Here is a 72,089-nt window from a genome sequence, read left to right as displayed (position 1 = left end):
CAGAATCTGGAACATCTCACCTAGGTCCCTTAGATAGTCATTCTTATCCTTTCTCTTGACCACCATGTCGTCGATGTAAGCTTCCATTGTTTTACCTAACAATGGTTCAAACATCTTGGTGACCATCCGTTGGAATGTTGCCCCTGCATTCTTTAGGCCAAAGGGCATGACCTTGTAGCAATACAGTCCTCTTGGAGTTGTAAAGGACGTGACCTCCTGGTCTGGTTCGTACATGGCGATCTGATGGTAGCCTCTGTACACATCCAGAAAGTTAAGTCGGTTGTGCCCCGCCGTTAGGTCTACCAATTGATCTATCCGTAGTAAGGGGAAACTGTCCTTTGGGCATGCTTTGTTGACTGTCTTATAGTCGACGCAGACACACCATTTGTCATTCTTTTTTGGCACCATGACTGTGTTGGAAATCCATCTGGGGTAGTGCACCTCTCTGATAGCTCCTGCCTCTAGCAGATTTCCCACTTCTTCCGCTACTATCTCGGCGTGGTGGAGTGCTGATCTGCGAGTGCGCTAAATGATTGGTCTGGCGGATGGGTGGACATTGAGTTGGTGACATATGAAGTTTGGATCAATGCCTGGCATGTCATAGGGTGTCCAGGCGAACACCTTCGATGTTAGAGGTCAAGAATTCTAAGACCTCTAATCTCTCAGTGCTGGATAACGACGAACCGAGCAAAAGGAACTTATCCGAGTTCTTTTCATCTATTCTTACCTCTACAAAGTCTTCCACCGCTTTTTGATCAGCTGCTTTGCCAACATCTGCGAACAGTTCATTGTTCTCAGGTTCTTCCACCAAATGAACATATCCCTTGGCAGCGCGGCTGCCATTAACCGTGACAAAGCATTGTTTAGACATAATTTGGTCTCCAAAGACCTCTTCAATTACCCCGGCTTTGTTGGGAAACCGCATTACTTAATGGTAGGATGACACTACAGATCGCATGGCATGCAGCCATGTTCTTCCCAAGATTATGTTGTAAGTGGAAGGGACCTTTAACACCCAAAACTCCACTTGTTTTGTCACGCTTCCTGCCCTGACTAGAAGGATGATCTTGCCGACTGGCCACTCTGGCATTGAGTTGAATCCGATCAGAGGGGACACAGCTGATGCCAGGTCTTTATCCTCCAATTTCAGTTGTTTGAAGGTGTCGTAGTACATTATCTCACATGAGCTCCCTTGGTCAATCAAAATCCGCTTGACGTCGAATCCTTGACTCGGAGAGTGACGACCAGCGCATCATTGTGAGGGCAGTATATCCTTGCCAAGTCTCTATCTGAAAAAGATATGACGTTCTTGGTTTCTGTTTTTCCTTTTTTAATGGTGGGCTGGGCACTTAATACCTCCCTTAAGTGCTCAGCCTTTTTTATCATGCCCCTGAGCTCACATACGCGCTCAGGCTCGAATACCCCATGTATTACGTTTATCACGCCTTGAGGTGGGGCGTCGATTGGCATTCCGTTCGGGTGGTTGTCATTCTGGGGGGCTGGCTACGCCCCTCCTTCAATGTATTTGTCCAGGTGACCGGCCGCCACCAACTCTTCTAAATGTTGTCTCAATGGTGTATAATTTTCAGTGCGATGCCCCTTTTCTTTATGGAAGGTGCACCGTGATCTTTCGTCGTAGTCCTTCTGAGCCTCTCCTAGCTTGGTAGGCCATCTGATGAAAAGTTCATCGCGTATCTCGCTTAGAATCCAGTAGATTGGCTTTTTGAATACCGTGGTAATGGCAGTGCGGACTCTCAACCATCTTTTATCCTGGTCTTCTCCGTTGTCCCGCCGGCCTCGTCCATTTTTGTTCGGACGTTCTACCGCGTTGACCTTTGTCGCGGTCTTTTTATCTGGTACTGCGGTCGTGCTAGACTTTGCCTTAGCACGGGCGCCATCTTCTTCTACCCGAATGTATTGGTGCACTCTCTCCATTAAGGCCTCCATCGTGAGAGGCAGTGTCATAGTGATTGAGTCCCTTAGTCTGTTCCCGACTGGAAGGCCTCTTTTGTACTGTGCGATAGTGAGATTGGTGGGGCAGTCCCCAATCTGGTTGAAGGTCTCCCAGTAGCGGCTATTGTAAGATTTTAATGACTCTTTTTCGCCCATGTCAATGAAGAGCAATTGATCAATTTCCACCGGGATTTTGGTGTTCGTTCTGAACCTTGTTACGAATGCCTCCGCCAATTGCGCCCAGGAGGCTATGCTGCCTTCTGGAAGTTTTTCGAACCAGGTCAAGCCTAGGTCACCAAGGCTTGATGGGAAGAGGATGCACATCGAAGCCTCGTTTCGTCGATATACCGCCATAACCTGGCGGAAGTGGCTTAGGTGCATGTAAGGGTCTGTCTTCCCTTCGTACGTGGTAAATTTAGGCTGGATGAAGCCTGAGGGTAATGATGCGTTCTCAATTGCCGGAACAAACGACGAGCTATGTAGTCTTGCCAATGCTTTATCTGTTGGTTCGTAGGCAAGGTGTGGTACTGGCATTCCAACCTCGACACTTCCATGCGTTCGAGAAGCCAACCGCCGAAGGGCTGAAACTCTGTGCGGGTCACGTGCCCTAGCATCCTCCTTCTGTCGCGCCCTTTCTCCGAGCACAGTCCGTAAGTCGGACGATCTAGGCAACTCTGTTTGCCTGGATAATGTATGGTGCGTGTGTGAGGGTCGATAAGTACTTCCCTCTGTGTAAGATCTTAATGATCTTGCTCTCTCAGACCTGGAGTAACGAGTTCTGGAAGTCCTTGATTGAGTGTCGCTCGTCTTGAGGCTTCTACTCTCTGCTTGTGATGTCGTGGTATGCCTACTACGATCTTCTGAGTGGCGAGAAGGCGCATTGCCTTTACGCCCCTCTCCTGTCGCCACCCATTTTCCCTTGAGCTGGCGCTTCATGGCCTCCATGTCTGCCGCCATCTTCCTTATTAATTCATCTTGCTCTTTCACGCGGTCCTCCAGAACTTGAGGATCAATCCTCCGCCTTTGTCTGTCAGGACTTCGTGAACGAGAGTGATGGGGGCTGTTAGTCCGCCTCCTCCCCCTTGCATCCTTTCTGGGATTTTGTCGCTGTGGCTCCAAGTCTGCCATGGGAGGGATAGAAGGTAGGCCTTCCCGCCTTGCACCCCCCTCTGGTGTTTGTCCGTCGATGGCGGACTGTGGCAAATCTTCGTTGTGCGCCATTGCTTCTAAAGAGGAAAAGCTTGATCAAGAGGTTTTGTTCTAGTCTGATTTTCCCACAGACGGCGCCAATTGTACGGGCACGAAATATTCTTCCCGTGTAATCCTGTTGATCAAGTCTGCGCTCCTCCGTACGTCGTCGCTTTACTCCCTGAAAACACAAACGTGAGCTAGCCGGCGGGTGTGTGCTGGATACCTCTCCAATGCCTAAGTCAGCAAAATAGACAAATAGACAAAAAGCTCTGTGTATTTGGGAATCAAAGTTGTGTGTCACCTCTCCATAGGTGATGTTTATGAGCTTTTGTAAGTTCCGTGTGGCACAATCCTAATAGGACTTTTACTCTTCCATGTAGAGTCCTCCTGGGATTCATACTCCTGAAAGATAATGCTTATCCTTCAACACCCCCTCACTGCACAAACCAAGTGAGATGGTTTTACCATGGTCGGACTTCTGTGACCAAGGTAAACATGGCTATGCTAAGCCGCAGACTAGACCGAACTACACTTAGTTCGATTCTTCCTTTCACTACTCTTACCTCGGTTCTACCTGCACAAACCGTGCTAACCATAGTTCTAACCGTGCTTAACAGTTAGCTAGGTCTGACCAAGCTAGCTGCACCATGCCACGACCGAGCTAACTCTGGCGACCGAACAATCCGCAGTACTCTCCTGGACCGATAATAACAATAGGCTCTCTGGGACCGGACTAATCATCAAGGCTCTGGGACGGGACTAACTTCAAAGCCTCTTTACTCAGCCCTTTGTATTGTGGCCCATAACGGCCCATTGCCCAGCTCGGCCCAATTTTCATATAAATTACCCTCTCAAATACATAGTAACTGATTATCTCACTAATTTAATTAGATAAATAATCTTATAAAATTATTAATCCTTAACAACCTCTGGTTTTGTGATTGAAAATGATGAGGACATGAGTAAGGTAGGGGTAGTAAGCCTCTCTGCCTGTTTGGTTTGGCCAGGGATGACCATCTCCTCTACTTTCTTCTCCTTTCCTTTGGAAATGAAGAAGGAACTACAAGGCTTATCGCAGGGCTTTTACAAGCAAGGCTGAGGTCAAAGCATCTCCTTCCAAATTATAAAAAGCAACAAAGCATCAAAGCAACAAACCGTAAATAGATCCTTTTTCCACTCCCTTCCACTCCTTCTTTTTGCTGAATCAGGATCCTCTTCTTGATCTCTCTCCTTAACTTTCTACCCGTAGGGTCATTGGACATACATTTGGACCCAATTTTGATGATCCAAACCGTTCACATTTTAAGATTTGTTGAGTATATCATACTTGCAAAAAATCAAGTTGATCGGATATCAGAAAACATGTGTTCTGAAAACTGATTGGTGGCCCTAAAAAAATTGCCCCTAATACCCCTAATTTCCATTTTGGGAAACTGTTTTTTTTTTTCTTTCTTTTTTCCTTTTTTTTTTTTTTTTTTACTTGAAATGGAATTTCGGGGCATTCGAGCCCCGAAATCTCGGGCCCTCAAGCAGCGCCGATACTTTTTTAAACAAATAATCAGTATCCAAATAATTTAAAATAATATATTTATGGTATCACAATTCAATTTTAGTTGATTCCACTGTTCAACTAATATATATTTTTTTTGAATTAATTACCTAAAAAAAGTGTTTACAAATGTTATGGTACCTCAAATCGTATTTAATATTTTTTGAATCAATAAATCCTATTCAGTAAAACTGATAATATTATCAATTTTTCCTAATTTTTAAAACTAACAACATTATCAATTCTTTATAGTTATATTCAAGATAATTATTTCACTAACTGATGAAAAAAAGAGTATGAGATTAAACATTTTTCCCCTTTTACTTATTGGTTTGATTCAACTATCTAATAAAATTAAGAACATTAACAGTTTTTTTCAATTTTAAAACTAAGAATACTATCAGTTTTCCATTTTTAAAGTTTTTTTTTCAGTTTTGCACATCAATGTTCCATCATAATACCCCTTTATACACACAAAATTTTCAGTTTTACACAAAAAAATAATTATGTTTTTTCAAAAAAAAAAAATCTACGTGTTCGGTTTCAATTTTCTGAATTCAATTTTTTGAAAATTGATTTTTTTTATTTTTCATATTTTTTGTTTTTAGTGAATATTTTTAAAATGTTAAACAATGTTTTTACTTTTTTACATCCACCTTACTTATATGTATCTAAATAATAAAACATTTGTGAAAAAATATTTTAAAAAATTAATAAATACATAAAAATATGAAAAATATATTGAATTTTGAATTTTTTTTATATTTTTGGTATTTAGTAAATTTTTTAAATATTTTTTTCACAAATATTATACTTTTTAAGTGTATTTATGTTAAGTGTGTCTAAGAATTTAAAAAAATTGCTTAAAATATTAAAAAAAATCAGTGAAAACAAAAAAATACAGAAAACGAAAAGTACAATTTTCTGAAAAGTGAATTCTGAAAACTGAAACTAAACAGAGTGATTAGTTTTTTTATTTGCACATATTTTTTTTAAAATTTTTTCAATTTGAAAGTTAATATTTTAAAGTTTTGTAAATTAAAATAAATGTCAAATCATCATGTTCCTTTATAAATAATCATAAATTATGAACAATTATTGTTTGAATGGCAATTCACACTATTAAAAATTTAATGTCACTTAGAGATCCAAAAAATTTTAATTTAGACTTAATAGAGTATAAATTCATAAATTAATATTTGTTTGTAAATGATCCTATTTTTTTAATCAATAAAAAAAAAACTTTATTCACAAGAATCAACTTGCAAAACATATAAAAACTATCAATAAAAAAAGCGAGTATAAAAGTATGAAAGCGAAATTAACAATTCTAACCAAGTTGGTTACAAAAAGTAAACTCAATCATTTACTAACCCAACACAAAAGTAAAGTTGGTAAGTTAGTGAGAAACCACTAAAAAAATTTAAAAAAAAAAAAACTAAGTCCAACCCACCACTAGAATAAACCTAACACCAACCAAAGAGTTAACAAAAACCTTATCTCAAAATTCATTCCAAAAGCATAATGCAACCAACATCAGAGCCAATTTTATTGTGTGGATGGCTATTCTTGTGTCACGACCCAAACCTGTCCCTATGAGTTTAGCACCGTAACCGGCCAGTAATCTGAGATTACCGAAGGCCTGCTTAACAGTAATACAGTAATACAGAGTACAGGGGCTGGCGGAAGCCAATACAGTAGATAAACAATGTCCAATGAGCTGTGACAGTCTGTATGCAAAAAGACTTTTCATTCAAATATGCACAGTCAGACAAAACAATATATACAAATATACAATCATTCAGTACAGTACAGTCTATACAGTCGAACAGAACAGATACAGAGACAGACGGGGAAATTAAAAACACCCCTAAGCCGTAACTTGACAGGCTCGGAACCTCGCATTGAGGCACATAGGTTGGCTCGACAAAACTGGAGTTTACCCCGACGCTTCTAGCTGCGGTCTGGTGCCTGTACACCTACATATATATATGAGCAGTGAGCTAAAGCCTAGTGAATAACACAATGCGTAAAGGGGTTAAGAATGAATGTCCTTACAGTAATGAAAACAGTTCATTAAATCAGTATTTCAGTCGTTCAGTCGGTACATTCATATGTGGTACATCCATTAGCATAACAGTACAGTAAACAGTAGGTCTTAAAAGACCGAACAGTAAGTGATGGCCATCAGTCAGTAACAGTAGTGGTTCCAACGAGGGAACCGACAGAGATCTCTGTAACAGTAACAGTAAACAGTAGTTGCTAAGGATGCCACAATACAGTTCAGAATATAGGACATACATTCATTCAGTTAACAGTAATCAGTTCAGAAACAGTACAGTTCAATTGTTCAGAAGATAATCATTTTGAACATATCTTTACACAGATGTTACTCACAGAGTTCTGAGCTACAGTAAGCTAGAGCGTCTCCTCAGAAAGCCAATCCTACACAGTTAACAGATTGAACACACACTAAGCTACACAGTTGGTAAAGATAATAACTTAATCCCTAATTTGCCTCGGTGTGTTCTACATCTATATCCTCAATAAAATGCCTTAAACTAGGCCTAAGAATGCCTAGAATGAGATGAGGATGCAAAGATGCACTTGAAAAAGCATTTTCAGGCTTTCAGAAAACAAGGGTCACGCTCGAGCGTAGGTTACTCTGCTCGAGCGGACGTGCAGACAAAGGTTTCCGCTCGAGCGTAGACTTACCCGCTCGAGCGTTCTGCAAAAACAGTCAAAAGTCCTGGAAGCTCAAAAATCACGCTTGATAGGCGCCGGATAGCCGCTCAAGCTTAAGACACAAAGTCCCGCTCGAGCGCCAATCACCCAGCTCGAGCGGACTTCACAACAGAACAAAATGCTGGAAGCACGATTTCCACGCTCGAGCGCCAGTCACCCCGCTCGAGCGTGAGTCCAAATTCTGGAAATTCCAGATTTGAACCTCAAGCTCAAAACCAAGTTTTAAAACATAAATTTCGATCCTCTTGGGCCAATTTTCCAGAAAACACATCAAGACTCATACTTTAACATGATTCAAAGCTCAATTTGTAAAATCAAGGCCCAAAGGTGTTTCAAATAAATCCAATTCAAACCAATTTCCATGAATATGAAGAACATGCAAACATGCATGAATTCAAACCAATTCAAAGCTTCAATTTCAAGCTCTAGTGAGCCAAATCTTTCAAAAACATGATGAGAACATGGACTTAACATAACCATGAGCATGCATGAGACAATTCTTCATGGAATCAACTCAAATATTCAACAATTCAAACATGCATGTATGGAATGAGCTCCAACTCAACATTAATGAACTAAATCATGACTTAGTCCTATAATGAAGCATGAATCATGCAAGAACTAGCTCAATGACAACAATAAGAAGATGAGTTTCCTACCTTAGTCTTGAATTAGAGGTATGGAGGCTCAAGAAGGCAAATCTCTCACAATTTCTTCAAGATTCCAAGCAATTCAAGATGAATTCACTCTAATTCCCTAATCTCCCTCTCTAGTCGGCTATACACTCAAGAATAATGGCTGAGCAAATGTTTGAAATGCAGGACTAAGCCTTAGACAAGGTTTGGTGTAGTGGCCCACTCAAATGGCAAAGTTGTAGTTAAGTCAAACTATGCAATTTAGCTCATTTTAATCTAATTTAATCATACCTAATCAGTTTTCAGATAAATATACCATAAATTTACATTAATTCCAAGGATCACAAATCATCAATCAATTTCGGATTCGGCCGCTGATAAGGCCTTCAATTTGCAATTTAAACATAAAAACACGAACAGATAATCAAACAATCAAACAGATAGACATACAATTGAACAGGTATACTCAGTCAATTCAGTTTCAATTTCAGTCAGTCAGTTCAGTAGTTCATTCAGTTCACTTATCAGTCATAATTAGTCTCAGTTTAACGGTAATCAGTGGTTATTCGGTAAACAGTGACGAGGGTTGTTACACCTTGGTAGACTCAATACTGGTGATAGACTTGCCATATTTGGTATCAACCCTGCCCCCATATGTCCTTTGTGTGGTTATAATGGGGAAGATCATAACCATTTGTTCTTCCATTGCCCATTTGCTCCTAGAGTATGGGATGCCATCCTCAAAAAATGCAATGTGAACTGGACTTGTAATAGCTAGGCTGACTGGGTGGATGTGGTGGCAAGAGATTGTCAAGGTAAATCTCTAGCTACCATTCTTAAAAAGCTTGGCTTCTGCTGCACTGTTTATCAAATTTGGTTGGAGAGAAATAACAAGGTGTTTAATAGAGAGAGGAAACCAGAAGAGGTTGTCATAAAGAGCATTATCATCATGATCAGGTACAGATGTTTGGCTTTGAAGAACATTAAGAATTCACCAACTGATGCTTGATTTCAACAAGCATGGAGGCTTCCAGCCATCGTTATAAATTTGGGTGGAGGGTAACTTTTGAGGGTTGAGTGTTAGAGAGAAACCAAATGAGGGTTGAGTGTAGTTCTTGAGGGTTGAGTACTGGTGAGAACATACAGGAGGGTCAAGTGATGTGAGCCATTATAGTGAGGTTTACTGTGTTAAATGTTTTAACTAACATGTTGCTGTGCAGGTTGCCAATCTGGTTCCTTTATAGGAATGGTGGGTTGAGAGATTGTGAGCCTTTATATATTGAGAGAGTGTTGTAAGCTATGGGTTGAGTGAACTGGTTCCAAAAACTTTCTAACTGTTTACTGCAAGTACTTATGGCTGGTACTTATGGCTGGTACTTGTTATAGGGTATTTTTTCATTGTGGATCAAGTGAAGGAAGCCCTAAATTGTTTGTTGAATTAGAGTATTTCTGTTACTTGCTATCATTTCTGAGTGCTGCTTATCTATGTGGGTTGAGTGATTTAGTGGCCAAAATGTGTGAGTTTTGCTGCAGGTTCTTACTCTTTTTGATTCATTTGATTGGATCTGTGTGGGTGGTCCTAACAGGTCATGCTGAAACTTGGAAGAATAAAGTTATGGGGAATGCAAACTTGAACTAGGCTGCGATCTACGCCAGTTCAATGCATGAAGTGTGCTTGACAGTTGTCCTTTATTTTAATGGTGCTACACATTTGGATAGAAAGTATAGAGCTAAATTCTAGCTGGTCTTCTGCTCATGTTCTAAGGCTTCTACCTATTCCCTTGCGGGTTGTGCTTGGGGTCTTATTTTATTTTCTTAATCTTTTGGTTCCATGTATATTGGTGTTTGTGGCTACTTTGGAACACATAACATTGATTGGCTTATTTTTGTGTGTGCTTCTGAACATGGTTGGAGGCAAGCCAGTCTGCTAGCTAGATTTGTACTTCTAAACATTATAGTAATGTGGCTGCTATGGTTATCATAACATTGATAGGATTTTTTTTGTTTGTGCTAGCTACATATTTGCTAGCAGATAGGTTTTAGTTGGTTTGTTTTGTATAGCTTTGGTAGGGCCTGGGGTATTCCCCTTGTATTCTTGTAAGTTTTCCTGTTTTATTTTATGACTTATTCACCCAAAAAAACCACCATCAGAGGAAGCTTCCAATATTCCTTAATTCGGTCCCTTTTCAAAATTACTCAATGGTTCAACTTTCAAAACATTATTGTACAAATAAAAAGAATGAGAAACTACACACACATAAAAAAATAAAAAATCATAAAATTTAACTCTTATAATAAAATAAATTTTTAATTTTATCAATTTAAATTCAAAATTTTAAATTTATTTTCAATCTAAATTATTTGCTTATTTTTGTAAAGTAAAACTGATGACAAATGGGTATTAAATAGACCAAAATAATGCAAATTATACAAAAACACAAGTATAAACACAGTAAAATTTGATAATATCATTTTTTATTCATACGACTAATGAATTACTCATGAAAAGATAACTAAATATTATTTAAATTAAATTTTTTGGGAGCCAAACTTATAAGATTTACTGTGTTTTTGTGATTGATTTATTTATTGGCTTATAAATATCAACCAAAAAAATCATAAATAATGATAAACATTTTTGTCTTTTAATTTTTATGTAAATTTTGTTTTGACTCCTTATGTTTTAACTTTTACTCAACCAAGGCTTTTCTCTTAGTGATTGTGTATATAGCACCTTTTGTGGTGTGAGAGCTCGAGTTCAACTTTTATAGAGAGGAGTTTGATACCCGTTGTAGTGATTTTTTACAGGTATGTTCTATTCAATATACTCTAAAAACTAAACGATTTAAAGTATGAAAATGTACCTCAAAATGAGCCTAAAAGGCCACACAACAATAGCTTCTAGCCATCCCAATCCAAAATGACTAAAAAAAGGAAATTAAAATCGACTCTAAACTAGTAATTTTATTTTTTTTATGTGAATATTAGATACAGCTCGACTCCCACATAAAAATATTGTTTGTTACAATGCCCAACTCAATAATAAACTTTATAGTTTTGTTTGTGATTTAGAGTTTTAACTCAAAAGCGCCTCCATAACAGAGGGGTCCTATCAATCCATCTTTAACATAAGTTAACAACGGATTTGAAAAGTGAGCATTTCTTTAGTTACTGTGATCTGTATAAGAAGAAAATAAGTATTTAATAAGAAACTATATATTATGCAATAAGGCAATCAATTTTTAAAAAAAAAATTTATCAACAAAAAAGAACACTAATGAATACTAAAGAAAGGGAGTTGTTAAGATGTGCACCTCATTAAATTGTGCACATTTGTAGACAACCCATTTTTGGCTGCCCGCAAGGCTCGAACGCTTTGCCCGGTACACTCGATGATGAAAGTGGTGTTGTTCGTGGTTCGAGGTCTCAACAAAGGGGCCATGTTTAAGCTCCGAAACATTACCAAACCTCTCATATTCCCATTAATTATACCCAAGAAATCCATTGTTACACATTGTACCACCCTATGCGGAGTCTGAAGTAGAAAAATAGGGGAACACATTGAGGCCCGGTCATGCCTCATTGAGGGTCGGCCGTGCCTTTGTAGCGAGAAACACTATTCTAGGCGAGAGCCCGCCAGCTGTCCATTTTTGAAGATATTTATGACCCCTCTTGCTCAAATTCTATAAAAACGAAGTTGTATCTCTGTTTTGAGGGTTGAAGAATTTCTAAAAAGCCTCTACACCTTCTTGAGAGCTTCTTCATCTCTTTTTTGTGCAAGCAATCCTTTAAGCAAGCCTACCACCTTGAACCTATATCCATACACCATTTACACCTTCACACCTTAGCCTAGGAACCTTGGTTGAGCCTTGAATACCATAATTCAAGCTTGAGAGTGTGTTGGGACTTAGTTTTCACAAACAAAAGCTCACTTCTTTGAGAGGTATAAGCTTGTCATCCTCTCTTTTACTTCTTGTTCTATCTATTGCCATCTAGTTCTTGTAGTTTTGTGTTATTTTGATTCTCTTCCAAGTGCTTAAGTTTGGGTTTGGAGAGCTACAAAAATGGTAGAAAGAGTTAACACTCTTTCTTACACATTACCTATAGCTCAAACCCTTGCTTTTACACCCTTTCGTTTGCTTTCTAAATTATTATTCAGAGTTTAAAAAAGGCTAAAAATCATGCTTTGAGGTTTCAAAAGTGGAGGGGTTAGCCATCCCCCCTTGTTCTTGCTTACTAGACTTGTTTTCTCTCTCTGTTGATTAGCTTTTTAGGCTCTTTTTATGCACTTTAAGCCATTGTTTTTCATCCATTAAGGGTTGTTCAGGGCTGTTCTAGATTGTTTAGATATTTCATGCTTTCATTAGCTTGATTGTTGTGTCATAAGTTTGCATACATAGCTTGTTGTATATTGTTATAAGCTTTTCCTTGTCTAATTTCCATGTTTAAAAAACCTCATTTTAATAATCAACTTGCCATTCATTTCGTCATTTGAGAGTTATTTCAATCGGTTGATGGTTATTCAAAACGTAAACTAGCAATTTATACTTAATGACTTAATCTCTACGGAGGTTCATTGTCAATGGCGTAGTCTCTTTTTCATGTTAAGAATCACCTCCCGTTTGACATATTTCTCACTTAGTAGACGTAATCTTTAGTGGCCGTAATAATCATCTAGGACTTATAGATTAAAAGATGGCAAAGACTAATGAATTTGGCTTAAAATAAACTAACCCACATAAAGAAAATGAGCTATATTGCTTGGGTTTGGCCGGACGTTATGCCGAATCTATTGTGTCAAGGGTTGTCTTATATCAATTCATGATGTTTTGATGAACCTTGAAGCATCTCTATCTCCCTCTTTGAGTTCACTCTATGATAGGAATAAGGGGTGGTTGTAGCTTCTTTTATTTATTGATTTTTGTCCACATTATATCAGAAATCATCAAGCAATCAACTTGCTCATTGATGGTTTTGGCAACGATTCCAACCTTCTCTCGAGGCTTTCCCATGACAGAGAAATGTGAAAAGGACAAACAAAGTCTGGAATAACTTTGTCTGTACTGTTTTCACTTCAGAGCACAAAACAGGATTTTGCATGAAATTTAGGCATGGCCGGCCCTTTTGGGGCCCGGCCGGGCTTTATTGAGGCACGGCCGGCTATCAATGTTTGGTCAGCAATGTATTTTGCAGAAAATAGAGGGAAGTGGCTGAAGGTGAAATAGAGCAGACTTAGGCAGACAGAGTTGTTCTTGGATATTGTGCATGCAACCCTTGTGCATCCTTGCTTACATCATTATTGTCAATTAATGCTTCGAGTATTGTTGTAATTAATTTATTTATTATTGTTATAATTAGTCTTATTAGTGTTGTAATTATCATCATTGTTTATTTGTAATTGTTATAGCTAATTAACTTAGATAGTTAGTTTACTTCTCATGATTATCCTTGTTGTAATAGAGTAGTTAGCTAGTTAATTCTTTGCTTATTTATTCATTTGGTTTTGTAATAATTAGTTTAATTTGGACTTTCGGACTTTGATTCATACCCTCTTGCACGAGGACAAACATGTAATAAGTTGTATGTCTTCCAATCCCGTGTCTTTCTCCCTTTTACTTACTTGCTTACGATGGTTAGAATAGAACATCATTTTTCAAATTAGCATTCTTATACGTTGCATCCATTGTCTTGCATGCATCCAAGGTTCGGCTCATCATACTAACCCAATATCAATGTTCAAATCCATTGCTTGAATGTGTGCTTTATCGCATATCTTGAATGAAATCATATGCCATGCCCATAGCCGAGCCTATAAAAATACATAATGTGTGCGTTGCATTTAGTCATATTGCATTAATTAGGAGCATGCATATTTTTCTAATTATTTTACTTTGTTTTGGCTCAGAGTACTAGGTGAGTAATTTTGTGTTTTAGCATCTTGCATCGAATGTTTGTGTTACCATGTCAAAATATACTTCCATGAGGCTAATTGCTTAAATGATTTAACTGTTTAAATGCCCGTGGATAAATGCTAGTTGCTTGAATTGGGATAGTGCGATTAATGTCCATTTTAAGCCCACTTTTTCAAGTGGTAAATCACAAAACAATTTCAAAAACAAAACACGAAATCAAATGTTCCAATTCTTGTAAATTAGTCTATATTTGTGTGTGCGTCACATAGTAAAAAATAGCTAATAAATCGAAACAAGAACATATAACTTAAATAAAAATTACATCATGATTAGTAGAGGCCGATCTTTGATCGGGCGAGTGGGGTGCTCAATTCATGACCTTCCCCTCTAGTACCTAAGTTCCCAAGCTGAGACACTTTGGTGATGATGGACTAATGGCCTTTGGCATGAGTCTCGGATTTCTTAAATTTTCCAAAAATATTTAGGTGGCGACTCTATAATCTGGCAAAGCAGTCCATTTTGGCATTTGATTCAAACATCAATTTTTCAAAAAGAATTGCTGGATTTGGACCCTTTTGTGTTTTCACTGTTTCACATTGCACTTTGTGAAATCAGATTCAGAAACATGGAGTCCGAACTGTGGGCCTATTCATGTCACACCCCAACTTTTTAATTACTCAGGAACATTACCAAAAGCCTATAATTTAGGTCCATTATATATATATATATATGTCTATTACCCTTGAGTAATAGAAACAAAATAATACATATTCTTTCTCTCAATGAATATTATAATGACAACAATACATGCCAATCTCTACTGTGAACCTACAAATAAATAATTATAAACATCAATGTACAATATTTATTTCTTTCACATCTACGATAAAATTATACATAAAAGATACATGGACTCCATAACTCTTCAATCAAAGAATCCAAACTTTCTTCCTGTAAAAAGATAAATCAACAAGGGGTGAGCACTAATGCCCAGTAGGAATCTCATAGTTCTGAATCAATAACTAACACACAGATAGAAATGATCATGTATGCAGGGTGATACCATATAGTAGGATGACATTTTATAATTTCAAAATATCATAAGTGAGGTACCTTTTTCAAAAAAAAATTATTTAAACGCTTTAAAGAAAAACCTTCAGCCATTAAATTTATCCCCTAACCTTAGGAAACCATAGATCCTTGTGAAACAAACATGTTTAAGAAACAACATCATTTAAAAATTATTAACCAATTCCCAAAATATTTCTCATTTAATTTTCATTTTTAATATTCCTCCTTTTCTTTCATTCTTCATATCTACTCATTATATTTATTTAGAGCTCCATAACTTCAAGTTCAAGTTCTCTTTTTGACTCACTAACAATTCTCTTATACTTAATTCACATCGTTAATTACACTCTCAAATTTCATTTCAAGATAACACAAGATTAATAAACCCCTTTCAATTCAATCTCTCATTTATTTATAGAACAACACTCATAATTTACCTTTATTGTCACAACTAATTCCTTATGTTCACCATCACCAATCTATAATCCCCTTACCCATTTTTGGGTTCCATTCTTTACAAATAATGTCTATGTACATTTCCTCTTTATACCAAATTACACATCAATTTGCAGTTTCACAGATTCATCACAAGTCACAAATAACATTATCAACTCAACACACTTCTCAACACAATCCACATTTTGCCGACTTACTACGACGAGATAGCGGGCACCCAATCTATAACACTTTCCACATTTTGCCGGCTATTATACGGCGGGAAATGAACTCCCAAAAACCATTTTCTCAAAAGCCATTGTCTTCCAAAAACCACATTTCTCTCAAAAACCATTTTTCAACTTTTTAAAACCATCCCCCACATTTGCCGGCTATTATACGACAGGGCATGGGCACCCAAAACATTTTCAAAAACCATCCATTTTTCCACTTTTGCCAACTATTATACGGCAGGACTGTGTGGACACTCAAAAATCATTTTTCCACTTTTGCCGGCTATTATACGACGGGACTGTGTGGACACCCAAAAATTATTTTTCCCACATTGGTCCAACGATAAGCCTAGACAGGGCAATTGGGCACCTTTAATTCAAAACCACCCCCACATTTGTCGGCTATTATACGGCGGGAAGTGGGCCCCAAAAAACCTTTTTCAACTCCCCGCGCAGGTACCAACACAACACCACCCAACACAACTCAACCGAACTCGACACAACCCAACACAACTCAACTAAACACAACTCAACACAGTCCAACACAATTCAATATATTCAACACAATTCAACATAATTAAACACAATTCATTTCAACATAATTCAACATAATTCAATTCAACACCATTAAATGTAATTCAACATAATTCAAGGTCAACTCTTAAATCTCTATTTCATCATTTCGTCCCAAGGCTCATGTCATCCATATCATTAACAAATCTTTTTTCCCAAATTTCATTTCACATTATAGCATGATTTACAATATCCATAATAAAGGTTCAATTGCTAATTTTTAACATAATTTTCAAACACTTCCAAAATTCAATTAAACTTGTATATATATAATTCAACCTCTCAATTTCATGATTCTACTTTCAATTTAGGCAAAATCATTAATTATCATCATGAGTCAACTTAGGATTTTCAAGAAAAATCAACACTTTCAAGAAAATTAAAACTTCTCACACCACTACTTTTTATTCCAATTTCCCCATTGATTATACACCTAAGGTTCATAATCCACAATCTTAACCCAACAATTGAACCCCAACATTTCAAACCCTAAGCCCCCTAATCTCATGATGTAATCAAAATACCACAAATCTATCTATTAATGCAAGTATTGAAGAAGAACTAGACCGTTACCTCAAGAATCAAGCAAAAGACCAAAGCTTTGATGAGATTCCTTCACAAATCCATACTTCAATCGGTTAAAAAGTGAGATCTTCAAGCATTCTTCACTTTTTTGGTAAGGGATCTTGCCCAAATCTTTGAAAAATTGGAGGTATTTGGGCCAAAATCTCTAGGGTTTTCAGACTAAGGGTGAGAGGGATGTAGAGAGAAGACGAAGGTGTGAAGAATGGTCTAGAAAAGTGCTTTTAAGCTTGCTGAATTTGGGCAGTCCGCTCGAGCGTCTCTTTCCACCCTCGAGCGTACCTGCTTTCAACACAGATACTAAAACTTCAAATGGACATAACTCTTTCATCCAGACTCCGTTTTAGGTCGTTCTTGTGTCCAAATCAAAGCCCCGGAAATAAGATTTCCAATGGTTTTAGCCTCACACCCAAATTCAAAGTATAGAAAGAGAAAAGGGCAAAAGTGTGACGGTTGTTCATAGGAAAATTATCCGAATTAAAGTTTTTGGTCCAATCTTACTTTACCACCATGTTACCACTTTGATCAATGTCCCAAAATAAAAATAGGGAGGCTCCAAACACAATAATAAAAGGTCAAAAACAATCCCACTAGTCTCAGAAATTCAAACTCAACCAGGTAGACCGCTCAAGCGTGTAGACCAACAAAGTCGGCCGCTCGAGCGACGACTCCTACGCTCAAGCGGGAATTCACAACTCTCAGGATTTTGAACAGACTGCAAAAGTACTGGAAGCCTCACAAGTCTGCTCAAGCGTCAACTCCCCGCTCGAGCAGAGGGAAAAAATTCTAGATCGTTACAATTTGTATCCGAAAGGAGCACGAAAAGTCAAGCCACAACATTATATACACATTTATTTTAAACCATTAGATATTTACAAATTGATCTCAGCCATTAAATAATTTGATTGGAAATATTGAATACCTCTTCAACCAGTTACAATTTTCTTTACCGATTGTTCTATGTTCCACAAACCCTCTTCACGTTGTTTGCCCAAAACGCTCTGTTCTTTAGACACGACTCTGAAGCTCTTCTTCACCATCGAAGACTACCTCGCAAACACATTCGCCTCAAGCCGTCTCTCTCTCTCTCTCTGCAACTTGTTTTTCTCCTTTTCTCCATCTCCATTTGTCACGACCCAAACCCGGCCCTATGGGTTTAGCACCGTAACCGGCCAGTAATCCGAGATTACCGAAGGCCTGCAGAACAGTAGTACAGTAAAACAGAGTACAGGGCCTGGCGGAAGCCAATACAGTAAATGAATAATGTCCGTTGAGCTGTGTCAGTCTATATGCCAAAAAGATTTTTCATGCATTCACATATACAAACAGTACAGTCTATACAAAATTTACAGTCACACAGTACAGGGACCTAATCCCTTGATAACAGTACGGTTAGCAGTTAACAGTCTATACAGTAATCTAAACAGTATGGAGACAGACGGGGCAAAAACAAGACACCCCAAAGCCATAGCATGGCAACTCGGAACCTCTCAGTGAGGCACAAAGGCTGGCTTGACAAAACTGGAGTCTAACCCACGCTCCTAGCTCCAATCTAGCGGCTGAGCACCTATATATATATAAACAGTGAGCTAAAGCCCAGTGAATAACATAATGCGTAAAGGGGTTATGAATGAAATGTCCTTACAGTAATGAAATCAGTTCATTAAACAATACTTCAGTCTTTCAGTCAGAACAGTTATTCAGTCATATGTGGTACATCCATTAGCATAGCAGTAAACAGTAGGTCTTAAAGACCGAACAGTAATGATGGCCATCAATCAGTAAACAGTAGTGGTCCCATGAGGGAACCGACAGAGATCTCTGTAACAGTAACAGTAAACAGTAGGTGCTAAGGATGCCACAATACAGTTCAGAAGATAGGACATACATTCATTCAGTAAACAATATCAGTTCAGTAAACAGTTCAGTTCAGTATTCAGGAGATAATCATTTGAACATATCTTTACACAATCGTTACTCACAGAGTTTGGGCTACAGTATGCTAGAGCGTGTCTCCTTAGTCGCCAACCCTACACAGTTCACAGGTTGAACACACACTAAGCTACACAGTTGGGAAAGATAACAACTTAATCCCTAATTTGCCTCGGTGTGTTCTACATCTATATCCTCAAGAAGATGCCTTAAACTAGGTCTAAGAATGCCTAGAATGGGATGAGGATACAAAGATGTGATCAGAAAACAGTCTCGAAATTTTCAGAAAAACAGAGTCCCGCTCGAGCGCATGTTTCCCCGCTCGAGCGGACATGCAACGAAGGTACACGCTCGAGCGTAAACTTTCCCGCTAGAGCGTACTGTAAAAGTACTGGATGGGTGAAATCTCCGCTCGACGCCCGCTCGAGCTTGAGACATGACTCCGCTCGAGCGCCCAATCCTCCGTTCGAGCGGACAGTAAAACAGTGCAGAGAGATGCTGGATGCTCGGATTTCACGCTCGAGCGTCAATTACCCCGCTCGAGCGGGAGTGCAAAATCTGGAAATCCCAGATTGCACCTCCAAGCTCAAACTCACATTCAGATGCATCAAAACCAATCCTCTTGGGCCCATTTTCTGGAAAACATTTGTAAACACATAGAATAACATGGTTCAAAGCTCAATTTGAGAAATCAAAGCCCAAGGGTGTTTAATTCAAACTCAATTTCAAACCATTTTTCAAGAACAAGATGAACATGCAAACATGCATGAATTCAAATCATTTTGAAACTCCAACTTGATGCTATAAGGAGCCAATCCATTTCAAAACATGATGAAATCTTGGACTTAAACATAATTATGAACATGCATGTAACCTTTTGCCATGAAAACAACTCAAACATCTACAATTCAAACATGCATGCATGAATTATGCTCTATATCAACATGTATGAACTAAAACATGACTTAGCTCTACAATTTAACATGGACCATGCAAGAATTAGTTCAAACACAAAAATGAGAAGATGAAATCCTTACCTAGGTTCCTTGAATGCAAGTCTAGAGGTCCAATTTAGCAATCTACACTTCAATTACCAAGCAATTCTTCAAGTTTCCGAGCAATTCAAGGTGAAAAACCAATTTCTCTCCCTCTCTACTCTCTAGGTCGGCAAGGCTCAAGAAAGGGATGAGGAAATGTTTGTTTCAAGTGTATACAAGGCTCACATGTTATATTGAGTGGGCCACTAAGGGTGGCAATTTGGTAATTACGGCAAACTTTGCAATTAACTCGTTTTAATCTAATTTAATCATACCTAATCAGCTTTCAGATAAATACACTATAAAATCACATTAATTATGAGGATCATAAAACACCAATCAATTCCCGATTCGGCCGCCGATAAGGCCTTCAATTAGCAGTTTAAACACAAAACACAAACAGATCAAATAATCAATCAACAGATAAAATGCAATTCAAACAGATGTACTCATTCAATCCAGTTCCAGTTTTCAGTCAGTCAGTTCAGTACTTTAATCAGTTCAATTATCAGTCACAATCAGTTCAGTTTAACGGTAATCAATGTTTAACGGTAAGCAGTGGTGAGGGTTATTACAGTCTCCCCTCCTTATAAAGAGTTTAGTCCTCTAAACTCGAGTTACCTTCATTCTGGAAGAAAACAGGGTTTAGTGGAAATAGTTCAGGATATCTTTTAGCCATGTCATCTTCCCTTTCCCAAGTGGCATACATGCCACCATGGTTCTGCCAGTCGACTTTCACTAGCGGGATCTCTTTGTTCCTCAGTTTCTTGATCCGTCTGTTTACAATCTGTATAGGCAGTTCCTCGTAAGTGTAGTCATCACTCAACACTACGTGGGTAGGCTCTATTACATGGAAAGGATCCCGGAGATAATCTCTTAACATCGAAATGTGGAAAACATTATGCATGTGCTCCATTTCCGGAGGGAGTGCAACTTGATACGCCACCGGATTAATTTTCTCAATAATCTCATACGGTCCGACGTATCTTGGCGCTAACTTGCCTTTGACTCCAAAACGAGTATGGCCTTTCATCGGTGTCACTTTTACAAATACGTGATCACCCACTTCATACTCTCTGTCTCGTCTTCTGACGTCAGCATAACTCTTCTGTCTGCTCTGTGCAGTTTTCAATCTCTGTTGTATCAGTTTCACTTTCTCAGTTGTTTCATAAACAATCTCGGGCCCAAGCAAAGGCCCATCTCCAACTTCTGCCCAGCAAATCGGAGATCTACATTTTCTGCCATACAATGCCTCGAAAGGTGCCATACCAATACTAGAATGGTAGCTGTTGTTGTAGGCGAATTCAACTAATGGCAGATGACTTTCCCAGTCTCCCTGAAAATCAAGGACACACATTCTCAGTAAATCCTCCAGAGTTTGGATTGTCCTTTCTGATTAGCCATCTGTCTGAGGATGATAGGCACTACTCAGTCTCAGTTCAGTACCCAGTGCAGTCTGTAGGCTTTGCCAAAACCTCGAGGTAAACTTCGAATCCCTGTCAGAAACAATAGACACAGGCACTCCGTGCAGTCTCACAATTTCATCAATATAGATAACAGCCAATTTGTCCGCATTATAGATTGTCTTGACAGGTAAGAAGTGAGCAGATTTGGTTAGTCTATCAATAATAACCCAAATTGAATCCATACCTTTTCTGGAGCGAGGTAACCCGACGATAAAATCCATCGTGATATGCTCCCATTTCCACTCTGGTATGGGTAGGGGTTGCAATAATCCGGCAGGTCGTTGATGTTCGGCTTTGACTTGTTGGCAATGAAGACATTTGGACACAAAGTCGCCAATTTCTTTCTTCATTCCCGGCCACCAGAAATTCTGTTTCAGATGTTGGTACATTTTCGTATTCCCCGGGTGGATAGACAATTTTGAATTGTGGCCCTCTTGCAGAACTCTTCTTTTCAGTTCAGTATCATTTGGTACACACAGTCTTTCATGAAATTTCAGTACATTGTTCTCAAATTTGAATCCCGGTCTCAGTTTAGATTCTCTTTCTTCGATGATCTTTTTTAAGAAATCATCCAGTTGCTGTTTCTCTTTAATCTCTTCAATCAGTGCCGGTTGAGCAGAAATAGCAGCTAAGGTTGCACCTTGTTCTCTCAAAACAACTTCAATTTCAAATTTGTCAAGGTCACCAAGCAGCTCTTTCTGTCCGGTGAGCAAACAAGCTAAGTTGGAAATTGACTTTCGGCTCAATGCATCGGCAACAGTATTAGCCTTTCCCGGATGGTACAGAATCTGTAGATCATAGTCTTTGATCAGTTCTAGCCATCTGCGCTGTCTCATATTTAGTTCCTTCTGTGTGAAGAAATATTTTAAGCTCTGGTGGTCGGTGTATACTTCACATGTCACCCCGTACAGGTAGTGACGCCAGATTTTCAGCGCAAATACTACTGCAGCAAGTTCCAGGTCATGGGTCGGGTAGTTCTTTTCATGTGGTCTCAACTGTCGGGAAGCATAAGCAATAAATCTCCCATTCTGCATTAAAACACACCCCAAACCCTTATGAAAAGCATCACTAAATACAGTATAACCATCCGTACCTGAAGGTAAGGTAAGAACCGGTGCAGTCACTAATCGAGTTTTCAACTCCTGAAAAGCAGATTCTCTTTGGTCAGTCCAGTCAAATGATGTCCCCTTCTGAGTTAACTGGGTCAATGGTAGGGCAATTTTGGAGAAATCTTTGACAAATCGTCTGTAATATCCAGCCAATCCCAAAAAGCTTCGGACTTCAGTCACATTTGTCGGTCTAGGCCAATTCACTACAGCTTCAATTTTCTGCGGATCAACAGAAATTCCATTTTTGCTAACAACATGCCCCAAAAACATAACATGGTCAAGCCAAAATTCACACTTAGACAGTTTAGCATACAGTTTCTGTTCTCTTAGGGTCTGTAGGGCAAGTCTCAGATGATGTTCATGTTGTTCTATACTTTTGGAGTAAATCAATATGTCATCAATAAACACTACAATAAAATCATCAAGGTATGGTTTAAAAATTCTGTTCATGAGGTCCATAAAAGCAGCAGGGGCATTCGTGACTCCGAATGGCATAACTAAAAATTCATAATGGCCATACCTCGTTCTAAAAGCAGTTTTATCAATGTCTTCCGGTTTAACCTTCAGTTGATGATACCCCGATCTGAGATCAATCTTGGAAAACACTTGTGCACCCTGTAACTGATCAAATAAATCATCAATACGTGGCAATGGGTATTTATTTTTCACAGTTACCTTGTTCAATTCACGGTAATCAATGCACAGTCTCAGTGAGCCATCTTTCTTCTTTACAAACAAAACTGGTGCACCCCACGGTGAAGTACTAGGCCTGATAAACTTCTTGTCCAGCAGTTCCTGCAGTTGCACTTTCAGTTCTTTCAGTTCAGTTGGGGCCATTCTGTAAGGAGCTTTCGATATCGGCTGTGTACCCGGAATCACATCAACGGTAAATTCAATTTCCCTGTCAATCAAATCCCCTGGCAGATCATCTGGAAATACATCTGGGAATTCCCTGACTATAGGAATACAATTCACATCAGTTTTAACACTATCGTCAGTAGACACAGTCAGCACAGAACACAGATATCCTTTACATCCCTTTCTAATTAATTTAACGGCTTTCACTGACAAAATCAAATACGGGGGAGGTACTACTCCACTCCTATTAAACACAAATTCAGGCAAACCAGGTGGGCGGAAAACAACTTGTTTGGTCACACAATCAATAGTGGCATGATATTTTTGTAACCAATCCATCCCCAATATTACATCAAAATGATCAATGTTCAATGGTAATAAATCAATAAACAGATGCATATCCCCAACAATGATTTCACATGCAGGGTACATATAAGCACATGTCATGGATCCTCCTACGGGTGATGATACGGCTAGCAGATAGTTCATGGGTTCTAAGGGTCTATTCAATTTCCGTGAGAAAGCATGCAATACATAAGAATGTGTAGACCCCGAATCAATCAATACATATGCATTTTGGGTACAAATAGAGAGGATACCTGACACAACGGTTTCAGTATTTTGCACATCTCCCGGTACTAGGGCGAACACTCTGCCCTGCCTCATGGGCTCTTTCACGGTAGCCTTGGGGTTAGGCTTTGGTGCTACAGTTGATGCTGCCACGCTTGGTGCAGCTTTACTACTGGCTTCTGGAGCAAAGGGGCAGTCTTTAACCATGTGACCCACCTTGCCACACCTGTAACAGGCTCCAGATATTTTGTAGCAGACCCCTTTGTGCTTCTTACCACACTCAGAACAGGGTGGTATGAAACCACTCCCTTGGCTGGGGCTAGTTGTCGATCCCGTATTCTGTTTCTTGTTGGCCGGGTTGTGCTTGCCTTTCTTGAATTTGAAACCCTGCCTCTTACTACGCCATTCCGACGTTGGTGTTTCAGTTTTCAGTGCTTCAATGTTTGATTCAGCCATCAAGGCTCAGTCAAGAACATTTACATAGTTCGGTAGTTTCAAAACATTGATTCTGTCGAGAATTGCAACATTAAGGCCGCCTTCAAACTTCCTGGCCTTCTTATATTCAGTATCCACCATATGCGGTGCATATCTAGCAAGCTCGGTGAATTTCGTCTCATATTCCGCAATGGACATTGTGCCCTGCTTCAGCTGTTCAAATTCAGTCACTTTTCTATCCCTGACACACTGAGGGAAATACTTTTCAAAGAAGGACTCCTTGAACCGAGCCCAAGTCATAACAGTATTTGTATCGCGGATCAACATCCACCACCTTCTAGCTTCTTCTTGTAGGGTGAAGGTAGCTAACAATACTTTATTCGCTTCTGAGCACGGAAACACTTCAAATAGTTTTTCTGTTTCAAGCACCCAAGCTTCAGCCTTTAGCGGTTCCAGTCCTCCCTGAAAGGATGGCGGTTTCATCTTGCTGAATTTATGGGTGAGAGTAATAATATCCCCATCATTCACATTCGCATTAGGTTCCGGCTGTACCGGAGGAGGAGGAGGAGGAGGTGGGGGCTGTTGGTTCTGTTGTTGTTCAAGTCTAGCGATTATCAGTTCCATCATTCTTTCCATTCTTGCCTCAGTAGATGAGGATTCAGGTTCATTTGCATTGTCCATTTCACTATAAGCAGTTATAACAGTTATAAATTATAACATAAACAGTCGCATATTTAGACAGTTATCACATCAACATGTATTCAGTCATAACATAACCACACACTTTTCAAGTTCATGAAATGCCCTAATCACTTTTCTAGGACACCCTATAGCTCATTTGGACACGTGTGTGCGATACAACTCGTGGATAAGTATCGCTCTGATACCACTCTGTCACGACCCAAACCCGGCCCTATGGGTTTAGCACCGTAATCGGCCAGTAATCCGAGATTACCGAAGGCCTGCAGAACAGTAGTACAGTAAAACAGAGTACAGGGCCTGGCGGAAGCCAATACAGTAAATGAATAATGTCCGTTGAGCTGTGTCAATCTGTATGCCAAAAAGATTTTTCATGCATTCACATATACAAACAGTACAGTCTATACAAAATTTACAGTCACACAGTACAGGGACCTAATCCCTTGATAACAGTACGGTTAGCAGTTAACAGTCTATACAGTAATCCAAACAGTATGGAGACAGACGGGGGAAAAACAAGACACCCCAAAGCCATAGCATGGCAACTCGGAACCTCTCAGTGAGGCACAAAGGCTGGCTTGACAAAACTGGAGTCTAACCCACGCTCCTAGCTCCGATCTGGCGGCTGAGCACCTACATATATATATAAACAGTGAGCTAAAGCCCAGTGAATAACATAATGCGTAAAGGGGTTATGAATGAAATGTCCTTACAGTAATGAAATCAGTTCATTAAACAATACTTCAGTCTTTCAGTCAGAACAGTTATTCAGTCATATGTGGTACATCCATTAGCATAGCAGTAAACAGTAGGTCTTAAAGACCGAACAGTAATGATGGCCATCAATTAGTAAACAGTAGTGGTCCCACGAGGGAACAGACAGAGATCTCTGTAACAGTAACAGTAAACAGTAGGTGCTAAGGATGCCACAATACAGTTCAGAAGATAGGACATACATTCATTCAGTAAACAATATCAGTTCAGTAAACAGTTTAGTTCAGTATTCAGGAGATAATCATTTGAACATATCTTTACACAATCGTTACTCACAGAGTTTGGGCTACAGTATGCTAGAGCGTGTCTCCTCAGTCGCCAACCCTACACAGTTCACAGGTTGAACACCCACTAAGCTACACAGTTGGGAAAGATAACAACTTAATCCCTAATTTGCCTCGGTGTGTTCTACATCTATATCCTCAAGAAGATGCCTTAAACTAGGTCTAAGAATGCCTAGAATGGGATGAGGATACAAAGATGTGATCAGAAAACAGTCTCGAAATTTTCAGAAAAACAGAGTCCCGCTCGAGCGCATGTTTCCCCGCTCGAGCGGACATGCAACGAAGGTACACGCTCGAGCGTAAACTTTCCCGCTCGAGCGTACTGTAAAAGTACTGGATGGGTGAAATCTCTGCTCGACGCCCGCTCGAGCTTGAGACATGACTCCGCTCGAGTGCCCAATCCTCCGCTCGAGCGGACTGTAAAACAGTGCAGAGAGATGCTGGATGCTCGGATTTCACGCTCGAGCGTCAATTACCCCGCTCGAGCGGGAGTGCAAAATCTGGAAATCCCAGATTGCACCTCCAAGCTCAAACTCACATTCAGATGCATCAAAACCAATCCTCTTGGGCCCATTTTCTGGAAAACATTTGTAAACACATAGAATAACATGGTTCAAAGCTCAATTTGAGAAATCAAAGCCCAAGGGTGTTTAATTCAAACTCAATTTCAAACCATTTTTCAAGAACAAGATGAACATGCAAACATGCATGAATTCAAATCATTTTGAAGCTCCAACTTGATGCTATAAGGAGCCAATCCATTTCAAAACATGATGAAATCTTGGACTTAAACATAATTATGAACATGCATGTAACCTTTTGCCATGAAAACAACTCAAACATCTACAATTCAAACATGCATGCATGAATTATGCTCTATATCAACATGTATGAACTAAAACATGACTTAGCTCTACAATTTAACATGGACCATGCAAGAATTAGTTCAAACACAAAAATGAGAAGATGAAATCCTTACCTAGGTTCCTTGAATGCAAGTCTAGAGGTCCAATTTAGCAATCTACACTTCAATTACCAAGCAATTCTTCAAGTTTTCGAGCAATTCAAGGTGAAAAACCAATTTCTCTCCCTCTCTACTCTCTAGGTCGGCAAGGCTCAAGAAAGGGCTGAGGAAATGTTTGTTTCAAGTGTATACAAGGCAAGGCTCACATGTTATATTGAGTGGGCCACTAAGGGTGGCAATTTGGTAATTACGGCAAACTTTGCAATTAACTCGTTTTAATCTAATTTAATCATACCTAATCAGCTTTTAGATAAATACACTATAAAATCACATTAATTATGAGGATCATAAAACACCAATCAATTCCCAATTCGGCCGCCGATAAGGCCTTCAATTAGCAGTTTAAACACAAAACACAAACAGATCAAATAATCAATCAACAGATAAAATGCAATTCAAACAGATGTACTCATTCAATCCAATTCCAGTTTTCAGTCAGTCAGTTCAGTACTTTAATCAGTTCAATTATCAGTCACAATCAGTTCAGTTTAACGGTAATCAATGTTTAACGGTAAGCAGTGGTGAGGGTTATTACACCATTCTATGAAACCCTATAACGAAATGCCCTTCTTCAAAACTACCCCTTTCACCTTTGTGAACTCACTGGGTTGGTTTATAAAATTATAAAAATATGATTTGAATAGGTTTAGGTTTTTTATCTTTGTTTGCGTTGGTAGTTGTTTGGATTCCATATATATATACACTTGAAATTTGGCTTGAGTGTGTGAAATCTGATGCGTGGGCAATTGAATTTTGTACTCATGTAACTGATATGAAACTGTAATTTTTTATATGTTTATTGAAATCTGTTTATGTTCATTTTAGATTTTTCAAAAAGTATATATAACAACAATCTCATCTTAATATGTACAAAATCTATAATACCAACATATCCAAATATTTTGGTCAGTCCCATATGTGGGGCTATGGGGCATTGGTTAAAGCAAGAATAATAAGACTTATCTGATAAACTGAAATATTTGATTATTAATCAAATATGGTGAAAATGGAAACTTATGGAGAGAATATCAAGTCCAGTCGATTCAAGACCCGGGACTACTTCAGCCAGATTCTGTATGGCAGAAGAAGAAACAAGGCAGAAACATTATTTCTCATACAAGATTTTAGTCTCAAAAAAAAAAAAAAAAAACACACACACACACACACACACATCTTCAAATTGCAAAAGAATCTAGAAAATCACATATTGAAGTCACTCCAGGCCAGGTTTCTTCATTTGGCTTTCCAATAATGCTTCACATTAAAAAGAAAATTGTAAGAATTACACCATTAAATGGCATTAAGAAGTTATAACAATCAGTGGGCATGTTTGCATATATATATATATATATATATATCTAAGTAATATAAAAGCTAATTTGAAGAAAGGTTTGGCATATATATCTAACTTATATAGAAGCTAATTTGAAGAACGGTGAAGGTAAGAGAGAAAAAAATGAGGCAAATCTAGCTCTCAAACGAGCTAGGACACAAGTCAAAGCTATTGATGTGATTTTGTAAATTGTCCAGTTGGTGTGTCCAAATAATTGATAGTTCTATTTATATACCATGTTTTGATTTCATTCTGTTAATTGAATACAATCGAGTGGAATCATATTTTTAATGCAACGAAAACAAAAATTAAAATTCACCTGAAAACTTTGATCACTTGAACAAAGTCAGTAGCTCCATCGAAAAAAGGTTGTTGGATCACCAACTTAGCAAATACACAACCTGCAGACTAAATATCAATTGGAGTAGAGTATTTTTGGCCGCCAAGTAAGAGTTCAGGTGCCTTGTACCACAGACTTGCAACCTGAAGAACTACCCCCACTGTATGAGAAGATATACCACAATGACTAGTGGAGAATTCAAAACAATTGAATTAATTGATGTTTGGATGTGTTTTTGATGTGGAACATGCGTTTGAATCAAGAAGCCCCATACAAGCATATATATTTTTTCATAATAACCAATTTTGTTGGTCATCTTGTTACAAAGTAATTGCAGTATGCATATTTTATTTTAAAAAAAATTTGTGCTCTATCCTTTTGTATTTTTTCTATAACCTTATCACGTTCCGCCATTTTACTCTTATGTTTAAAAAACAAAAATAAAAGAGCATCCATAAGCATGATTTTTTTTTTTTTTTGGTTAATTGATTGTATGAGTTTAAATATTTGTTCTTACTAATGTGATTGGTTTAAATTTTTATGTTGTTTTTCATACTGATAATAGTTTTTTAGCTTTCTCTTTTAGTTTAATGTGCTTATGTTGTTTTATAATTAGTGAAAACTAACTAGAATTAACAGGTTGTGCCTAATTTTTTCGCCTAAGGTCTCAAATTGGCTAGAGATGTCCCTTTATGTGAAGAAACCAACTACAAACCCATTATTCTTTCCCCAGTGTTAGATATAGGAAGTAACTTGAATTCATTTGCAAGTATGCGTTTACAAGCAACATGTGAAGAGAAAGAAAAGGAGTTTGTACTAAATATTTATCAAAGCATATATTTCTAACTAAAAAATGTGTTACAAAAGAATAAAGAAGTAATGTAAATCACCTTCTAATATGCAGTGTCAAATACCATTCAGTTACTAAGAATGAAAGTTGAAACAGGCAAGTTCTTATTTGTCATAAATATAAACTGTTTGAGAGGACTTGAAGCTAAAAAGAAGGCAAGGGTAAAATAACGTACAAGTGAATACCTTTTTCCTTTCGGTATATGTCTGAAAAGGAACACCAATTTCCCTGGCTGATAGTAGGGTACTTGCTTATGTGTTTTTTAAGTTATTTGTTTTGAATTGATAGCAAGGCACTGGCAGATGTGCTTATTTATTTGTTTGATTTTAATTTATAGCAAGGTAGGCAGGTGTGCTTTTATTTATTTATTTATTTAATTTTAATTGATAGTAGGGTACTTACTGGTGTGCTTTTTTTTTTATTTGCGTATAATTGATAGCAGAGCATTAGCTGGTATGCTTATTTGTTCATTTGATTTTAATTTGTTTTCTGAATTTATTTGTTTTGAATTGATAGCAAGGCACTGGCGGGTGTGTTAATTTATTTGTTTGATTTTAATTTATAGCAGGGCACTGGCAGTTGTGTTTTTTTTGTTGATTTGTTTGATTTTAATTGCTAATAGGGTACATATGAGTGTAGATTCAATAGATGTCCATATTGACCCAGATGGACTTGCAGCACAAGAAAGACATGAGGAAGGTCAAGTTAGAGCTAAAACAAATGAGGAAAGCCTTTTGTGGTGAAGATTCTGAGAATTCAACTAGTTCTAATGATAGTGAGCAGGATCTGATGGGTCCAACCATGATGACAGCCAACAAATGGACACAGACAATGATAGTTGACCAAACTTTGTGAAGATTATTTTGTAAACAGTGTTACTTTTTTTGCAAACATTGTTACTTTTTTCAACCCATTATTTTGCGAACAGTGTTACTTTTTTTTGCAAAGCAGTGTTACTTATTTCAGCCCATTATTTTGCGAACAGTGTTACTTTTTTTTTCCCCTTTATTAGAAAAAGAAAATTGTAAACAATGGCAGACTTCATGGATAGCTTATGTGATGGACAACATTTGGATGGTTTATGTGAATAATATTATTTAGTGATGCTTCATCATTTTGGATAAATATGTCCAACTTGGATAAATATGTCCAACTGAATATTTTTTTTGTTGCAATGCCAATGATGTATGTATAGGTTGTTGAAATTTATGGACACCAATCGACTACACAGTGGATACATTGATTCCAATACTTAGTATGATATTTAGGCACGGAATGTGATTGAAGGAGATAATTTGTTCCATTTCTTAGATGTTCTTTTTTTCTAAGTTGTTGAAGGATAAATTAGGTTTTGCTTACTAACAAGGAATTTCGTATTACTGCTTTTTGTAGCAAATACTGTCATTGTTCTTGGTATTTTTAAAATTTGCAAAGAACTATCGTTGCACGCCTTCTAAGTGGGGAGATGACATGAATTATCACTTCTTCTGCATTAACAATATGCTTTTCTTTCTTTCTTTTTTCTTTTTTTTCTAAATAGAAAATTGAGAAAATTTATTAGTTATTTTGTTACTTTGCCAAGGACTTGTCGTCTTACTCTCCTAGCATTTGAAATGTGTATATGATAGTATACACTAATGGCACAATTTTAGTTGGACATGAACTCATTATGCAAAAAAAAATTATATTGTACTGTATATGTAGCAATACATGGACTCTTACTCCAGTTTTTTAAATAGTTTCCCTACGAACATTTGGAACATGTGTGAAATTTTTGACAGATTGTAAATGTAACAACTAAGAGTAATGTGATACATTTAAATATCATAAATAATTTCATCACACCAATCTTGAGCAACACTATAAATTCCATACAAATTGAAACCCAAAAACTAATATGTTTCTTCAATCGTCCACAAAATACTACCAAACTGGGTTAGTTTATTCATCCATGTTTCTCCAACCATCTAATATGTTCATAATTGCGAAAAAGCTTAGTGCCAAAAAGGATGTTCGTTATCAATCTTTATTTTCCTCCTAGCCTTCCGGAGCCTAGAGTACCTGGTAAAAAGGAAATTATGCAAATTTATGAATATCTTTTTATTTTTTATTTTTCTCAAACTATATTTTTTATTAAAAAAAAAATTATTGAAATTTCACTTTGAGAAAATATCATTTTTCCCTCAAACTATAACTCAAAAAACAATCCAACCACTATTCTCTTAATAATATCTACTTTATATCTAAATTATTCGAGTTTGCATCAATTTTACTTCACCATCACTTACGGTCCATAATCAACTAGAAGCTGCTCATGTGGCACCCAAAATATCAATTAGTTCTTTAAATAAAATGATGTTATAGATAGTTTGTAGGGTAAAATGAAATTTCAAGTTTCATTGCCATGTTAGCAACTTTCATTGGATTATAAACAGAAGCTAACAGCGGGGGTAAAATTAATTCAAAATCAAATAAACTCAGTGTAAAATTAATATTATTAAAAAAACAGAGGTTAAATTAATTTTTCAGTGATAGTATGAGAGGCAAAATGATATTTCCTCTTTTACCTTTATTAAAATTATTAAATCTTCATATTAAATTATATTAGCATATTTTCTAATAATAAATATTAATTATTATGATATTAATTACATCAACAATTTCTTCGCAGATTAGGGCATAATTTACATTTTGTAAAATGGTAAATTACACCTTCACCCCGCTTAGATATGAATACTTTCTCACTTTGGTCCAAATTGTAACAAATATTATACTTTTGTGATGGAAAATGCGGCATGGGTCAAGTTCACCTTCATTTGTACAAAAACCTCCGTTATAGACCACCTCAACATGCAATCCTCCATCGTAGAACACTTCCATTTACCACTTGCCATGACCTATCTATTTTGAAGTGGGAAAACAAAATTCTCTAAGTGATCAAAGTAGGAAAGTTAATTTTTAAAATTCTACAGTTACCCTTAGAAGTTAGCAATTGGACCAAAAATAAGAAAAGACAAATAATATAGGGACTAAGGTGGGTACAATGACAAACAATATATATCTAAGAATGAAAATACAATTTATTATTTTTAAAAAGCAGTGACGGTAAAAAAGTAGTGACCAACTACAAAATAATAGGCAAGGACTAATATTGGTATGTCCTAGAGTTGTAAATGTGTCAAAGTGATTTATAACCGACGTCATCATTTGGACATAACGACAACATGACACTAGTAATGGCAACAATGCTATTATAGTGGTTTCAGTCGATGATGATGGTTGTGTTTCAGTGGATCAAATGGCATGATTAATTGAAGTTGGTAACAATAACATTGTTGTCTAATTCACTAATAATGACAAGGGAAGAAAGAGTAAGAGTCGATGAGATAGTCATAGCAAAAACATTTCAGGTAGAGAGAGAGAGAGAATCATAGAGCGAGAAACGTAGTTGGGGTGTCATGCGTTTTTGTTAGTGATAATGTTTAAGGTAATGGCAACACAACAACATAATTATATAAAAATGGCAACTGATCAACCGATCAATTACTATTCAAATATTTACTAAATTGATAGTAATGATTAGGCTTTTACTAATTGATTGGGAACTATGAATAAGTTGGGAATTAATTGGTTTAGCATGGCTTATGAAAACTAATTGATTATTGAATCAATTATGTTTATTAGATCAAGGATCCCTACAATCATTTGTGATATTTGAATCTCCCTTATATTCTAATGGATTGTACAATCAATTGTGATTGTTCAAAACCCTGGCTACTAATCGATTGTATAATCAATTGTGGTCTTTGAATCCAATCGATTTTGCAATCAATTATGATTTTTCATTCACTCTAATATGCCATACCAATTGATTACACAATTAAATGTGTTTGAAATTTTAAAAGTTGTGATTTTTTGTTAATGTTGTTATGATTTTCGGGACAAAATTACAATCAACGTGCTATGTTATGATTCATTAGTAAAAGTTATGATATTTTGTTGATGTCATTATGATTGTGGAAAAAAAAGTTATAGTTATTGTGTTATGGTTATGATTCATTAGTAAAAGTTATGATTTGTACTACCAAAAGTTATGACTTGTTATGGTGAATCATAAAAAAAAAATGTTACGATTCAAATGTTATAATTTGTTGGAAATAACTACATTTGTTATGAGTCGTTTTCATATTGTTATGATTAATGGTGTCTTTGTTATGACACCGTAGTGTATATGATGACATTGTTATGATTCATTGTAGTAATTGTTATGATTTTTTTTAAAAAATTTATGATTCTTTCATGTAACCTGTTAAATGACCTGTTTAGCAGGTGACTTTTTATGACGTGGCACAATATGGACCACACAATAAATGCATATCATATGCCCTTTTAGAAGGTGCACATTGTAGACTTTTTCCTAAAAAAATATTACTCCTACATAAAAAAAACACAACCAATCAATAAAGAAAAGGAAAGTACAAAATGTATCAAAACTAAACAATCCCAGAATATGAAGCACAATCATTTGCGAGCACAACTCAAACGTATCAAAATGCAATAACAATCATATAAACACCATAACAATCAATCTTAAAACATACCAACCGACAAAAAGTTATTACAGTTGTATGTAAGTATTTGTAAAGTTCAAAATTTATTCTTGGCTACTAGTGTAGGGCAACACAACAATCAAAAATACCTAGATTAGACCGAAGAGGATGTAGTAGGAAGAGATGGCTGCTGCAGCATTTGTATTTGGTCCTTTCTTGCAGAGTTGAACTTGTTTCAAACCCAATCAAATGAATTTGCAATTGTCGGTGAGTTGAAATTGTCTCGCACCCAAACAATTGCATTTGCAAGTAACCTATCAACAAAGTGGATGATGAGTCCATTAGACAAAATGTTTGCCAAAATCATGGACAAGAATGGTACCTATAAAATAAGCTGGCCGAGAAAACTTATGTGACAAAGTGAAACCAGGGAAATACTAGAAATAGCTCTGGCGATGGAAGTAACATAGCCCTCCATTTGAGGGCAAGTTTTGCAGGTGATTTACATTTGGTTAAAAAGTCTTGGTGCCAGACGGTAGATGCATATGGCTATAAGGAAAGTCCATATGTTTGCAAGCTGTGCCTCAAATGGATTCACTATCTTGCCATTACACATCAATGGGAGGAGAGTGAATAGAAATGGAAGGTATTTGTATATGGCATTACATAGAGGAGAGGAATTCCCACTTTGTACAATCATATGCAATCACAAACAAAAATCAACAACACTCTACTTTAGATTAAAACTTTTGACATAAAAAAAAGGGTTATCGAATCAAATTGAAAGAAAATTATAAATTTAGAGTCAAAATCAAAGTAATTAAAACTACAGAGACCGAATTAACGCAATGGGCAAAATACATACATCCACCCATGTAATTTGCCTTAGGGTTTTTTTTTTTTTTTTTGGAATTAGTATTCAAAATGAGTTAGATAAAAATAGGAGAACAAAACAGAGTAGTAGTGCATGATGTTCCTACATACAATTAGGCCTTAGAAAAGTAGCAGGGAGCTAGTCTTCTCGCAGTTGTTCAAGAATTACATCTATTTTCTATATTATTATAAAAGGATTAATAATTCCATGACCTAGAAATCTTGGTCTATGTTTGTTTAGACGATATAACCTTGGAATTAGACTAATAATTCAACAAAATATATAATTTTACATTTGGTGAAAAAAATTGAGGTTCAAACTAATAGTCCATCTGGATATGGAATTCTCATATGGGGAACCATTGAATCTTAAGAGAGGAATAAGATACAAAATGGGAGATTAAGAAAAAGTTCAGACAAATTAATTAAAGTACAAAATTGATAGAATTCTATCAATCCCTCTTCATTATCCAGAGTAAATCCAAACTTGTAATAAAATACACAATTCAAATGAATTAATAATCTAAAGAGTAATCGTCCTAAGAATGCTATTATCATCTAATTCTATCAACTCAACTCAAACAAGAGAATATAGTAGTCTAGTAGACCACTATATATCACCAACTTAGCTGGACCTTTTATAATTTGGATGCGATCAAATATCGAAATGAATTTCCAGGCAAAGGTATGGAGCAATCACAGCTCCAATCTTAGATGCCTCGAGGGTAAATGAGGAATATAAGTACACATTATTTGTGCCATTGAAATTTAAACTTCTAAATAGAATTCAATTTTTCACGTTTAAACTTTCGAACAAAAATAAATTATTCAAATATACATTTCGTTCGGATATAAACTTGAGATTTTTTTTTTTTTTTTTGGTTATAAAGTTTATATATGGGTTGACTTTTGTTCAGAAATTCATATTGAATGACATAAATGATGTATACTGAGATTTTCTATGATGTGCAAAAAAAAAAAAAAAAATCCCTTATGGAATTATATTTGAAAAGGATGACTAATTCTTATAGTATAAAACTAATAAGAATTCATGTTATTTAATTTTTCTTCTTCTTTTTCTTTTTTTTGGAGGAATAATGTTTTTTCTTTAAAATAGTAGGATTAATTGGTTATTTTCTAATTACATCATTTTCTAAATTTTAAAATTATCATTTTATCTCACTACACCTTCCATAATTTCAAATATATCATCAAACACCTAAGTAGCATTTGATATAGTTTTAGAATCATGATTTAATAATTGAGTTGTATTTTGAGTTTTTGTGAGTGCTTGAATCATGATTTGCAAAGAGAAAATTTGTTTTATTATAAGTTTTGAAAAGAATTTTAAATTTTAAAATAAGAAAAGTTATTTGATCATGAGTTTTGAAAAGAGTTTTCAGAACTTAATTCAAAAACTTATAACTCATAACCAAACTCTTTTTAAAATTCAGTTCAAAAAAATAATTATTGAAAAAAATAAAAATTTTATTTAAAATATTCAAAAAATTCCAAAAATATTTTTTATTTAAAATATTAAAAAATATATATTATTTTTTGTTAAAAAAATATTCAGCTAGTGCTTTAAAATTACTTTTGATTAGAATTTTTTTTTATTTATTTTTATTTTTTCAAAATTACTGTGACAAATTAAATTTTATTTAAAAAAATTTTGTTAATTTTAAACAAAAAAATAATTTCTACATTTAAAAAATATCAAAAAAAAAAATTCAAATAACAAGTGGCAACTAAAAAAAAACACTATTCTAATCAACCGACCGGACGTCCAGGAGAATGTCTGGGAGGATGTTCGGGTGGACGACCAGTTAGACTCAAAAATTCAAAAACTGTCTGGGAGAATATCTGGACAAATGACCGGGTAGACCCAATTTCAAAATTCAAAATTCAAAAACTCTATTCTGCCAAACGTGTTCTGAAAAGAATTTTCAAACGTAAGTGTGGAATCAATTTTTGAAAACTATATCCAAATACAACACTGAAACAAGAGGGTGGAATTATGATTCCACCCCTAAACCAAACACAACCCTAAACTCTCATCTTCTTTTATACCCCTTAACATTTCAAACCCTAAGGCCCTATTTGTTTTGGATGATAGAGAAGGGAATTAGATTAATAGTGAGATGGAGTCATAAGAATCATATTTGTTTTGAGAAATGACCACAGGACTAAAAGTTACATGTCGTTGGAAATACACCCTCGTGAGGAAATTAGCAATCCCTTAAAGAGATGGTATTCAAATCTAATCTCATGGGATTAGAGATAAATGACTATTTTACCTCTCATTTTAATATTAAAATATAATAGTATAATAATATATTTATACTAAAAAAATTGTATCAACAAAAAATAATATATTAAAATAATATAGTATCAAAAAATATATATATTTATTTATGAAATATATTTTTTATTAATAAGAAAATATTAAAATAATATAGTATCAAAAAATATATTTATTTATTTATTTATGAAATATAATTTTTATTAATATGAAAATATATCAAAAGAATAATACTATACAAACAAAACAATTCATACATAATTTTTATACATAATAGCGTAGTTCATCGTGAACCTTTCACTTCAAAACAAAACACCATTGAAAATTGATTTATTTATAATAATATTATTATCACATCATTCTTGTCAAGTTTTTTGTATGAATTTTATGTATGTTTAGAAATTTTCATATCAAAAATATTAACGCTGTGTTTAGTTAGGAGATTTGAAAAGGGATTTAGAAAAAGAAAGGGAAGACATGTGTGAAACTGGGTGAAATATAGATATATTTTATTCATATTTCACCTTTCTTTTCCATTTTCTTTTCCAAATCATTTCTCAAATCCCACAACCAAACACTGCGTAAGAGTATCTATCGAATTTCATACAATTAATCCCATAAACAAATATAAATTCTTGCTCGTCCACTAGTCATGATACAAATATAATTTTTCTTAATCCCCTCACTAACAATCTCACCTAACCTAACTCTAAAAACAAACGGATCCTAAATCCACACTACTTCCTTCGATTGCTAGAACTACTTTCGCAACTCAACCCTTCTCTAGCCCTTCCAGCACCATGACCCATAATCCACTCAGACCACCTTTACGGTGACCTAGCTCCCCAGCCACCTTTCCACCGTGGTCAATCCTGTTAACATGTCGTACAGTAATTAGATAGTTGGGGTGGTTAATTTTTCGATACAAACACGAATATGGCACAACGACAACACAAGTGTTGAATGGATTGTGTTTCGGTTGAACACATGTAATGAATCACGGTTACATAACTAGTGGTTGGCAGTGACATAATGTGTAATGCAAATAGGTCAAACAAAATAAAATATTAATTACGTATTGTGCTGGACTGTGTTTCGGTTGAACACATGTAATGAATCACGGTTACATAACTAGTGGTTGGCAGTGGTGTAATGTGTAATGCAAATAAGTCGAACAAAATAAAATATTAATTACATATTGTGCTGGACTATGTTTCGGTTACACGTATGTAATGAATCACAGTTACATAACTAGTGGTTGGCAGTGACATTTTGTGTAATAAAAATAAGTCAAACAAAATAAAATATTAATTACATATTATGCGTCACTCAAATTACATATTAGTTCATAATTGTAAAAAAAAACTTGGACATTGTTTATTGAATTTAATTTTGATATATATTTGTTTTGTTTTTTTAGAGATGGGATTTTGATATATATTTGTTAAATAAGTGAAAATTATACCAAATATATGTTAAAGTATATGAAATATAAATTAAAATTTTATTATTAATTAATTATTTAATAATATGGTAAGTTTTATATTAAAAAAAATATGGTAAGTTTTAATAAATAAAATATCCTAATAGCTTTTCACTTTATGAGTCACAGTAGCAAATTAGTTTCGTTTAATTTTAAAGGGTAAAGTGGAAAAGTGGAAAGCATCCAGAAAATTCCAGAAGGATCGATGAAAATAGTAGGAATAATTAATTATTATAAAATTTTGTTAAATATTTATGTATATATATATTTTATATTTTTTTAAAGAAAAATGCTTGGGAGCACTAATTAGTGCTCCCACTAATTAGGTGGCGGTGGGTCCCGCCATTAATGATGTGATGTTTTGGTTTTGGAGTTGTATTTTTTTTTTTTTTTTTACTTTTTTAATGCATTAGTGCTATTAGTGGTGATATTTTTAATGGGATGAATCATTGTTGTTTTTTAAATTTTAGTTCTTAATAATAGTACTACTAATGATGATAAAAAAAAGTGCTAACCACTCCTCAACGATGTTGATGTATTCTATAAAATAAAATAAAAAAAATTATTAAAATATGTAAAATGTTATTTTTATTTAATTTTTAACAAACTTGAATGATCACCCTCTCCTTTCGTCTAATTTCGTAAGAATTTTTATAATAAAAAAATGTTAGAGCATACGTTAATAAGAATTTTTATAAAAATATTTTTATTTTTTTTATAAATAGTTATAAATAAATCACATTATTTTTTTTAATTTATATATATCTTGTTTGTCTTTTATTCTACCATTTTTATTACTCCTTTTTTTTTTTTTTTTTTTTTTTTTGTAAGGTAGAAATTGCGAGGAAGAGGAGGGACTCATTGATGTGTAATGTGCTTATAAGTCATCACTGTGGAAGTGTGCAGATGGAGAAGTGATTTCGTGTTTCCAACGCATTAGCACAAAGGGTTCTGCCAATAGTTTTCTTTTTCTTTTTCTTTTTTGATTCAAATGAAAGGATAATAAAGTTAAGAGTTTAATACAAGCAAATAAGCAACAAGGTACTTAGACCCTCCTAAAGCTAGTGGCCACCATGTCTGCAACTAGGATAGATAGGAGAGCACTGGGCGGTTTATCTAAGAAAACAAAATGCTCAGAGTGGCTGACTCCAATATTGGCAAGAGCACTAGCACATTGGTTAGCTTCTCTTGGAATATAGGAAATATTGCAATTGCATCTTCTCAAGAGGAAGTTAGCATCCTCAATCAATGCTCTATATGGGCAAGAGCTGTCAGCTCCATCTTTGATAAGCTGCATTGCTATCTGGGAATCTGTCTCAAGCTCGATGTTTGCCATTCCTTTCTGCATGATGATGGTAAGTCCTCGGTAGAGTTCCCAAAGTTCAGCTTCTAAACTTGTGCAATTCCCTAGGTAGCCATGATATCCCCACAGCCAAGTGCCTACTTCATCTCTCAATAGACCACCATATCTAGATTGGCCCGGATCTCCTTTAGAGCTTCCATCAGTATTCAATTTCAATGTCCTCGCAAGAGGAGCAAACCAGACAGTGAGTCGTGGTGTTGAATAATTTGGGTGATGTGAGTTTAAAAAAGTTTCCTGAATTTCTTGAGCTTGCTGAAGAATTTTGGGTGTGCTAATGGTTGCAAGTTGAGTGTGATTGTCAAACACTTCTCTATTCCTATCTTTCCAAATATTCCAAATAGCAGATAGGAAAATAGTTGCCCATTGGATGTCATCCACTTCAGTCTTACTTTTCATGTTGGAGCTAATCCATTCAGGTAGAGGTATCCTTTGTCCTTCCTGTCACCAAGGGAGGTTTTTCAAATTGACCCAGATTATTTTAGCTTTGGGACAACCTCTTAGCAAATGGCTCATGTCCTCTCTAGTAGTTTGACATCTGGAACATGTGTCTAAATTTGTAAGGTTCCTTTTTAATCTCATCTGGTTGGTAAGCAATCTTCCATGCATGGTCAACCAGAGGAAACTCTTTAGTTTCTGAGAGGCCTTAATTTTCCAAACCCATTGCCAATCCAAGCCATTCTCTCCCTGTTGCAAAATGGAATTATAGGCTGCTGAAGTAGTAAAATTGCCATTAGTGGTGCCTTTCTAGGTAGGAGTATCCATGAAAGTCACAAACCTAGACCTGTAGATTTGTAAAATGTTATCTTTTTCTTTTTAGGAAATCAGGTTCTGAATTGAGGTCAAGTTCCATTGGCCTTCATCATCTAAAATGGAGCTAACAGTTATTGTGCAATCAATGTGAGGGCCCTGGTTATTACTGCATAATGGTGATGTGACACACCACCAATCAGTCTAGAGTGAGATATTCTCACCATTCCCCACATTCCATTTGGTTTTATCCTTCAATACCTCTCTGTTTTTAATTATGCTTTTCTAGGTGTGTGAAGCTTTTTCTTGATAGGCCAATTGAAAATGGAATGGTGCTTAAGGTATTTAGATTGAAGAATTTTACACCAGAGAGTTTCAGCCTTATTGGTAATTTTCCAGCCAAGTTTGGAGATAAGAGTAGAATTTTGGTCCCTAATTTTCCTAATGCCTAACCCACCATTTCTTGTACTTTTGCAAACTTGGTTCCAGTTAATCAAGTGAACTTTTTTAACAGAATTAGTGCTACCTCAAAGAAAATTCCTATTAAGGCTGTCAATTTTATCACAGATATGTCTAGATAATTCCATAGTTTGCATGAGATTGTTAGGTATGGCAGAAGTAACAGAATTCACAAGGGTGAGTCTACCTGCAAGGGACAGATTTTTGGCCTTCCACCCAGATAACCTCTTAGTCATTTTCTCAATAATGTTTTTTATATGATTTTTGTTGATTCTACCATGGAACAGGGGAGTGCTAAGATACTTGCCCAGGTCATTGGTAAGGGAAATACCACAATGATAGCTAAGGGGAAAGGTTTCCCTTCTAGGGATATTGGGAGAAATAAAGATCTTGGATTTTTGGAAGTTTATTTTCTGCCTAGAGATTTCACAAAAATCATTCAAGACTTCCATAATAGCATTGCAGTTCCTGGTATCAACCTTGGCAAAGAGAATGAGGTCGTCAACAAAGAATAGGTAGGAGATAGCGGGCTATGTTTACAGGCTTTAAGACCATGCCAATCACCACTCTGAGTTTTAATTCTTACCATGTTAGATAGATTTTCCATGCAAAGCACAAACAGATAAGGGGAAAGAGGATCACCTTGTCTAAGGCCTATTCGAACATTACTGTTAGGGAGGGCCTCACCATTCCAAATAATAGAAGAGTTAACATTAGAGACACGGTTCATGATGAGAGTAATCCAAGTGAAATTGAGGTTAAATTCTTTGAGGGTATGATGGATAAACTCCTAAGAAATACAATCATAGGCTTTCTCAAGGTCAATCTTAAGCACCATACCACCAGTTTTGCCTTTCTTGGTCCTGAGGGTGTGAATGATTTCCTGGGTTATGATGATATTATCAGTGGTAGTTCTACTGTGGATGAAACTACTCTAATTGGGGCTAATTAAATTAGAAAGTAAGGGACAGATTCGATTGACAATGATTTTGGTGATGGTCTTATAAGTAACATTGCAAAGACTTATGGGTCTAAACTGTTTTATAGTCTCAGGGTTCTCCAGTTTGGGAACTAACACAATCTGGGTTGCATTAACCTCCTCAAGAATGGTCTTTGTAGAGAAACAATGTTTGACAAAATTGCACATGGAAGTTCCCACAATATTCCAGTTTTGATGATAGAAAACAGCTTGCAACCTATCTTTGCTAGGAGCTTTAAACGCTTTGATATTTTTAATGGCATTCCAAATTTCATGATTAATGATAGGAGCTTGGAGAGTATCATTATCTCCTTTGGCAAAACCAGTATGGGTGATACTTCTCCAATTATCCAGAATAGGAGTAGCCTCATGGTGAAACAGATCATTGAAATATTGGTTAATATGAGATTTGATATCTTCAGATTTAGAAAGCCAATTACCTGTGTCATCCTTGAGCATATTGATTTTCAGTTTTCTACGTTTATTAAGGGTAGATATATGAAAGAATTTTGTGTTACGATCTCCCATGGTAAGTCATTTGACTTTGGATTTTTGAAACCAGATAAGCTATTCTTGAAAAAGGGTCATGTTATACTATTTAATGAGGGTTTTTTTCGAGTAGATGCAGATTATGGGAAAAACCATGACTTTGAGATTTTTGAAATCCTTTTATTCAGGCTAAGAGATTACGCTTACGTTTGTACACATTCCTAAAGACATCTTTGTTCCAACTTTTAACATTGTGGATAAAACCATCTATGGCCTCAATCAGATTATAATCCATATTAGTCTAAGACTTCATGACAACATCCGAGAAAGTAGGGTGGCAGAGCCACGCTGCTTCAAATCTAAAAGGTCTAGTATGAGGGTTAGAGGGATGCATACCTTGTGTGAGAATAATGAGTGGAGAGTGATCAGAGTAAGTTTTAGGTAGTGTCCTTACTGTCCCTTTAGGAAATAAAGCTCGCCATTTGTCATTACTCATGGCTCTGTCTAGACGTTCCATGGTATTAGCCAATTCATGTCGATTGTTTGTCCAGGTGAGTCTAGGGCCGACACTACCAAGATCAATGAGGTTGCAGTTATTGATTCGTTCAATGAATCTATATGTTCAATTGTGGTTGTAGTTGGGAGAAAAGCTTCGTCTTTCATTATGGTTAGTGAAATCATTGAAGTCGCCTGTGACCAGCTAAGGTTTCTTCATGCTCCTAGCTACGTCCTCAAGGCTATTCTAGAGTTCATCTCTTTAGGAGGGGTGAGGCCTAGCATAGACTGCGAAACGAATCCATTCTTCATAGTCTTCTTTATGGATTGTGGCCTGGATGACTTGGTTAATGGCATGTGAAACTCGTATATTGACATGATTTGTGTCCCAGAGTAGCCAAATACCGCATGTTCTTCTTATTGGATCCACTACTGTTGCAGCCGTAAACCCCATGTTATTGAAGAAATTCCCTATTGAGCCCTATGGGACTTTGGTTTCCATATGGATAAGTATCTCAGGTTTGTGAGTGCTAATAAGCTCTCTCATATTGCGCTTAAAGGCATTATTACCTGCCCCTCGGCAGTTCCAAAAGAGAATGTTGAGGGAATCCATAACAGGGTATTGAGGAAAGGGATCAGTGGCCAAACCAAGGAGGATGCTACGGATTCGTCTATGATCTTGGTCCCTTCATCTCATGGAGGCCATCTACACAAAATGAGCTGGAGACTCGGCTCTGTGGTTCTAGCTTGGTTCTATTTGCATCTGTATCTGCTCTATCCACCATACCGTAACGACGAGGTGAGTTGCTTCCCTCCTGTGATCTAACGACAGGGTTAGAGGGTGGTTCTCCATCCTGTGGGTAAACACCTCCGGTCTTGTGCTCTCCTCGGTCCCCATGGCTGATTCCCGGATTAGGGGGTTTTCTGTGTTTTATGGTTGTGGTTCCATCTCTCCCTGTTGGTGAATGTTCAGGGATGGGTGGATTAGGTGTATGGGTTATAGTTGTTTCAAAAGGAAAATCTGCCATTGGGATTTCTAGAGATGTAAAGTCGGTTCCCAATGTAGTGGGGTTGTCAGTTATAGAGTGACTAGTCTGGTTGTTATGGGGTGCCTGGGGTAATAGAGCCTTATCTTCAGGGGTGATGACAGTGGAGGGGTTCTGAGTAGGTGAAGTGTAGGATTGCGTTGGGTTAGCAATAGGCTGTGTAGCCTTGGGCGAGTTTGGGGTTTGTAGGCCAGATGGCCTAGTTTGGGTTTTTTGGTATGGGCTAAATGCCTCTTTTTCAATGCCCAATCTTGTTGTTTTCTTACCCCTACCAAGGTCATTTTCTTGTTGGGTCCCTTTACCCAATTCGGAGAACTTGTTATAATTTGGGCTTGGTCCAATGGTTTGGGCCATTCTATTGATCACAGGCTTACGAGTTCTCTTTGTTGCCATCATCCAGAGCCCATATGGATCATCTTCTACAACTGGTTGTTGTAGGTGACTGTTGGCACTGGAGCTAGCCGTTGGAGTTTGGTCCTGGTTACCCTCAACAGTTAGTTGTATTCCTTCCGGCGGTGGGTTATTCCGATGAGCTGCTTATTGCTTGGGATATGTTGCCTGGTATCTGTACAGTTCCTTGCGGTAGTCCACCCTGCCACAGTAAAAACAAAATGAATGAATAGATTCGTATTCTATGTTATAGTTTTTCTTACCCAGGAGGAATTTGGGACAGAGTGGCTTGCGGAGATTCACTTTGATACAAACTCTAGCAAAACGGCCCCTAGTAGCCATGGTTGTGGTGAGGTCGATTTTCAGAGGTTTACCAATCTGTCTAGCAATTGCATATAGGACTTTCTCTTAAAAATATTCAATCGGAAGCTCCAGAAACCGAACCCATACTGTGGTTGTGATTTCAAAAGCTTCTGATGCCTTAAAATCAGGCTTCCATTTACGCACAGTGAGATAGTGATCCATAATGACCCACGGTCCTCCAGAGTATACGTTTGCACATTCTTCCAAGGAGGAGAATTTGAACAAGAAATAGTTATTGCTCAGATCTATAACATTAAAGTCCTCTTGTAGGCCCCATAAATTCTTAACTCTTGTGCAGAGCATCTTATACCCAGTGTTCTTACCCAGTAGTCTGACAATCAGTGTATTGGCCTAGGGTTTGCAAATATGTTCCAGTAATATTTTTGAGAAATATACTTGTGGGACGCCTTGTTGAGTTGGGTGTAGGTTTCCTTCATGGATGGTTGTTTCTCCCTCATCGTCCTCCTCATCAGCAGAGAAGGAATCCATAGTGTCATCAAAATAGAAATCAGTATTTCGTGGAGCTGCTAGAGCTTCCTTGAACGATTTGACCTTCTGGTCCTCGGTTGGCAACGAATGCGTGGTATTGTCTTTTGGTTCCTGCTCTGGTGCCGAAATAGGAGGGAGATTTGGGCTCTCAGCTGTTTCCATGGATTCAACCTCTAAGTGATCCTTGCTCTTGATTTTCTTTGTACTTCTAACCAAATGGTCTTCTTCTTCTTGAGATTTTGTGGATGAGGCGGATTTAGAGGAGACTAGATCGCACATACCTCTATTTCTAGAGAGAGAGACTAGAGCTGTCTGTATCTCCAATAAAGTTCTGCTAATAGTTTTCGACACTTGAAGTCACCTGCTCTTAGCACCTCTCTCTTAAGAGTTGGTTTCACCTTTTTCCCACTCGTACCTCGAAGGTAGCTCATTCATATGTTTATTATTAGGAAAATGTTTGAGACCCCTTTGGAGATAACTTCCACACCCCTAAAGTGATCCTGACCCTCCATGTATGTGTAAGGTCCACTCATATATATGTGGGGTCTACATCATGAATGGTTCAAATTTGTGGGGGTCGTGTGAGGGTCTCAGTCATTGCTCTCATTATTAAAGCTATGTTTGGTATAAATTTTTTGAATTAAAATAGTCATAAAAAAATAAAATAAATTAAAAAATCAATAAAAACAAGATGTCTTATCCAAATCATAATCATTTCATTTTTCTATCACAAAAGTTAAAAAATCCAAACACTCATCCCAAACGAGACTTTTTAACCCAGGCTAAAATAACTAAAAAGTCAAAAAGCCAACTCACATCCCAAACGAATGCTAAATCCCGTTTATTAATAAAGTACAATAATTATTTCAATAAAGTGTATTGATATTTAGGGTGAATTTATATATGATTTATTTTTTAATTTTTTAAGAAAATATATAAAAAAAAATAAAGAAATAATGTGACAAAAATAAGTCAATAAACTAATAGATAACGTATTTGGCTTGTTACCAAACTCACACACTTATTGAGCTTTAAAAAAAATTAGTAACAAGTCTCATAATTTTAACATAATTATATCATGTCATAAAGGGTTTAAGGTGCCTATTGCGTAGTTTACTAGGCACATTTCAGAGCTTTTTTCAATAATTTGAACTTATTTAGGGTTAATCGATATTCGATTAATTTGATTTTTTTTTTATAAAAATTGAACGTGTTAGGTTTTTGTTTTTGGCAATCCTGTTTGACAAAACTCCTTTCAGTTGTAATTTTATTCGATCTTTTATTTAAGTGCGGCTATGAGTATTTAGATACGAATCCAATCTGAATTGTGCCTATGCAGAGGAGTTTGTGATCTTAATCCTATCTTGTTTGCCACTTCGCTGACTATGTTGGAGATCAGCGCCCCTTGGCGGGTCTGGGGCAGCCCCTAAGCGGGTTCGAGGGTAGCACTCTTGAAGCAAAAAGCAAAATTTCATTCAAAGTTATTTTTTCGCTTGATCGGCCATTCTTGTACTCGAGCGGAGATCGTGACCTTTCAAAAATTTTACTTGCCTGCAAAAGTACTAGAAGTTGTTTTTTCCGCTCGAGCGGCCATTCTTGCACTAAAGCGAAGATCACGGATCTATTTTTTATAAATTTGTGTTTCAGTCCGATTTTATGGTATGGCTTCCAGATCTTCTTCTTGGGTATTAGGGTTTTCTTCTGGAGATTCTTTGCTTGTTTCCTTTGATATTTGTGAGAGTTTCAATCATGAATTGAGTGAATTATATCAAAGGGTTTGTTTGTTTTATTTATCCAATAAAAAAGATAAAGTTGTTCTTCGATGAATTCTGGAGAATTTGGGCCTGAAGTTTTGGTGAATTCTAGAGTGGCTCATTGTCGTGATTCGACATCGGCGTTGTGGATTCAACGTTGTGTAAGACAATTCTGAGGTGAAGACAGGGTTGGAAGAGGCACATAGGGGTCGGTTCGATTCGGCCATGAATTCGCTAGGTAATTGAAAGTACACTTGTGTAATTCCTTTATGTCTTCTTAGTGGATTGTTTTGTGACTTTTGCCCGTGATTTTTTTTATCACAATTGGAAGCACTCCAATTGTGATTTTTTCACGTAAAATCGTTGTGTCGATTTGTCTTGATTGTTTGATTGGGATTGGTATTTATTGCTTAAAATTAATACATAATCACAAATCCATATCTAGGGAATTTTTAAATTTTTCAGAAATAATCGAAATGAATCTCAAAATAAACTCAATAAACTGGATTCAACGTTGTGTAAGACAATTCTGAGGTGAAGACAGGGTTGGAAGAGGCACATAGGGGTCGGTTCGATTCGGCCATAAATTCGCTAGGTAATTGAAAGTACACTTGTGTAATTCCTTTATGTCTTCTTAGTGGATTGTTTTGCGACTTTTGCCCGTGATTTTTTTTTATCACAATTGGAAGCACTCCAATTGTGATTTTTTCACGTAAAATCGTTGTGTCGATTTGTCTTGATTGTTTGATTGAGATTGGTATTTACTGCTTAAAATTAATACATAATCACAAATCCATATCTAGGGAATTTTTAAATTTTTCAGAAATAATCGAAATGAATCTCAAAATAAACTCAATAAACTGCATGTGGATAAAAAAATATTATTTTTTTCACAAAAAAATATTTTTTTATTTGTTTATTATTATATTTTCAAATCATTTGCATTAATTCTTTTTCATTTTTTCTTATTAAAAAAATATCAATATAATTGTATTTAAAACTTTCATTAGTGCTCATAAAAAAAGTAGTGTAATTTACCCTCTTTATTTTTTTATAAAAATAAAAACAAAATGATAATCCCTCCGTTTCAAAATCATGGTTCTTTTGGGGAAATCTAATTTTTTTTGATAGTATAATTATTATACTTTACAAATATTAATTTTTTAAAATTATCATTTATTAGTACATTTTTTTTAAAAATATTATTGTTAATGAATTTAAAAAAAGAGTAAAATAAAAAAATTATATTATTTTATTTCTTAATTTTTGAAAAAAAATCATATTTTAAGATAATAAAAAATAAAATAAAAGACTAAAATATTTTATAACAGAAAAAGTAACATAAATGAATATGATTTGAGGGACATATGTCAAAATTCCAAACTCATGAGATTTTTTTTTAATTAAAAAGAGACTCAAGTAAAAGGCATACGAGTAGTTGAGTGGGAATATTATAGGGGGTTCAAATTCAAAGTAAAAACGGTTATGTACGGAGTAATTCTTTTTTTGGGGATGTGGGGTCACCATGGCGTATTCTTTGGACTTTTCCGTGTTTATTGCTAACATGTGCTTCAAGGCAAGTTTGGGATAGATTTCATCGTTTAGGGATTTATTTGGGAGAAGTATAGGATGGTGGTATAAATATAATGAATTATGAAATTTTATTTTGAATTTTATCTGAGAAGTGAATGTATGGTATAAATTTATAATTAATAAAAATAAACGTCATATTTAAAATAAATGTAAGGGAAAATTAATTTAAGATCTATTTTCTATTTTTAATAATAGAAGAGATCCACAATATTATTTTTTGATATCTAAGGTCTCTCAACCCACACCCATCTATCATAGATAAATTTGATATTAAGAAAGTATTTCCCAATTTCTATATACTGGGAATCAATCAACCATAAAAAAGCAGAATGAAGTCGATCTGACCTAATCTGATCATCGGAGATAGGAGAGATAAGAATGGTATCGTCATCGAGTAGCGAACTGACATTCAAGCTCCACCCACTCGTATTCCTCAACATCTCCGATCACTACACTCGTCTTAAGTCCTAATCATAACCACCTCAAGCCGCCACCAAAGGCGGCGAAGCAACCACTTCGCCTCCCCCGCCGAGGGTCTTTAACTGCGTCATCGGCATCCAAAGGGAACCCACGGTCAAGATCTTCAACAGCTTCAAGCTCCTCTCCAAACCCTCTACCCATTCTCTCGATTGACCCTTCCTCGAGAAAAAGCAAGAACTTTATAAGAAAGTATTTCCCAATTTCTATATATTATGATGGTATTCAATTGGAAGTGAAACCCAAGAAGCAGATATGCAGATACACAAAGCTTTGATGGATATTAATGAAAGCCCCGTGTATGTTCTTCTCAACCCTTCAATCAATCATGCACAGCAGGATCTTCTAGTGACTATATATGAAAGTGAACTGCACGTCATAGATGGGATTCCGCAGTTTATTTTTATCCATTCAAGCTACACTATTGAGACAGTAGAAGCAGAACGAATCTCAGTTGACCATGTTGCCCACCCTAAACCAAATTTCTCTGATTTGGAGAGAATTTCTATATGAAGTCCCGAGAAAATTCGACCAGAGAAATTCTCTGTGAACCAGAGTTTATCTGAACCAGAATTTCTCTGTGAAGTCCAGACATCCAAAGATTTTCCCCAAGACCTTTGTTGATGGTAGTGGAGTATTTGCTAACATTTCTAGAGATCCGAAGATTGAAGTCAAGAATGTGTCTCTTTCGAATCCGAATATTGAAATTTCAAATATCACTGAGGACTTAGCCTAACAAGTTTTCTGGTTCTCAAGCTTATGGAATTGGTATCTATTTGTCTCTATTTTTGGTGTTTGAGTAATTCAATTTTCTCTAGATTGAAATTTTCTCTAGTTGTTCAATTTTCTTTAGATTGAACTTTTATCTGGTTGTTCAATTTTCTCTGGATTGAACTTTTCTCTAGTTGTACAATTTTCTTTGGATTGAACTTTTCTCTAGTAGTACAATTTTCTCTGGATTGAAATGTTCATTCCATGTTTATACGTGCCAAGTGTTTGATTATTTCTCTTCAATCCCTCTCTTCTCATCCCCACCAAATTTTTCTGGTTTAAACCAAAGAAATTCTCTGGTATGGATTGAATTTCTCTAGTTTGTACCAGAGAAATTCTCTTGTTTGGAAATCTATAGTTTGTTTGTGTATATTTCTTTGTTTCAATGCTCACCAACCATGATGTGCAATGGTTTGGTTTTGAGTAAATTTTAAGCTCATCATGAGATTACATATGTTTGGGGTTTGAAAGATTCTGACTTGTTTGCAATATATGTTAAAAGAGTTTGAATCTAGTGAAATTTCAATTTTCTTTGCCCTGTTTGGAATTTTCTCTGTGATATGTCTAAAGAAATTTAGAATTTTTTCTGTGATGTGTCCAGAGAAATTCTCTGTATCGAATTTTCTCTAGATCGATGTTGAGGGACCTTAGACATTATAAAAATATTGAGTATTCTTTATGCTATAAAATCTTAATACCAGGGACCTTAAAAAAAAATCCCCTAAATGTAAGCCATTAAATTTTTGTCCTTTTTCCTGAAAATTTTATGAATAATTTTTCTATTAAAAAATTGTTTGTGTTGAGTTTCATGTTTAGCAATGCAATCTTTCCAAAACATTAGGTCCACAAAAAAAAAATACACTAATTACTCGCAAGGTTTGGTCTACTACTCCAACTGACAGTTAGTGCAATCCTTGATAATGAGGGCAAGTGGGAAATTGATGCCCTGAATGACCTAGTCAGTCCCCAAGCTATTCAAGAGATTCTTAAACTTCATAGACATAGATTTCTAACCTTCACTGATACCCTTTTCTGGGTTGGATCGACCTGTGGTAATTACACCACTGCTTCTGCTTACAAGATCATCTCCAATCAGACCACTGATGAAGGAAATTGGACTTGGCTATAGAAAATCAAAGTCCCCCAAAAACTAAAGAGTTTTATTTGGCTGGTTCTTAAGGGGAGACTACTTACTAACCACATGAGATTGGTGAGAAATATGACTGCTTCTGATATCTGTTCCAAGTGTGGTTCAGATAGTGAAGACATGGACCATCTACTCAGAAAATGCAGCTTCTCTGGTTTGAAATTCAAGACCCCAACTGGTGGGAGGAGGGTTGCTGCCAGCCTTTCCTTGAATAGGTTACAACAAATCTGAAAAATAAAAGTCTGTTTTTTGGTCAAACTTGGCATGTTATTTTCATCTCTGTAATCTGACAGATTTGGAAAGATCGGAACAAACTTGTTTTTGAAAATCAATTCACTCCCATTCAAGTTAGTCTCAAGAACATAAGAAATTATGCTCATGAGATCAATGAGGCATTCCAGTCAGCCCTTCACCCAAGTCCATCTCACCCTTCACTAATTAAATGGAATTCTCCTCCTGCAAGTAAACTGAAACTCAATCTTGATGGTTGCTCAAAAGGGAATCCAGGTCAAGCTGTCTATGGTGGCATGTTGCATGATGAATATGGTATATGGATTTGAGGATTCTATGGAAAATTGGGTCACTATTCAAGTCTGGAGGCAGAACTATGGGGTATATACAAGAGCCGCACTATTCTCTTTCACAAAGGCACCAAGGAGGTGGCAATTGAGTCAAACTCAGAACTATCAATCAACCAAATCCAAGATGGCCCATGCCATAACTCACCCTATCGAGCTCTCATTGAAGATGCAAAATTCCTCCTGCAAAGATGTAACTGCTCACTGAGGTACACACCTAGAGAAGGAAACAAATGTGCAAATCAGCTTGCCAATATAAGAGTTACACAGGATGAACATGTTGTGGTGCTTGATCATCCTCCTAAGGATTTGACGGCCCTACTTATAGCTGATATCACTGGTGTTAGTGAGATGAGAGCTTGGTCTCTTTGTGTCATGTAGTAACTTCTTCTTCTTTTTTTCTGTTTGTTCTGAACTTCCAATGAATCAATATATATATATATATATATATATATGTATTTTTCTTTTCTTTTCTTTTTTTTGTTTTTTAATTTATAACAGATTCAAGAGTTAGCTCACGAGTGATTGGGCTAAGTTTCAAATCTTAACTCAAGTTCAAGCAAGCTTCATCCGACGGGGATTCTATTTGAATCTAAGATATCTGTCAGTACGTCTAATTTAAATTCATAAATTTTTATTTTTATTATATCCTAGTATGAATTTACTAATAAGGACAGTACATATAATAATATTTTTTTGTCTTATGGTACATCCTGACCAATTATTCCTATTCAAATCTTTGTATCTTCTTTCCCAAGAGATCAAAGTTATTTCTTCTTCTTCTTCCCCCCTCCAAAACTTCAATACACGCTACCTAAACTCACCATCATTATCAACATCATTGTTTTTTATTATTTTGAAATCCTAAACCCTAGAAGAAAGGTTGAACAAAATCAAACAATGGATGAGAGTAATAATTAAGATAGTTTTTTTGGAACAACCCATCAAAGAGAAGGTAAGTATTCATATAAGGGGGTTTCACAATTTTTGTAGAGTACTATCAATTATTTTCTATATCATTTTTTTAACAAAAATTAAAGAGCCCACTAGTTAGATTAACAATGACATATTACTGGAGTTATTCTTATTTTATCATTTAAATAGTACATTATTTGAGAATTACTCTTTCTTGTTAGTACCTGATACTTATAAGTTTGGTTGATGCTTATGTGTTTATAAATTTGATTTTTACTTTTCCACGAGCATTCTTGTGAATAATTTATCATGTAAAAGTTGAATTTGATAAGTTTGTGCGTAATTAAAATTTTGACATAATAATTTTAATGATAATTTATTGAATGGCTCTGCCATTGTAGATAAATTTACTATTTATTACTTTTAGCTCAGCCAACCTTTTGGATCTCAATGGTTGATGTTAAGAAAAAAACGAACATCTATTTTCTCGCAATCTCCATTGAGGTTAAGTTTCTCTATCAGTTTCGTTGCATTCAAATTTATATATTAGTTTGTAATTAATTATTTTAATATTTGGTTTCATTTTCTCAATTTTTTTTTATACATAAAAGCGAATATTCAATCTATTTTTCATCATTATTGTTCGGTTCTGAAAGTACACTGCCAAACAATGTGACAATATTCAGCTTCGTATGTCCAAACATTGTCACCTTGTTCATCTCCATATGTCCAAACAATATGAGTAAAATACGAACTTTTTTTCCTTTGTTTGACCTTGTATGTCCAAACAATATGACTTTGGTCTTTTGATGTTTTCCTATAGAATTCCATTTTGGAGAATGTGGAGCATGCTGAATGCATATTAAATTACACTAGTGAATTTACCACATACGAGGTAGTATTACCATTGCCAATTACTTCTTTAATTAATCTTTAAATTTATATTTGTGCTAACTATAAGCTAATATGGTTAATGTACATATTTAAAAGCAGAGAAGCAATGATTGACTAGGCATGCGATGTTGGCAAGAAAAATGGTTTTGTTATAATTGTGAAATATTCAGATTCTGGTGGCAGTCGTTGGGTACCAAGAATTAAACTAGCATGTGAAAGGAGTGGAAAGTATAGACAGAAAAAGAAGGTTAAAGTTTATTCTCATGATGAAAATGCTAGGATGATCAGGACCAAAAAGTGTGAATGTCCATTCTTGCTAAAGGGTGAGAAATTAAGCACTAACAACGATTGAATGTTGCATGTAGTATGTGGAGTACATAATCATCCAGTTGTGAATCATCTTGAAGGGTATTCATATTTGGAGAGATTATCACACCAAGAAAATGAATTGTTGGTGGATATGTCTAAAAATATGGTGAGACCAAAAGAGATTTTAGTTACATTGAAATAGAGGGATGCGTTGAATGTAACCACAATGAAGACAATTTATAATGTGCGTCATAGATTTAAAGTGAAAGAGAAGGCTGGGAGATCACAAATGCAATAACTGTTAGGGAAGTTAGCAAAGCATGAATGCATTGAATGGCATAGATGTGAATAGAACACCACGGTTGTCACTGACCTCCTTTGGGCTCATCCATTCAGTTTAGATTTGTTTCATGCATTTTCACGTGTCTTGACTATGGACTGCACATATAAGACCAACATGTATGGTCTTCCCTTACTTGAGATTGTAGGTGTGACTTCCATAGATATGACATTTTAATAGCTTCTGCATATTTACAGTTCGAGTACAGCAATAACTATGCATGGGCTTTGAATGTATTACGTGGTCTCATGAACAAGAACTAAAAACTATTGAAATAGTGAAACTCATTGTTGAGTGAGTTTCTTCTTTTCAAAACTTGAAGTGGGGAAAGGGGTCGACGACGAGTGAGTGGTTGTAAAAGTGGTGGTAACTGGGGTGAGAAGCAGTGAGACAAGGAAATAGGAAGATTGTGGAGCTGCAATGGTAGCTAGCGAGGATGGTCATAGTGGTGGGTGCCCGTGACAATGGCCGAAGTTGGAAATCAAGCAGCAGAGGCTGGTGGTAGGTAATGGTGCCAAAAGATGTATATTGAGAGTTAGGGTTTAAACGTAAGTCCAAAATAGTAATTGGATAAAGAGATATAAGTGTAATAAAAAAAAATTACAAAAATATATAGTGTGTATTGAAAGATTTGACAGTATATAAATATATAGTAAATAGAATTTCTCCTAAATCATTTACTGACCGTGACAACCACTATTTCTCCACTAACACCATACTCGTCATTATTATTGCCATTTTATCCACTTGCATCACCACCACCACCAATATAAAAATTAAACGAAAATTGTTATAAAAAAAAAAAAAAAAAAAAAAAAAACACACACACACACACACACAATTTAATAATTTACATATTAAATAATTTATTTTAATTTATCACCTAAATTTTATCAAACAAATTTTTAAATTTATCATATAAATGAATATGATTGGAGGAACACATGGAGGGTGAAGTTCCCAACTTGCGTGAGGATCCTCTAGAGTTTCTTCTCTAGAGTGATCTCTCTACAGTTAGATCCAATGGTTGATATTAAGGGATAGAAAACGATGTGGAGATCGGCACAAGCATCATTCAATTTCTTCAAGACAGAATCAAAGACGATGGAGATCGGCGAACATGGAGCTCGATGAAGGAGATCAAAGACAACGGTGCAACTAAAGTTCAGCTCGTCGACGGATCTGTGGTATGTTGGAGTGGCGGCGGAGGAAGAGATTGAAGACGAAGGCAGCGACTGAAAGTCTTCCAGATCTCCACAGCAGCGGCGGAGCCATGCCGGCGACGTCCTCCTCTTCTCTCCTATCAACCCTTCTCTCTCTCTCTCTTCTCTCAGCCCTTCTCTCTATTTTGAAATCTGAGTTTTTTTTTTTTTTTTTTTTTCAAATTACACACCAAAACGACGTCGTTTTGGTGAGGGAGAATCTTACCCCTTCGATGGATCACTCTAGGAGATCACTCTAGGAGATCACTCTAGAGAAGAAACTCTAGAGGCATCTCAAAAAAAAAAAAAAAACTCAGATTTCAAAACAGAGAGAAGGGCTGAGAGAAGAGAGAGAGAGAGAAGGGCTGATAGGAGAGAAGATGAGGACGTCGCCGGCATGGCTCTGCCGCTACCGCAGAGATCTGGAAGACTTTCTGTCGCTGCCTTCGTCTTCAATCTCTTCCTCCGTTGCCACTCCAACACACCACAGATCCGTCGACGAGCTGAACTTTAGTTGCACTGTCGTCTTTGATCTCCTTCGCCGATCTCCATCGTCTTTGATTCTGTCTTGAAGAAATTGAATGATGCTTGTGTTGATTTAATCTTCTTTTTTATTTATTTAGATCTCACAGATCAAAATCCATTTTCATTTGATTCAATCTGTAAATATACATATAGATATATATACATATATATATACATGGGGTCTGTAAATATACATATATGCATATAGAGATATATGGGTTTGTGTTGATTTTACAGAAAATGCAAGAGCACTTGAAGAAATTGAAGGATGCTTGTGTTGATTTAATCTTCTTTTTTTATTTAGATCTCACAGATCAAAATTCATTTTCATTTGATTCAAAATTTAATAAAAAAAAAATTAAAACAGAAGTGGGTTTGCCTTGTGGGATTGCTTTGTAGTTTTTGGTCATCCTTCTCGTTTCATACATAAACCTCCTGGTGAGTATAATCTTCCAGGGATTAAAGAAATGACTAGCAATGATGCAATAGTAGATACCACCAATCCCAGGGAAGAAGTAAGCCAGGTTTGTTTTGATTGTAAATCTGATTGAATCGATCAATTTCTTGAATTTGAACTGCAATGCTCTAAGAAAAACTCATTGATTACTGATGATTTTAGCTTTTAGAAGATAACCCATAATTTGAAGGCATCAATTTGTATTCTGCAACTAGGTTTTAGGGGAAGAAAAAGAAGAACAAAACAGAGACAAACGTATGGTTTGATGTGTTTTTTTTTTTTTTCCAAATATCAAAAGGACATCGTTTTCTATCCCTTAATATCAACCATTTGATCCAACTGTAGAGAGATCACTCTAGAGAAGAAACTCTAGAGGATCCTCACGCACAGTGCGGAGTGTGATTAAAGCGGTTATGTACGGAAGAGTTGTTTTCTTCAGCCGTGGGATCATTGTGGCGTATTCTTTGGGTTTTGTATTGCTATTGCTAACAGGTAGCTGGAATACCAGTTAACAATATTAAAGGATTAAAATAAAATAAAAAATTATTTATAAAAAGAAAGTGATAGGTAACAAAAATATAGGTAAAGTTTGGCGATTGTTATTTCATCTCTTATTTTCTTAGAATCTAAAAAAATTAATATGTTCAATATTTTTTAGTCTAAAATAAAGTTGAAAACAATTTATTCAACTAAAATCAAATACAAAATTAACTAGTCATATCATGCTCTCAAGTGTGAATCGTCAAATTCAAGAATTTTAAGAGGTTGTTTGGAGGTAGCTAATATAGTAAAAAATCACTATCAAAACATTTTTTTTCCTACTCTCTTACACGTTTTTTTTTAAAAAAAAATAAAAAATTAATTAAAATAATCAAGATATGAGAAGAAAAAAGATATGAGAAGAAAATGGAAGGAAAATCTCCTTTTTGGGGGTGCTTGCGAGTTGTGAATCGAGTTGTATGTCATCTCTCAACAACCAATTGGAATTGAGTTGAGAAAATTTTATTTGTTTGTGACCACCCATAGTTTTAAAACCGACCAAACAAGCTAAGTTGAATTACATGTGGATACAGGATGGATTGGGCCTTACTATTTTAATTATTTATTTATTTATTTTCTTAATTATTTTTCTTCATAGTTTGGACATTCTTTTGGCTTTTAATTTTTATTTTTTCTCATTTTTTGTTAGAAAAACAAAAACTTATGTTTGGTTTTTTTTAAAGAAAAAAATATCATTTTAAATACTCTAATAAATAACAAGCAGATATATTAATATTTTAATTAAAAACCTAATTTATGCAGTTGGGTCAGATTTGAAATCCTATACATCCACTGCTTTTTTAAGAATTGCATTTATTTGTCCGCTATATCAAAATCGTCAATTTCAATCACTCAAACCATCACTTGTCAAAGAAGCTTGATCTATTGGTTTAGATCTTCCCTTGATTATTATCTAAGGATAATTACAGTAACAATGCCCAAAGTATAGATTCTCATACACTCATTCTCAAACTTTTATTTATTCTACTCTACTTTATATAGCCAGGCTTGAATGAAAAGTGTGGATCATTTTTGCTAGAGGGCTAGATAAAATTTGATTTGAGGATCAAAAATAAATTTGTATCATATCCTTGCTTAAAAAATAATAAAAAAAAAACAAAATGAAATTTAAGTTAAAAAAACATGAATGTTAAAAATTTGGTGAATGGTGTGATTGAATGAAAAAATTATATCTCCTTCAATTTGATAAAAAAAATTGGTGAAATTGTTACAACATACGTTTAGCAAAATCATGCAAGGATGTAGATTTGGTTATATAATTGGAAAACACCAGAACAAATGAAAATTCAGAAAAATAAGCGCGCGCACACCCAACCCAACCCAACCCACCAACCAGAAGATGTAGAACTTGTGTTTACTCCTACAAAATGGAATCAAACTTCACAGAACACTAAAAACGAAACGATTCATGAAACTTATCCAAGCAAAACCACACATTTATTTATTACAAAACATAAACCATAGTTTGAGCAACACAAATTCAGAAACACAAAGCAAACCTAGTACAGGACATCATATGCTCCTGTTTAAACACACATAATAGTGAAAAAAGCATGAAAATAGACACCAAACTAAGACCTCATAAACAGACTCTAAACAATACCTCAAAACACACAGTACTGACTAGTTACCGGTGATTCTTACCATGCCTCTAGTTTTACATGGTTTAAGAATCATGTTCGTGATGCATACGAACATGATTTTCAGCACCATGAGAACAGGCAGCACAAAGACATGAACCTTGGTACGGAGTCATGAACTAAGTGTTTAAACATGAAATCCCATTAGATTCACGCACAAACTCCTTTACTAGTTGCTTAGGAAAGGAGGTTAAATTGCGTTTGGGCATTTCCAACGGTGAACAGTTTAGATCTCATCTACTTCACTACTAAGAGAGAAGGAAATGAGACTTTTGGAATGGCCATGTTGGCCGCTTCAAATGAAAAACATGGTATCCTTGACGTCCGGGTGCAGAGCATAGAACCTCTCATTGAGTGAAGCAGCAGAAGATGACGACGACGACGATGAAGATGAAACTGAAGGAGGTGGCTGAAACTCCATGACAACCTCTTGATACTGACGTCCTCTGTACGCAACAAGATCAGCATAGTACACAGGAGGAATGAGCGAGACAGGCTTGGTGCATCGAGCAAAAGTGTAACACAAGTGATATATGAGCTTCTGCAACTTATCAGAAGTGAACTTGTTCTCATCAAACAAACAATAGTAGTGGGTTGGCTTGCTAGTCCCAAGATTTCCATAATGGCTGCACAGATAGAAATCAAATTCAAAGGGATGAACGATTGTCGTGTCCACAACTGTTCCCGGAGGCACATTGCCAGATGCTCCCCCATCCCTCTCATTCTCAAGAAACAAACGAGTCTGGTGCCGCTTCTGGGCAACAACAAGAGTGATTGTAGGGCGGTAGTTTCCCTCATATATCGCATTCTTCAGGTCCAGTAACTCTTCATTGAGAACCATATCAAATTGGCCCTCACTAACCCCATCACGAAAAACAACAATCTTCTTTGGCTTGACTTTGTTAAGCTTAGCATAAGTGTTGACTAGATCCAAACAAATGGCCCCAAAATTCACAATCTTCTCCTTCCGGTGCTCTTGGGGGCAAATACGAGCAACATAGCGATTGGCAGCAGGCCAGTTGACTGATGCCACAACAGCTGCAATTGATGGACAAGACGCATTAAATGCTTTAGGGTGATTGACATCAGCCCCCACAAACATAACATGTTCGTCACCTTCGAAACCGGGGAGTGGTCCATTCAGTTCTACATTGCTACCCCCAAGCTTGCAATTAAGCTTCAGAGCAATGTTTGCAAGGTCCTGGTCTTTTCCTTTGTTTGCAATACCAACTAAGCAACATTGAGTCAATACACCAATCTGGGTCTCAGACACCCATTTGAGATACTTGTAACCATCATGCTTTCCAGACATCACACAGAAAATAAGTTGTAGTTTGCCCTTACAATTCCTACTTGCCTCTTTAACTACACTATCAAGCAGTTCTTGAATGGTAGCTAAACTTGAGAATTTATTCATATAGGTGAAACGACACACAACTGGATCCTCCACTTGAATCCCCAGATTATAGCATCTAGCTCTCAGGTTCGGAATGAAACGGTCAGGATTGAGTTTATTATACCGATCATTTGCAGTGAAATCGATCAAGGCCCATCGATTGAGTGGCATGCCTTCCATAACTGATTTCCCAAGAAGGTTCCACTGACACTTATCCTTGTCATTAATTCTTAGTACCATCACATTGCCTGTGGAAGAACCTACCTTCAAAACAGGTGGCTCCATGCCACGACCTAACAATCTTGTCATGTCCTTCTTCACTTCAATCCCAAAATTCCGAGCAACAACTCTGCAAGGCAAAGAAAATAAGAAATAAAAAAGATTGAAATCTCCTACATAAATAAAAGAAAATTAAGTAATACAGAACAAATGCAGATATAGAAATCAACTATAAGAGTATTAAGACAGTATACGCAGCCAATTCACACAAAAGAAGAAAATTTTATCAAATATAAAAATCAATTCCAGCTGAGGTGTTTTAAAAATAAAATGGATCATTCACAACCTAACATTTGGGGGGCAATTTTATTATTATAAGATAAGTAATCAAGATCAACACCAATTTTCTCCAAAATTTCACTCGATGATATGTAAATGGAGCACCAAACAATGTGAACCACCACCCTGAAGTTCCACTCCCAAAGTAGCATTTGATCGTCAGTAGGGGATTGGTAGGGAAGGAGGTGTGCTTAAAAAATGGGGGAAGGGATTTTTTTTTTTCTTGTTTCTTTTTTTGGAAAAAAAAAAAAAAAAAACTTACTTATATAATTGGCAATTAAATGCAACGCATAAATGTTTGAGCAGTCAAACTTAATATACTCCTTTGGATTCATAAATAAAAGCAACCACCTACAAACCTTAAGGTTTTCCAACCAAGTAGACTTCTATTGTGAACTGTGATAATTAAAGATTATTTTCAAGATGCAATATTGAGTGAGTATGCGACACAATATATTATCCTACAAAATAATGAGGCAAGTAAAATTACGCTACAAAAAATAGAGACATGAGTGACGATAGAAGCCACAAAATATATTATGCTACGAAAGAAGCAACATCAAAACTACCCCACAATATGTTATGCTAACAAATGTGAAGGGAATCTATATATATCATAGAAAATTGAGATTTTACCAGAAAGGATTCCGAGATCTCTAAAGATCTCATCCTGAAATTATTTTAGATTTTCTAAAAATTAAATTTTTAAGTGTTTATTTCTATCGGGTTATCATGGTTTTAGGTGGAAAAAATGGTTTAGCTATTAGTTATTGGTGAAAACAAGTTTGTTTTAGATAAGGATAACAATTTGCTAGCATCAATTTCAAAATTTTCAATCCTTATAATTTTCTTGAATGCCAGTTATCTAATTTACAAAATAAAATTAAAAAAACTATCATGTCTTACAAGAAGAGAATTGGTTTTTCGGTCATATGCAAATGCTCCAAAATAAAAAGAAACAAAATAAAAACAACAAAAACAAAAAGTATTAAGGCAATGTGTTTGGAACTAACAGAAAGACAACAACAAAAATGAAAAAGAAAGAAAAAATAAAATGGTAGATTAAATAAGAAAACATACCCACAAGGACCATCCTCAGATCGCACCATCCCATAGATAATGTCCTTTCTCTCCCTTGGACGAGGCAATGATATTTGCTTCAAGAAGAGAGCTTGATCCCTATCCAAATGCTCCTTCGGATACCTCTGCCCTTCTACCAAAACACAGAATTCCATAGGAACGTAATTTTTTCTATTACCTTTGCCCAAATCCACACAGGGCATGTCCTGGTACCTTAGTTCCCTGTTATACTTCTCCCTGAAATACTCGACAAGGCCAGTTTCCCTCGGTGGATTCTCACCCTCTCGATCTTCGAGAGTGAATGTAATATCTCGCGTATTTTGATCACTGAACCCTGCTATTGTGTACTTCTGGCTGGTCAGACGGTGAGTTACATGAACTTTCAATCCTTTCAATACATGCATTACCTTTTGCATTACTTCTCTTCTCGACGTTCTCACATCATTTAGTTGGAAACCCTGTTCCATAAGGAAGTCTAGGACTGGCAATCGCTTGCGAAATGCCAACACCGAAGAGTCCAAACATAGAGCTAGACCCTGGGCAGTGGCCTTTAGGCTCTGTTGAGAGCCTCTGAAAGCTGCAATGCCATAGCCAAGGTCTTCGTTTGGTCTGAATTCTTTGGAGTAAAAGCTTCGACCAACAGAGATCATATGCCTACTTGGATTATCCTTCATTACTAAATCCATTGCTTGAAATACGTCACGAGGGACATACGAGAGCATTCCTTGTAAGTAAGCATTTAGCTTCGAAAGCTTCAGCTCATTCACTAACTCAATAGCAAATCTATAAGAGCGAGGCGCGGTGTCCTCTCCACCAGACAACTCCACATAGAACGTCCCAGTGGGTAGTGGCACTGCACTGAAGATGTTCTTCTCACCATCATAAGTAGATATTAGCTCAGGAAATCGAGTGGGATCATCAGAAAATAGTTTGTCCGTAATCAAACGGAGATCAGATTTCGAAATTGGCCTCTTTGCAGCGCGGCTGCCAGGAGGCATGTTTGGTTTGATATCCACGTCATAGTGCATTATGATGCTCTGTGGATTGAATTTCACTGGAAAGTGGTTTGCCAAGAGCCTTGTATTCCTGAAAGCAAGTGTGCCTCCATCGTCAGGTCGTTTCATGGGCACAACCTTCTTGCCCGAACTTCCCAGAATAGCCGGTGAAGGCTTCTTTTCTGAAATTTCCAATTCCTTAATATCTGGGAACAACAAAACAAAGAAATGCTTAGTCAAATCTGAGGATTTCCACCAAAAGTCGATTACATAAAATAAAATAAAAAAAACATATGTAGCAAAGGTAATCTGATAATAACAAACACCCACAATTATTAAGGTTATTCTAAATATTAGCTAAGCTAAATCTGTATATTTTTTTACATTGTGTTTAACTTAGATTCCAGCCCTTTTTTTTGTATGTGTGTGTGGTAGTATTGATTTTTTATCCATTAAATTAAACCTTAATTTTTTTTTAAGTTATTGCATCTCCAACCCTTCATCAAATTTTTCATATAATTTGATTTTAAATTTGAGTAAAAAAGCATGATTTGATATGAACTCCAACACTTCCATCAAAAAAAATTCTCATCTTATCCCAAATTTTCCTTTTCACCAAATTATAAGGAAAAAAATCATCTCGATTGCTTCATCTTTTTAAATTTTTATCAAATTCAAATTTAACGAAAAAATGCTTCTCCCTTGATTCAATAAAATATTTGATGAAAGGATTGAAGATTGTTCTTTTAGCACTTTTTCATCAAATTAAAATTTAAAAATTTAACAACCGTTTTGGGATTGAATTGCATTGAAATTAAAGATGAAATTAATAACCAAATGATTCAATAAACAAAACCAACTATAGTTCAGGAGATAAAACTGAAAATCAACAATTAAAAACAAGATGTAAAAACTAAGATCTAGGTCAAGACTAAGAGAAATCTACCAGGAAGAGCTTGTTCGGGAAGCTTCTGAGGAACAGGAACAGGCTGAATCGGAGGTTGAGACGACGATTGACCAGACCATGGTCGCCCACTCCACACTCCACTCGTTGGCCCCACCCCCACACCTTGAACTTGCTGCAATGGCGCTGGTGGCCTGCAAGCACCACCACCACCACCACCAACCGGACCTCCCTGAACCGCCCTATCAACCCACGGTTGACCACCGCTCTGTGAGGGACCCCAACCCCTGGCCCCTCCTCCACCACCACCACCACCTTGATTCTGGCCCTGCTGAGGAGGACCCCAAGCCCTAGCCCCTCCACCTCTTCCACCACCACCACCTTGACCTTGATTCTGACTTTGCTCAGAAGGACCCCAAGCCCTAGCCCCTCCTCTTCCACCCCCGCCTTGACCCCTTCCTCTTCCTCCACCACCGTTTCCGCCTCTGTCGCCGCCGGAGCGGGGAGGGGCGGCGCCGCCACGTCCACGGTTGTAGTTACGTCCTCCGTCTCTCTCCATTGTTAGATGTTTAGATAGATCAGCGAATTTTTGCTTGATTTGCTTTGATTGCTTTGCGAGTTAGAAGAGGCGGGTATTTATAGAGTGAAGTGGGGAGGAGAGTGTATGACTGGAAATGAAGTTATCAAAATGCCCTCATCACATCACTTGGGGCCTAAGTTTCCAACACTGGAGTTTCCTAATAACTTCCCCCTTTACAAGTCAAAAGTAGCGGATTAATTTTATTTTTATTATTATTATAAAAAAATATTATATATAATCTTTTTAATTTAGTTCATAATTGTAAAAAAAAAATGTTTGACATTGTTTATTGAATTTATTTTTGATATATATTGGTTTGTCTTTTTAGAGAAGGGATTTTGATATATATTTGTTAAATATGTGAAAATTGTACAAAATATATGTTAAATTATATGAAATATAAATTAAAATTTTATTGTTAATTAATTATTTAATAATATGATAGATTTTATATAAAAAAAAATATGGTAAGTTTTAATAAATAAAATATCCTAATAACTTTCCACTTTCCAAGTCAAAAGTAGCCGATTAAAGAAGAAAATGGGAAAGAGGGAAACATCCAGAAAATTCCAAAGGATGGATGAAAATGATAAGAATATTTAATTATTATAAAAATTTGTTAAATATATATATGTATATATTTAAATTAAATAGTAAGAATATTTAATTATTATTAAAATTTGTTATATATATATATATATTTTTTTAAAAATTTTAGTTCTTAATAATAGTTCTACTAATGATGATAAAAAAAAAAAAAGTACTAACCACTCCTCAATGATATTGATGTATTCTATAAAAAAATATATATAAATAAATAAATAGAACAAAATATGTACAATGTTATTTTTATTTAATTTTAACAAACTTGAATGACCACCCTCTCCTTTTCGTCTAATTTCGTAAGAATATTTTATAATAAAAAAAATGTTTAGAGCACACGTTAATAAGAATTTTTATAAAAATATTTTTTTTAATAGTTATAAACAAATCACATTATTTTTTTAATTTATATATATCTTGTTTGTCTTTTATTCTGCCATTTTCATTACTCCTACTTTTTTTTTTATAAGGTAGAAATTGCGAAGAACAGGAGGATTGATTGATGCCTAATGTCCTTAAGTCATCACTGTGGAAGTGTGCACATGGAGAAGTGATTTCGTGTTTCCAACGCATTAGGACAAAAGAGTTCTGCTAATAGTTTTCGACACTTGAAGTCACCTGCTCATGCTATTAGAGCATCTCTAATAATTGTTGTTATAATATCATTATTATTATTATAATTTAGCAATAAATATTATTATTTTGTCAGATTATAGCAATGGTATTCTAATAATCATTTTTTATTTTGGTAAATCTCAACCAATTTTTTCTCTAAATTTGTAAGTTTTGTTTAGATATAAGTTTTTTTGTGATTTTATTTTTTATTTTTTTTATCTTTTGTGACCTTTTTTTAACTATTTATAAAAAAATTATATATATATATATATATATTATTCCCGATTAGACAAATATAAAAAATTTAAAAATCGGAAGAAAAAAAAAATAACCAAAAAGAGCACAACGGCTCTATTTGATTTCATCACCACCGTCCACGTGTTTTTTTTTCTTTTTTTTCGTTTTTTTTAGCCAAATAGAGCACAACAGTTCTATTTGGTTTCATCACTACCGTCCATGTCTCTTCTCTCTCTCTCACTCTCAGTCTTTGTCTCTCTCTATTTGGTTTCATCATCACCTCATCCCTCTTTGTCTCCGTCTCTCTCTCTCACTCTCAGATATCATCTCTTTTCCCTCCATCGCCGAAAGTCTCTCTCTCTCTGTTCTCCGTCCATCACCTCCGCCTCTCTTTGCTCTCTGTCTCTCTCTATCTACACCCTTGTCTTTATCTCACTCCTCTGTCTCTCTATATCTCTTCTCTATCCAACTGATCAGTCATTTTCTCTCACAGATGGACACTTCTCTCTCTCTCTCATAAAACCCAGATCTAACTCTCTCTCACTCCTACAACCCGCTGCCGTCTGCCAAATCTGCCTCCAAAATCCTCAGTTCCCTCCGAATCGATCATCCATGTCTCCAATCTCACACCTCCAAATCTGAGCAAGGATCCCCTCCTTGAATCCTCTCCTTGACTCCCTCCTTGATAGGCCATTGGGTCCACTTTTGGACCCAATTTTGATGATCCAAACCGTTCAAATTTTAAAATTTGTCATGTACATCATACTTGTAAAAAATCAAATTGATCGAATATCGGAAGAACTAAAAACCGTTTATTAAAAAAAATTTAATAAACAGTTTTATTGTTTAATAAAACTTTTAGTTTACGTGATTTTTGATATCCGATCGACTTTATTTTTACAAGTATGATATACATAATAAATCCTAAAATGTAAACGGTTTGGATTATCAAAATTGGACCCAAAAGTGGGCCCGATAACCCATCAAGTAGGAAGTTAATGAGAGGATTCAATGAGAGAATCCTTGCTCTCCAAATCTATCCCTCTCCATCTCTCTCTCCCTCTCCCTCTCACTGTCGTCTACCCTCACCCCTCTGTTTCTCACACTGTATCATCTGTATCAAAGAATACAAAGAAGATCGTGTATATGTATGATTTGTAGAATCATCTGTATCAAAGAACACAAAGAAGATCATCTGTCTCTCTTTTCTCTTTCACTGTCAGGTATTTTTTTTTACTTCACTTTGTTCATTTGCTAATTTTTATTTTTATTTTTTAAATTTTGTTTGCTTCAAATTGATGAAACTGAAATTTGGAAAATTGGAAATTTGGCGATCCTATGTTTGGTATGCTGAATTTTGGTGATTCTGTGTTTGGTATGTTAAAATTTGAAAAGTTAGAAATTGTGTTGGAAATTTTGTGTTTGATATGTTAAAATTTGTGTGATTTTTGAGTGAATATTGAAACTGTGTTTGGAAATGACAATGAAAAAGGAAGGGAGGGAGGAAAGAAACGGTTGGTTGAAGGTGACTTGGCAACTTTGGCAGCTGCCAAAGCTTGTACCATATTTGACACAAGTTTTGGCATTTGCCAAAGATAGCAACTGCTAAAACTTGTCATTGGAAGTGCCTTTCTATCAACTGCTGCCATAATTTGGCAATATCAACTCCAATGGCAGACCATTGGAGATGCTCATCGCACCTCCCTTTTAAGAGTTGGTTTCAACTTTTTCCCACTCACACCTCAAAGGCAGCTCATTCATATGTTTATTATTAAGGTTATGCTTAGTATAAATTTTTTGAATTAAAATAGTTATAAAAAGATAAAATAAATTAAAAAGTTAACAAAACAAGACGTCTTATCTAAATCATAATTATTTTATTTTTCTATCACAAAAGTTAAAAAATTCAAAAAACTCATCCTAAATGAGGCTTTTTAACTCAGGCTCAAATAACTAAAAAGTCAAAAAGCCAACTCACATTCCAAACAAAGGCTAAATCCCGTTTATTAATAAAGTACAATAATTATTTTAGGAAAGTGTATTGATATTTAGGGTGAGTATTGTAACAACCAGAAAATTTAAGTTGTCCCTTAAGTGATTTAAAAAAAAAAAAAAATTCAACTTTATATTATTATTCGATATTATTTTCTAAGTATTATGGTATTTTTATTATATTTTTCTCTATATTTTTCCTAAACTAAAATACAGTAAAACATAATATTTTTTGTACAACAAAAATGCATGCGCCCCAAGTTGTCGTGCTGCCTACGCATCTCGTGGCCCACGCTTATCCCTCATATATAGATGCATATATAGATACTAATCTCATCATCTTTCCAAACTCTCTCTCTACTTTTTAATATTTTTATATAAATAAAACTTTGAGTTTAGTTTGAAATATTTAGTGGATCACAGTGAGTGAAAGGCAAAAGTTATAATTAACATTAAGGAGGTGAGTTATATTATGTAACGCCCTCAAAATAAGACATAATCAAACCATTCAATAAATCTATAAAACATAATAGAAACATCATTTTTTCATTCATTAGAGTCTTCTTTACAAAATGTATTAAATACATTACATGTTCATAAACATTCGCGGTTGATAACAAGTAAAATTATGCCCTACGGGCTTACATCTTTTCAAGTCAACACTTGGTTACAGCAAAAGAAGAGTTATAACTTTATACATGAAAAGCTCTCGGATTGGATTTACAATTAACACAAAATATAAATAACAAAATGGAGTCTTCAACTCCTAAACCTCCCAAACTAAGATTTTGGAGGCAACATATCACCTATACCTAAAAAGTGATGTCCCAAGTAGGGTGAGCCAATACCCAGTAGAGATATGCTAAACAGTGTATGAGAAATAACTAAAATATTAGCATCTGATAAATGTTTAACATGAGTAAACCATTTATATCATCTCCATAACCAATCAATGTTTACATCATTATTAAAGCCCCTTCCCATTATTCATCCAAATCAAGTCATTGACATAGTTCAATATTATCAAAGCAGTTTAAAATGAGACTACAATTCATATACCAACACTTCAATAACAACATCATTCAATACTTCAATTTTCTTGCCATTTTACGGAATTGCATCCGAGGGAACAGGTACCCAAATATATATAAGGTTTCGGGACTTTCAACCTAGACACTCCGACCAACTTAATTATCCATGGAGACCATCCTCTATCTCCGCCCAAACAATGGAGTACATCCTCTATCTCCTCCCAAACAAAGATACATATATAATGTATTTAAACACGTTGTCATATACAATAACCAATTCAATCACATATACAATGTTTACATCCAACCATCATATTTAATGACACATTCCAATTGATTAGTTTCAATTTACCTAATCATTATATAGTTTTTACAATAATCATGGTTATTCTCCACCGATAGCCCAAAACAGATATATCTAAACAGATAATTAAATTTCTCAACAGATAATACATTACATTTTCCATAGGTGAGTGATTTATTGATCCAACTACAACATTTAATCACAATTTCCCCAAATTTCATGATTTTCAAACCAATTTCATATTTCTATAATGATTTCATCATTTACACTAATAATGTATATATTTCAAATTAGGGCATTTTTCTTCCTTTCTCAAATATTGCTCCCAATGCCAAATTTTCCCTCATCATACACAATTAATCCATTCTCAAGGTCCCACATACACATATGGAGCCCAACTAAAAAAACCCCTATTTCAAACATTTCAAATTTCAAACCCTAACTTCCCAAAATTTTCAAATCTCACCATTTATACAAAATGACTAATGTTTATGTTAAGGCTCATAAAATGAATAGATTATCCCTACCTCAAGAAGAGAAGATGAGCCAAGCAAGAGATTAGCTCCAAAAATGGTGAAATCAACTTCTACTCGGATAAAAATAGAGATCTTGAAGAGCTCAAACTTTTTATCAAAGGAAGAAGGAAGAGGAGATCGCTAGATCTAGGTCAAAATATAGAGAGAGAGAATGTATCTTAGAGAGAGAGGCTCTCAACTTAGGGTTTTGGAAAGTTTTAGAGAGAGAAAGGACAGAAAAAATGATTTAAAATGTCACTTTCGCGATCTGATATACGTACAGTCCGCTCGAGCGGAGATTTTGATGCTCCATCGTCAAACACAAAAAGCATACACGCTTGAGGGCAATAAAGGCCGCTCAAGCGCCAAGACACAACAGCAAGGCACTACCCGCTCGAGCGCAATGAGACTTGCTCGAGCGTAGAATACACTCACCCAGTATTTTATAGACTTCAGACAGTCGCTCGAGCGCCAGAGGGGCCGCTCGAGCTCAGACTAGCTCAAGCGTAAGAAACTCCGCTCGAGCATGAAAAACACTTTTGTAGTATTTTTTTGCAGACGCACAAAGTACTGAAAGATTGCAAACCCCGCTTGAACGCAATAATGCCCGCTTGAGCAAAAGACCAAAATTCTGGGCAACAAGGTTCTAGACCCACAACCAACCAACCTGTTATGACACACCCAAGACATTCCAAAACTCAAATTCAAAGGATAAGAAGAGGAAAAGACATAAACAACAACATTAAACCACAAGACCCGAGTCCGAAACACCACAAAAGTCGAGTTAGAAACCGGGATCGCTATGTATTATACCTTGAGTCACCATAATATATTTTACGTATATTTTGAGTTATCATAATTTATTTTACGCAACTTGTATTTATAAATTATATTAACATTTTTAATTTATGAACCTTATTTTATATAATAAGGAAAACCCATAGATATGTTTGTTTAAATTTTAGAAATTATTTGACAATAATTTCATAAGTAATTATTTTCTGTAAGTACTACCACAGGAGTCCCATGCCTTGGGGAACTTAACTAATCATTGGCCCTCTGATTAGTTACTTTGTGACTCTCTGTCCGTCATGGATCCATTGACACTCTAATTTCTAGTATAGAGCAAAGTGTTGTACAGAGCTAAGTGCTACACTATAGTGAAAGCTGCCTCTAGAGTTCATACGAGCCACCTCTTGAGTCCATACATCTATTCTGTTTCGGTTTATACCGTGGTTATGCTTATTTTGTTTATATGATTTTTTGTATTATATGTCAAATGATATTTGTATTATATACTCTGTATTTTAATATCAAGTTCTGTTTAGCCAATAATTATCCATGGTGATTTTATGCCCTTATACTTTTAGTATAATATTTCTCACTCTGTCATATGCTTATAGCTATTTACCAATTTTCAAGAAACAATGCAATTCAGAAATAGCTTTCGGAGAGTCTTAAACGTGGGGCTACGGAATAGACACACATAGCACTTTTATAGTATTTATAATAGGGGAAAGCGCCAATAAATCCCAAATTTAAAAATGTTAACCCATTTAGTCCCGAAGGTTTTTTGTTGGACTAATAGGTCCTATTTCCCAAAAAGCTACTATAGGCTTTTTTATGATTTCCCTTCTTTTCAAACATCAAACATTATTCATCCAACATCAAACATTAGCAACGTCGGGATTATTCATCAAGCATCAACTACTAAACATTAGTATTATTCATCAAACATCAAACACAGATTCTGAACCATTAAACATTAGGATTATCCATCAAACATCAGATTTATGAGTAACATCATCGAAACAACATCAAACATCATCATCAAAGCAACATCAAACATCACACCATCATCATCAAAACAACATCAGAATAACGATTAAACAATTTTTTAAATAACGATTAAACATCAAAATAAAACATTATTCTTCAACATTAAACATTATTCATCAAACATTATTCATCAACCATTATTATTCATCAAACATTATTCTTCAACATTATTCTCCAACATGATTCATCAAACATTATTCTTCGTCTCCAGCGCCGCTTCGACTCTTACTCTTCATCTGCTGGTGGCCCTATCAGATCTGAAAAGATTTGACCACCGTAGGCCCACACACACCCGTCGCTATGGCCAGATCTGAAAATCTCAGATTAAAGGGGTTTGAAGCTTCAGTACATCTCTCGATGGTGAATCCGCTATCATCGCCGTGATATGGCAAGGGATCGGTCTCTGATCTAACAGATCTGTGCACAACGATCTCGAAAGACGCAAAGCAGATGATGCATATATGTGATGGCATCGTCGCCGGAGACAGACGAGAAAGGCAGCGAATGAGGAAAGTCGTGCGAGGTGGTACGAGTAATGCGATGGTGGTGGTTAGGGTTATATATTCATCTTCATGCTTCTTCTTCTTCTAATTTTTTTTTTTAAGTTAATGATGATGATGATGAAACTAATTGCAGATTACAATTTTGGTTTTTGTTCT

General features: G+C 35.8%; 1 protein-coding gene and 1 pseudogene across 1 annotated transcript; one reads left to right on the top strand and one right to left on the bottom strand.

The window, feature by feature from the left end:
• The first annotated feature begins 49,343 nt into the window (after positions 1 to 49,343).
• Positions 49,344 to 49,955, top strand: LOC114307666 (COP9 signalosome complex subunit 6a pseudogene; annotated as a pseudogene).
• An 8,601-nt stretch (positions 49,956 to 58,556) lies between these two features.
• Positions 58,557 to 64,329, bottom strand: LOC114307698 (protein argonaute 2). Its single transcript, XM_028253096.2, has 3 exons — positions 63,757 to 64,329; positions 61,816 to 63,016; positions 58,557 to 60,526 (listed from the first exon to the last, which is right to left on the bottom strand). The coding sequence occupies exons 1-3, from the start codon at positions 64,271 to 64,273 to the stop codon at positions 59,077 to 59,079; spliced, it is 3,168 nt and encodes a 1,055-aa protein (XP_028108897.2). The 5' UTR covers positions 64,274 to 64,329; the 3' UTR covers positions 58,557 to 59,076.
• Between the last annotated feature and the right edge of the window lie 7,760 nt (positions 64,330 to 72,089).

The sequence above is a fragment of the Camellia sinensis genome, chromosome 10, assembly GCF_055761805.1.
Source record: "Camellia sinensis isolate YWXY chromosome 10, ASM5576180v1, whole genome shotgun sequence".
NCBI classification, from domain to species: domain Eukaryota; kingdom Viridiplantae; phylum Streptophyta; class Magnoliopsida; order Ericales; family Theaceae; genus Camellia; species Camellia sinensis.
The sequence above is the reverse complement of the archived record's forward strand: the minus strand, read 5'-3'. Positions and strand labels throughout refer to the sequence as shown.

Bases quoted from the DNA above. Each gene is read 5' to 3' on its own strand.
- LOC114307698 (XM_028253096.2), bottom strand. From the start codon at position 64,273: ATGGAGAGAGACGGAGGACGTAACTACAACCGTGGACGTGGCGGCGCC. The intron at 63,017-63,756 runs GTAGATTTCTCT...TGTTGTTCCCAG, and splicing joins TCCCGAACAAGCTCTTCCTG to ATATTAAGGAATTGGAAATT. The intron at 60,527-61,815 runs GTATGTTTTCTT...TTTGCCTTGCAG, and splicing joins TCTGAGGATGGTCCTTGTGG to AGTTGTTGCTCGGAATTTTG.